The sequence below is a fragment of the Thunnus albacares genome, chromosome 4, assembly GCF_914725855.1.
Source record: "Thunnus albacares chromosome 4, fThuAlb1.1, whole genome shotgun sequence".
Taxonomy (NCBI): Eukaryota; Metazoa; Chordata; class Actinopteri; order Scombriformes; family Scombridae; genus Thunnus; species Thunnus albacares.
This window is the reverse complement of record NC_058109.1, coordinates 19,594,535-19,648,966: the sequence shown is the minus strand read 5'-3', so window position 1 is coordinate 19,648,966 and position 54,432 is coordinate 19,594,535. Positions and strand designations below refer to the sequence as shown.

The 54,432-nt window shown below is 40.2% G+C and overlaps 5 protein-coding genes across 12 annotated transcripts; 3 read left to right on the top strand and 2 right to left on the bottom strand.

Moving 5' to 3' along the window:
* Positions 1-1,533: 1,533 nt before the first annotated feature.
* On the bottom strand, positions 1,534-13,071 carry LOC122980195 (WD repeat-containing protein 82-like). 2 transcript variants are annotated; one of them, XM_044347968.1, is made up of 17 exons: positions 12,373-13,071; positions 12,024-12,124; positions 11,579-11,645; positions 10,442-10,541; positions 9,803-9,919; positions 9,423-9,578; positions 9,243-9,312; positions 9,013-9,155; positions 5,818-5,991; positions 5,056-5,151; positions 4,859-4,963; positions 4,742-4,756; positions 4,609-4,650; positions 4,356-4,481; positions 4,013-4,163; positions 2,331-2,452; positions 1,534-2,210 (listed from the first exon to the last, which is right to left on the bottom strand). In XM_044347968.1, exons 1-17 carry the CDS (start codon positions 12,531-12,533, stop codon positions 2,043-2,045), a joined length of 1,914 nt encoding a protein of 637 aa, XP_044203903.1. In that variant the 5' UTR covers positions 12,534-13,071; the 3' UTR covers positions 1,534-2,042. The 2 variants fall into 2 exon arrangements, with proteins under 2 accessions (XP_044203903.1, XP_044203902.1); XM_044347967.1 differs by lacking the exons at positions 1,534-2,210; positions 2,331-2,452; positions 4,013-4,163; ... (4 more) ...; positions 5,056-5,151; positions 5,818-5,991 and adding an exon at positions 8,566-8,910 and having other exon boundaries at positions 12,373-12,948.
* A 184-nt stretch (positions 13,072-13,255) lies between these two features.
* Positions 13,256-16,936, top strand: rpusd4 (RNA pseudouridine synthase D4). The gene is made up of 6 exons (XM_044347959.1): positions 13,256-13,743; positions 14,555-14,762; positions 14,881-14,974; positions 15,372-15,522; positions 15,622-15,719; positions 16,493-16,936. The coding sequence occupies exons 1-6, from the start codon at positions 13,347-13,349 to the stop codon at positions 16,694-16,696; spliced, it is 1,152 nt and encodes a 383-aa protein (XP_044203894.1). The 5' UTR covers positions 13,256-13,346; the 3' UTR covers positions 16,697-16,936.
* A 270-nt stretch (positions 16,937-17,206) lies between these two features.
* LOC122980163 (transcriptional regulator QRICH1-like) lies at positions 17,207-37,735 on the bottom strand. 3 transcript variants are annotated; one of them, XM_044347921.1, is made up of 12 exons: positions 37,630-37,735; positions 23,913-24,172; positions 23,701-23,775; positions 22,069-22,158; positions 21,019-21,954; positions 20,405-20,564; positions 19,200-19,354; positions 19,000-19,114; positions 18,814-18,922; positions 18,547-18,698; positions 18,355-18,445; positions 17,207-18,064 (listed from the first exon to the last, which is right to left on the bottom strand). In XM_044347921.1, exons 1-12 carry the CDS (start codon positions 37,640-37,642, stop codon positions 17,875-17,877), a joined length of 2,346 nt encoding a protein of 781 aa, XP_044203856.1. In that variant the 5' UTR covers positions 37,643-37,735; the 3' UTR covers positions 17,207-17,874. The 3 variants fall into 3 exon arrangements, with proteins under 3 accessions (XP_044203856.1, XP_044203857.1, XP_044203858.1); XM_044347922.1 differs by lacking the exon at positions 37,630-37,735 and adding an exon at positions 24,855-25,323; XM_044347923.1 differs by lacking the exon at positions 23,701-23,775 and having other exon boundaries at positions 37,630-37,733.
* Positions 32,140-36,414, top strand: LOC122980166 (extensin-like). The gene is made up of 6 exons (XM_044347925.1): positions 32,140-32,483; positions 33,726-33,845; positions 33,937-34,052; positions 34,351-34,501; positions 34,584-34,705; positions 34,788-36,414. The coding sequence occupies exons 1-6, from the start codon at positions 32,207-32,209 to the stop codon at positions 36,225-36,227; spliced, it is 2,226 nt and encodes a 741-aa protein (XP_044203860.1). The 5' UTR covers positions 32,140-32,206; the 3' UTR covers positions 36,228-36,414.
* tmcc1b (transmembrane and coiled-coil domain family 1b) lies at positions 37,676-53,991 on the top strand. Of its 5 annotated transcripts, none has more exons than XM_044347936.1 (9): positions 37,676-37,762; positions 42,573-42,749; positions 44,948-44,987; positions 45,760-46,532; positions 49,948-50,367; positions 51,097-51,138; positions 51,789-52,273; positions 52,369-52,504; positions 52,584-53,991. In XM_044347936.1, the coding sequence occupies exons 4-9, from the start codon at positions 45,933-45,935 to the stop codon at positions 52,896-52,898; spliced, it is 1,998 nt and encodes a 665-aa protein (XP_044203871.1). In that variant the 5' UTR covers positions 37,676-37,762; positions 42,573-42,749; positions 44,948-44,987; positions 45,760-45,932; the 3' UTR covers positions 52,899-53,991. The 5 variants fall into 5 exon arrangements, with proteins under 5 accessions (XP_044203871.1, XP_044203868.1, XP_044203872.1 ...); XM_044347933.1 differs by having other exon boundaries at positions 44,944-44,987; XM_044347934.1 differs by lacking the exon at positions 37,676-37,762 and adding an exon at positions 39,436-39,543 and having other exon boundaries at positions 44,944-44,987.
* Positions 53,992-54,432: the final 441 nt, after the last annotated feature.

Sequence of the window (54,432 nt, the reverse complement as noted above, 5' to 3'; positions counted from 1 at the left end):
GATTTTTACCCATAACCCTGTAAATACTACATTAATTATATTATGTAAGACTTGTAAGTTTTCAACATGATTTATCACTTACTATTCATTTAGACCTTTGGTCTGTAGTCTACAGCCATGCACTTAATGTGTATCGTTTAGTTAATGTTGTAGCCCACAGCAAACCAAACACTATAACATATTAACATCCATTCATTCATTTTATGGCCAATTCTCTGCGGTCCTCTCCAGCATGCTTTGAGCAAAACCTTTCAACCAGTAATTATCATTATCAAGAAAAATGTGGTGCAAAAGGTTAATTTGTTCTCCTGAAAATCAGCTACTCTGTGTCATTTCAGAAGTCAGTAAGTTGTCAGAAGTCAAGATTCATCACCATCCACCCACATTTCCCATGTACAAAGATAATGACCTCTTGAAAGCTGCCATTCAGCTCTGAACCGTGTTTCCGAGAAAAATTGTTCACATCAGCCATGTTTCCCGTGAGATATGAAGGCAGCATAACGAGCAGCTGAAGGCTTCTGAGTAGAGAGGCTTCCTGGAAAACACACAACAAATTGACCTCTACTACCGAGCCCTGATCCCTGCTGCCGGCCAGCATGACTGTAGGATATCACACACACACAAACACAAATAAAAACGAGGATACAGACACGAGAAAATAAAGAAAATATTTTATTGTAGGACCATGTAAAACAACAGCTTTCAGTTGAATGTAGTCAAACCTTGATCAGGTGACTGGAGAAGTGATGTAGATGAATTTACATGTGGTAAAGAGTGAAGGATGGGCACAGCATAGGCCTATTCCTAGGCAATATAAAGGATAATCCACCCTAAAACAGAAAATTCATAGAAATTTCCCAATGGTTGTAAATAGATTAATCAATATTAGTGAATTAAAAACAGTGAAGCAACTGATTCCCAAAAGTGGAAAGCGGAGGCAGGAGAAGGCAACATGGATGGACAATAGTGCCTTCAACTGGGGCAGTAATAGACAAATGTAAGTCAATCAAGAAAATAACACTTTTAACCCTTTAACATCCAGATATCACATTTAATTTCCCTCTGAGTAGCTTTAAGGTTGTTAAAACATTCTTGTTGCACACTATGAGGCAGTGTCATTGTGTAGCAGCTCGTTCAAACTATTACAAACTATATGATGTTTACACTGAGACTCTGTGTTTCCATGGCTGCATTATCACATCACATAGAAATATACTACATGTCTTGTACCTCATTTTTATATTATCTTGAGAGGCAACTGGATTTGTAAGATCACAAGATCACGCGAAAATCCATCTTGTCAGGCTTCAAGTTATGCGCTTGTGTCCGAACCACCGGTGGTTTGGACCAATCAGTGCTGTGAATCCAGCTGCCTCACAAGGTAAGATGGTGATAGACAGATGGTTCATCCAATCACCTGCCAAGTATTTTTTGAAACTGCGTTCCCTTTTCCAAACAGTTTCCAAGGACGACTCCTCAGATGTCTCTGTGTAACAAACCATCTGATGCATCAAGTTACATTTTTTACACATTTCCTTAAAATTCAGCCTGACATATTTGGTATCTTTAAAAAAACTTTTGGATCTCAACTATACTCACGGTAGATTTTTTCCCTTCATAATTATTTATTATCATTATATAATTATCTGCAAGATGGTCCTCCAGTCTACCTCCAATCTACCAATTATTAACACTTTATAATGACTTTAACATGTTTTCATATACACTTAAATTGAATTTAATTTTTATAAACCAAAAGAATCACCACTCAATCACCCTCATTAGACTCAAACCATCAATTTCTTGTTCAGTGTTGACAGAGCAGCTATTACTTTCATAAACATGTTTCACAACAGGAAAATTTATATGAATTCTGCTTTATGATGGATTTATTAATAGTTTCCCCTTTTGTTCCAGTGTGAAAAGTATGTCCTCAAGTAGCCTAAAAATAAAGAAGGAATGGCTAGAAGCTAAACAGTCAAATAACAAGTCAATTCATAGATATTGTGTGGGTTTGCTTGTGTATCATGTGTGTATTACGTCTAACTTTCCTCCCCGTTCTCTCCTGCACCCTTGATGAGGCGTTTGTTGCCCCTCTTCCCTCCTGGTCCGCGGGGCTTGGCAAAGGCCTGCTTTAAGGTGTGCTCCATTGGGTGGACCTCCTCATACAGGAAGTCTTCTGTCAGGCCGTCGCCACTGTCTATCTCCATCTACACACATACAGAATAATACACACACAAATGAACTTGTACACAGATTAATCACTACTCTTTTCAACATCATAATTCATAATCATGGTACTATATTTGTGTGATTTGGGTGATCTATACCTTTTTGGTGACCTCCAGCTGGTAGTCTCTCTCCACCTCATCCAGTAGCCTGTTCTTACAGCTGGAATACAACATCCGCTCCTTGATACTACAGGTGTACCCAGGCATCGAGTATATGAACACTGGAAGAGACATTAAGTCATCACTTCACCAGCTGATATTTTCTGCATTGCTCGATCAAATATAACTACTGCTAAACTATCGCCCTTCATTATTTGTGCTGTTAAATCTCTCTGTGCAGCAACACAGAAACCTGACTCATATGGTACAGCTCACAGTCAGAATAACATCCTGCCTTCTAGGCACATTACATTAAACTCAGGGTAGACAGAGTACTAGAACATCATTCAATAAAGCACATGTTGTAACACTTGGCCTTAATCAAATAGGAGTAAGAGGACTGAGAAACATTTAGTTAACTACACACAGTCACTGATACAGCCAGTGGTTTCTGAAAGCTGCAATTGATTCTTTTTCTGAAAACACAATATTGTCATATTATATCATACATTACATTATCATCACCTTATAAAGTTGCTATGGGGAACATGTTAGGATAAAATTTCCTATTTAAACAGCCAGCTGACACAGAGAAACATCAGCATAAATTTGGAAACCTGATCACTCTCCTGTTTGATTTGGTCAGGTTTGGTCTCCACCGACTCCTGAGGGAAATATCTGGTGCTAAATGCTTGTTGTTGCTATGTTCAGCAGCTATATGCTAACTTTTTCTGTTTGCCGTTTGGCACTGAGCCAGTAGTGTGCAGCAAGTTTATAAGAGCTTTTTTGTTAAAAAAACAAACAGCTGCTACGGCTGATAATGAGTTTGATGAGAGCGGTGAGAGTGAATCAAAACAATACAAGTTCAACCAAAACAATGAGCTGTAAGACACTAAAACACTTTGTCCAGCTGAGAGGAGTTGCAGAGTCTGGAGATAATTCTCTTTGGGTTCGTCACTATGAGTGAATTATTTCTCATTACACATACAGTAGACATTTCATCCATTGTTACCATAAAAATTAATTGGGTCATTTAATAAGGAGATGAGGTTTTGGGAGATTCTAAGACAAATATACTGACTCTTTTTGGCAACTATAGACATTGTTATGGTGGCCCTGAAGTACAAAACATAACAACAAAACTGAAAACACATCAACATTTTAGACAATTGAGCCACTGAGCAATCAACTACGCATTCATGACTAGTCAGTGCATTGGTGGAAGTTAACCTCCATACATCATCACTGACTGACTTGATGTGGGTTTTGTCCAATCACAAACAAGAATTGTTGTCCCTACCTTCTCCATTTTGTGAAATGTTATTGTGTCTTTCTTTTTGTTGTTGCGTTTGTCTTTTTGTTGTTGCGTTTGTCTTTTTGTTGTTGTGTTTTGCACTTCAGGGCCACTGTACAGGGCAGTTTTTATGGTAGGAAACCAAATGAAGTTCAGTAAAGGAAAGGGGAACCTATTTCAGCTTCTAAAATTACTAAAAATGTTTTAAATAAAAACAAATTCAATAGACTTTTCATGTATAATAATTCCTTCATAATTCACGTGGCTCTCCCTCCAGTTTCTTGAAAATAGCAAAATTACAGATCATGCTACTTCTAGTAGTGAACTACTTGTATCCCTACATTAGCTCATCGCTGCACTCACATCTACAGTGAGCCTGTGTACTGACCGAGCGCCTCCTGCAGCTGGCCCTGGTGAGAATGTTTGAAAATGAAGAAGTGGTATCTGGGTGAATCTGTGGGAATCCTGTAAGGAAGCTCATGGGTTTCTGTAGGTTTGGTGTGAACCAGCTCAATGGTCTCTTTCTCTACATCCAGCCTCTGCAACACACACACATACACAAGCATGCTTTGTTCACGGGTCAAGTCATGCACAGCCAATTTTACCGCTATTCACTGACAAACATTGAAGCACAGTTAGTTTTGAAAATAGATCCTTACGGCTTCTTTTTTATTTACAGAGAGTTTGTTACATTTTGCACGCTGTGTAATTAGCCATAAAGATTTTCTCACCAGCTGTATGTAGTTGATGCGTTTCTGCTTGAGTTGCTGCAGAGCTCGCTTGGCCTCTTCTTGTAAAGGGAATGCAAGACCCTGAAGAGTCTGTGCCCTTTTGTCTAAGCCAAACTCCATTGTAACCTGCAGAGTTGAACGAGAATCATAGAAAACTTTGTGCTAATACGTCTCAACACATAAAATAAAATAACTACATGAGCAAAGGAAGCTAATGACTGAAACAGATGTCTATGAATAGATTGTGACATACTCTCGCTCGTGCTGTTGGAGTCCCAATACGTCTGCGTTCATCCTGTGGACATATTAGACAGTTTGTAAATCTGACTCTTCCTCACACACACAGACACACTCCAAAACTCTTATCAAGAAGAAAATCAACGTACCCATACAACTTTATCCTGCAGGAACAAAGTAGAAGCATACAGGATAAGTATGGAGTACATATATACTATGTTAGGTATTTAGTTCATATCATATTCAGACAGCCTGTATTCTTTTACCTCTGTGACTTTAATTTGTTGTAATTCCTGCTCAGCTGCTGTGAGTGGAGCCGGAGAGGAGCAGGAGGACATGTGTCGCAGGTATCCCTGGAAGCACAGGTCGTCCTGCAAACACAGAGACGGCAAACAGGAAGGTACTTAATCACAGCAGATGATGATTCACTGATCAGACATCATGCTGGAGATATTTTACTGACCTCCACGGTACCAAACAGTTCGTCTTTGATGTGACCTCCTCCAAACTCTTTCTTCAGTGTGGCGCGGGTCGCTGCGTACACCATCTTCTGCCTCACCTGCAGGATGCCAGGACACACACAGGAGGATATAATGAGCTTTAACCATTTGTTATTATGGTTTGGGATTTATCATTGATTTGTATTTACTATAAATAGTCTTCATTTTTATTTTGTGGTAAATTAGTTTGGTAGTTTAGTTGAGTGTCGATTAGCTGTTTAAATGACTGATTGATGACTTTTCTGTTGTTGCTTTGTTTGAGTTTAGCTTCTGATCTATTTTTAGTTTCTGATCCATTTTTAGTATTTTTAATTTAAATATGGAAAGATGTGACGACAAGACAGACATGTTGAATGTGTTGAAGGCAGGTGATGCATTGTAAACTATAAATGCTAAATCCTTCACGAAATTTAAATATTTTTTCAATTTATGCTTATTAACAATAATCACAATCTAAAGCCAAACCTGTGTTTACATTTTTTTGCCTTCATATAAAAAAACCTTTAAAATGTTACTTAAATTTAAAGACAAATCAGATGAATTTAGAGAAGTTTTTTCATAGGGTCCTGCTATATTTTTATTCTTGTTTATAACAATGTAGTTCATAAATGTGATTTTCATCTTATTTTTAGTGTACAGTAACTCTGTCTGCAGTACTTTGAGCGACTGAAGTTATGACTGTGGCTGTTCAGGGTGATAACGTGAATTAGCGTCTCCGGACATACTGGTGATTGGTCAGGTGACCAGGCAATGAAGATCCATTCATATCCCTGTGCATTCTGGGAGTCCAGACGGTAGAGGATGTAGCACGGCTCCTGAGGCGTGAGCAGAGGAAGCAGGAACTGATCATAGTCCCTGTCCCAGCTCTGTGCTGGCTCTCTGTATGAATCTAACACCAACTCCTCTGCAGACAAAAACCTGTATCAGCATCTCAATATTTAGAACAAGTCAACTGAAAGTTTACTTCTGTTTCAACTGTCTGTGTTTACCATTCATGATGACAATCTTCATTATTCTGATGGCACCTCCCCTTGCTCGGGCCAGAAACTCTTTGAGCTCAGATGTTGCTAAAGTAACCAGATATAAGGCAGACAAGTCAAAACTGAGGATGGGGGGTTGACAGCAAGTGAGACAGAGTTGGGTAAATAAGAACATGAGACTCCACTTCAGGTAGAAAATTTGATCCACTGCCAGATAGTCACACTATCACCTAAAGTGACTCAGACAGGAGACATATGACCAAATAATCACTGAGAAATATGATTTTGAGGGTGAAACAACCTCACCAATCCCAGAATTTCAAACCTATGAATGGTAGTTTGGTACTAGAAAGTAGATTGAGGTTTTTAATGTTCTCCCTCCTTCTCTCTCACCATGGTTACCAAACACAGCGGTCTCATAAATGATGTAAGATCAGGTGAGAAAGGTGAGAGAGGTATGCTTCCGCCAATCCGTCCCCCTACGCTCCAATTACCAAATGCCATAACACATGTACTGTATGTATAACTATATAACTATAATGGTAACTCTTAAACTATCCATAAATGTCTGTCGGTGCTAAATATCATGATCACTGGACATTTTTGATGTGAGTCTAAAACAGGATTACAATTCTATAGATGTGCTGCTCTTACAGTCTATAATTATTTACATCCACAGCAGGTAGAAAGACAGTGAAGTTACTGCTTCAAGATGATTTTTTAAAGATAACATAAAAAAAATCTGAGAATATTGTCAGTGAGATTGTGAGGATGAATTATTTACCGTGGCACAGCTCAAAAGCTAAAAAAATAAGTAAAAAAGTAGTTTGGAAACAACGAAGACACAACTTCCAGAGCATCCTCTTAAAAAATGTACTTACCGTTAATTCCAGTTTGGTGTGACATCTTTTGGCAGTCAGTTTTCAGCTCTTCACACTCCTCTCATGGAAGAAGGACCAGGTCCAGATCACTGTGTCCTCGCTCTTCTTGCTCAGCAGGTAAGGCTGCCTCTCCACTGATGGCAGACAGATGGACCCACGCGCACCTGTGTGACATAAACGCCTCGAGGGTGACTCGGGATATTCACTTGAAATACAATCTGCGGAACTGTGGCTGATGAGTAATAACGTGCCTGTCAGTGGATATGCCACCCTGACCACTGATCTAAAACTCTTTGCGTATCGATGACCACAACTTTAAAGGTCTCGGTGTGGGAGCCTCTCTCGTGTCAAATACTGCATTGTGCTGTGTGTGAGGGGCAAACCAGGCTATGCAGAAATCTACCCGCCATGACATCAGTGCTAAAGTCTTTTCAGATGCTGTCAGTGCACCACATGTAATGACAATTTATCACTCATTCGCATAAGAGTGTCTGATCAGCTCGAGGCTGACGCAACTACGTGATCTCAAATTCCAGCCGCCTAGTCGCAGAAATGTGACACCAGGCGAGAATCTGACAGCTACATTTCAACATTGTTGTCTGGACTAAGAATGGGGGGATTTCAGGTATTTGTGGTCAGTACATTCTTGGTATTTTTATTGGCATGGTTGCTTTTAAAAATTAATGAAAAAGCCAGAAAAGGCTGTGCACTATTAAAGTATGGGAATGTGATGTCTGTTACAGCAAGATACAACCTAATTTTATCCCAAAACGTAAGGCAAAGAGCTCCAAATATGCAGTGTGTTCACTGAAAGAGTTGGCTTGTGAATGATCTGTACAACAGGCCAAAGACAAAAGCAAAAAACACACTAACAAAGTCAGTATACACTGTACAGTATGTGTGTATATTTGGGTGGAATGAGTGATGGTGAGAAGAGGGGAAAAAAGTGTTATGTTTGAAAGAAAATGAGTGACAAGTGCATAAACTATCACACCTTATTCCGCCGTCCCTCCTCCCACACATTGAGCGGTGGGTGAGAGAAAGATAACTTTGCACCTGTGAGGTTACCTGTGATGGGATCATCCATTATTCACTCAGTGGTGAGTACACAACCCAAGCATCCATACATTATTCAATAGAGTCCACCCCCATCTCTTCTACTTCAGGAAGACACACATTATGTGCACAAAAAAAGGAAAAAAAACACCCATTCATCAAATTGATTAAAGCTGTCTGCGTTTCTCGCTCTCTTGCGTGTTTGTTCACAGATTGGTTTACTGACTGAGGGAACTTCTGTTTGCATCTGTTAAGTGAGCTCACAAGTTTAGTGTCATTGTTGTGAGAACCAGCAATCCTCTAATCCCGTAATTATCTAAAAATAAAAGACCCATTTTTAAGACATATTCATTGTTTTTAAGTTTGGAATTATCCATACACAAAGAGCAACTTGTATGATCTTATCAATTTTGTATTGGAGAAATTGTGAAACATTTCAATTTACTATAAAATGTAAATGTTCCCCATTCATTGGTGCTGCTGTATATCAAAGATTTATCTAGATGATTAAAGTATTTTAGTTTAGTATCATGGCACAAAGGAAGGAAAGAGTAGCTGATTTTTCATCTATAACCGTTTATTCTCAAATATTTAAACAATAACAACACTGATTATCAGTTATACATGACATAACAATATACAGTGTAACAATATTAATTTAACATGAATATTCACAAGTTGTGTAAAAAAAAAACTACTATTAAAAGGAGATATGTGGGATGTGGCATCAATCATTTTTTAATTTTAAAAATACTGTTGGTAAAAACATTAAAAAAAACCTTTTTTCCTCCAAAATACTATTAGGCCTTGAGGCTCTCGTCATGCCAAAAGAGGCAGTTCAACACACTAAGGTCACTGAACCATCCCTCTATAGGTCATCAACATACGGGAGCCAAAATGTCTGTTGAGAGAAAGAGAAGAAGAAGAAGAAGAAGGTATTAGCGAGCGCTCTGTTCATAGCAGTTTGTCCAATGAGAGATTATTGTGATATGTTTGATCTCACCATGTTAGTGCAGGCGCTCGCAAATGTCAAGTATCTGGGGTTAAACTGCAGGGTGTTGATGGGTCCTGAATGTTTCCCATCCAGCACAGCCACCTTCATCCCACTCTCTGTGCTCCAAACATGGACTCTCCCGTCCTCTGAGCCTGTACAGCGAGACGCAGTTTGTCACAGTCATGAGAGAGATCTCACAAGCGGAGACACAAATATAAAGCTGAGGTGTAAGGACTTACCAATCATGACAAACTGTGAGTCGGGAGTGAAGCATGCCTCCAGGGATATGCCTTTACTGTTGTTGTAGCCCTTTGAATGAGCAAAGTTAGGAAACTTACAATTAATTGCCCTGATATACAGACAGATGTATAATAATTGGGTAAGTTTGTGGCAATTGGAAATTACTGTTTGTGTCTTACAGAAAAGGTGTGCAGCACAGATCCATTGAAAGCGTTAAGGACGCGAATCATCCCTCCGTTGGTAGAGATGAGGATCTGTTTCCCATCATTGCTGAATTTGAGTCCAGTCCAGTCACAGACGCGACTAAACCTCATTTCAAAGGAGGCAAATGGACCCTTTTCACAGAAACAGTTCATATACAGGGATTAAAGCAAGAAAATATTTATGAGCCTGAAAAGTTGTCCAAGGATTAAGTATTAAATGAATTTTAATTTTAAAAGAACTTTAACCTCTGAATATATCAGATATAATCATGACAGCAACTTTATGGAGGTCGACTCCCACATTCATACATACGAGCACAGACACTAACAGCTAATGTGCTGATTTTGCATTTTACCTTGTCAAAAGCACGAAGGTCGTACAATTTAATGGCCTGCGATTCCACTCCTGCAGCAAAAATCAGTCCATCAGGGTCAAAGGAACATACAGGTTTCCCCAGCGGATTTGTCAGACCCTGAAACACAAACATGGGGAATAAAAAGGGATGTTTCAACAGAAAGTTTCAATTTTGACAATATATTCAACAAATTTCAGCCTCCTTGCTTACTGACTATTGTTTGTCATACTTCATTCATATTAATGTATCTTTTCATACACATGTTATTTACTGGTGGCACCTTTGAATTTTGATGCAGAAACAGTATTTTCTTTAAGAATCTTTCATTTAGTGTTTTTACATGTTGTGCTTTATTACAGCTGCTGTGTTTGGGTGCAGTTTTACATCTGAGCAGGAAGATCAAGATCCAAGAGAAGCAGTGGTTGGCAAAGCAGGTCTGGGGACACCCAGTGGTCACAGGACAAATGCTCATTAAACGGGGCTTTGTTGACTGCTGATACACAGAAGTGCCTCAATGTGCAGTAATTTGTGAGGTCCTGATCTAAAGCGCTAAGAGTCGTAGCAGCAGCTGTGATTATAAATTTGAGTAACTGACTACAGACAGTAGTGGAAGTGTCATTCTGTTCACAGACAACTCACTTGGCAGTTTGGAGACCGCAGATCCCAGATCCGGATTGTCTTATCCAACGAGCCTGAGATAAACGTATCATCCACTGGCGACATGGAGAGAGCAATAACCCTGAAAATAAAAATCACAGGAGAATCAAATTAATTTTAAAGAAAAAAAAAAGGTAATTTTAGACAAGGTAATAAGACAAAAAAGGACAAGGCGTAACTTTGATGATGCCTCTGAGAACTGAGAACAGCAGCGTTATCTCAGATACTAATAAGAACAAGCTGGAGACAATAATAAGATAAGAACGGAGCACAGACAATAGTCACTGTCACAGATGCAAGCATGGCAAACTTCTGTGTTAATGTGTTTGGAAATACATTATAAAAGCACAATTTTTCTTTGGAAATTTAGTGTAAATGTTTATTTTTTTATATACTATTTTTTATCAGCATACTGGATAAAAAAGGTATAGATAATCAATGGATTAGAATAAGTACTAACTTCAAAGATGTAGGGAGTGTAAAAATTTACTTTTTGTGACCATTTTGATGAAATTCTACTTATGCATAACTCCACTTGGAAATGCAAGTTGTTACTTCTTGGTTTGATCTGATCAGAGGCTTGAAATGCTCTCCAGGAAACAAGAGTTGGATCACAAAAATGTGTGCAGTCACTTCTTCACCCAGCATCTGACCAGCGTTGTGCATACTGGGGCGGCTGAGGTTCAGGAGATAGAGTGGGTTGTCAACTAATCAGCGGTTTGATCTCCGGCTCCTCCAGTCTGCATGTTGAAGTGTTCTCGGACAAGAGACTGAACCCTAAATTGCTCCTGATGGCTGTGTCAGTGGTGTGTGAATGTGTGTGTGAATGTGCATTTAATTAGATCCTGATGAGTAGGTTGTCACCTCGCATAGCAGCCTCTGCCATCAGCGTATGAATGTGTGTGTGTGTGAATGGGTGAATGCTGACATGTATTGTAAAGCACTTTGAGTGGTTGGAAGACTAGAAAGGTGCTATATAAATGAAGTCCATTTACCATTTACCAAACATCTTCTCATTGTACCTTCTCGGGTGGAAAGAGACTAATCTGTAGCTTGGTATTACAGCACAATATATCCTTCCTCTGGGCTCAAGGTTTGTTTGTTGCTGTCTTTACTCACCTTGCAGTGTGACCTGGGAAATATCGGATGTACTTGTTGTCACTCAGTGACAGGTAACGAATGGTATCTGTAAGAAAAGTAACAAATATTTTATTTACCAAAACACATGAGACCACATGACCAAAAGTCCACACAGTGCTAGCACAGATAACATGAATTTCATATTTGTGACCATTATAGCCAAAACATACACAGCTTTAAGGCTGAGACATGATTCTGACAATGTAGAGACATAAAAAAGGAATTATAGATAGAGACATAAAAGGATTATTCTTACACACCACATATACACACAAACCACACTTTTTACAACATCAAACATTCTTGTCACAGTCTGTGCTTTCAGACCCATTTGTAGACCACATGCATCTGAATTCTGTTTTCAATCATGTGGTTTGTTTGGTGCTTTGTGCCAAACAGCTGACTGTCAGTACTGAGTTATTACCATCCAGCTTGTTGGAGCTGTAGACCACCGTCTGTGCGTCTCCATGCGTGAAGCGGATGAGGTCTGCTCCATACTTCTTGCTGAACAAGGTCCGCATGGGCCTGAGAAAGGACACAACATTTCAACCTGTTAATCATTTGATCACCTGAGAGCATAGGTAGGTAACATACAGCTCTGCCACAGACAGTTTCACAACAATCACAATATGAACCAATTTATCTAATTAAGACAATTTGGGTATGGAAATTGATTATTAATTCAATATATTTTGATCATAATTCATTTTACTTTGAGTTTAGATTAGAAAGATAATTACACAGTTTCCACTTGTCATTACATGCATACTTACTTTCCTTCCCGGATATCATATAACACAATGCAGTCGTCGTCGCTGCTTGATATCGCATTTTCACCGTTTGGGCTGTAATCCACACAGTTGACTTTCTGTGAATTTTCTCGATATGTTCTTGCAACCCTGAAACTTCGCAACACGCTGTCTGTGATCTTCATGTCTGTAGCGCAAAGCTCCTCATAAAACAATATACAGTATAAAACCAAAGGGTCGTCTTTCTCATCAGTCCCCTTCTTTACTTCTGGTTTACTGGAGCCAGCGAGTCATTTCTTTTCTCTGTCTGGTCGAGCGATGAACGGACTGTTGCTTGCATTTCCGGGAAAAAGCAGCAAAAAACAAACGAACAAATGTAAACAGTATTTACATCTTGCAGCGATACACCAACGTGTAGAAACAACGACCATATGTTCCGTTTGTTTTCTCAGTGTCTCTTCCAACGCCAGGGCGGGGTTTGTCAATCACCGCGAGCTTTCAAATGCCGCAATACAAGCGGGCGATGCCGGAAAGACAAACGAGCGTACCGCTGTCAGGAAAAAGGAAGTTACGACAGAGCACAGGAAACTGCTGTTGGCATCACACACTGTTTAAGAGTTGTTTTTTATTCTAAAAATGAATTTACAAACAGTATGAAGACAATTATTACAATTGAACAGACACCACACGAGACATAAAAACATTTACATTTACTTTTTTGTTATTTATGTGTATTGATTAAGAAATGACTGTTTATTTTATATATCTCTATGCATATTTTTACATTTTCTCAATTAATTTCCACGTTAATATTGTATTTAATTCTATGTATGTATTCTCTATACATTCTCTATGTTGTTTAATGTGCGTTCAATTAAAAAAAGTTCAATGTGTTATAAATGAAGTTGCTTACGGCCCGGAAGTCATTTGCACGTGACCTCTGGAGTCACGAATGTGTACTGTTGTAGTAATATAGTAATGTGTACTATTCAGCCACAATGAGCAGCTGCAGGCTAGCCTGTACCGGGAACTGGAGCTCCGGCCTGAACGTCCTCTTTTCTGGGGTCAAAACACGCCGCTGTTCGGGGTCGGCAGCGTCCCTGCGCCGGAGCCAGACCACCGCCGCCAAACACGCGTCAGGCCCGGACACAGGACACAAACCCCGCCTGAGAGCGATAGACCTGGCGCGGAAGGTCCAGCAGGAGAGGACGAAGCAGCAGCCGGCCGAGCCTCCGGTGTCCGGCCAGCAGAGGAGAGTGACGGAGCTAAAGCGGTTCAGTCAGCAGCTACAAAACGTTCATCCCAACGTGCTGGCAAAACACCTCCACAGAGGCGTGCTGTACCAGGACAAAGATGTGGTTGTCATCAACAAACCCTACGGTGTTCCTGTTAGAGGTAAACCGACAGCTCCTGCAAGTTGTCTGAAGTTGAGCTGCAACGATTAGTCTGTTAATCGATTCATTTGATAATCGAATATTCGTTCTAGTCAACAACATTTGCTGGCTGCAGCTTCTCAAATGTGACGATTTGAAGCTTTTGTGTCATACATGACAGTAAACCGAATATCTCTGGATTTTGAACTAATGATCAGTCAAAACAAGATGTTTGAAGATGTCACCATTAGCTCTAATATAAAATTATAATAAAACCCCCCCATCTATTTCACTATTTTCTAACATTTTATTGACAGAAATTAATCAAGAAATTAATAAACGCATTAATCAATAATGAAAATAATCGTTAATTGTAGCCCTAGTCTGAAGACATTCAGTGTTATAGTTACATTGGTAGAAAATTACGTAATTTACTTTAATTTTTAAATATCAGAAATACTCGATTACTGAACTAGTTGATCAATAGAAAATTAACCAACTATTTGATTGTTTGAATCAGGTTTTACAATAAAATACCAAATATTATGTTTCCAGTTTCTTAAATATTAGAATTTCTTTTTATTTACTCTAATCTGCAGATTAATATCTGTCAACATACTGTAAATGCCATTCTGATATATCTGTTATAAGTCAATGTTGGCTGATAATATTGATCTTGTTGTATTGGTAATGCTCTTATTACACTGGTGGAAACTAGACTTTGTAGTATTGCAAAATCAGTATTGGAATCAGCTGTAATGACAATGGAAGTTGTTTGATTGGCAAAAAGTGTTAATTATCATGCTGCATTTGTTGTTGTTGCTGTGTCTCAGATGACTCAGGGGTCACATCCATCTCCTCGGTGCTTCCTATTCTCTCCAAAATGATGGACGGGATGAAGATCAGGTCTAACTCTCAGCTGCTCCCCTGTCTGGGACTGGAGAAGGAGACAACAGGAGCTCTCCTGCTGGTGAGGAGAGAAGAAGCAGCGGAGCACATTCTCAACCTCAACAGAAACAACCAAGTGCAGAGAAAATACTGGTAAGATACAGGATGTGGATATAGAATATATATATATATGTTTTTCATGACTCATAGGTCTCATTTGACGTGCCAGAATTCACATCTAGTCATTCACAAATTCACTGTTCCTCTTCAGGGTCGTGACAGTCGGTGTACCAGTGCCATCTGAAGGAGTGATTGACATTCCCATCATAGAGAGAGAGGTCACAGGCTCTCAGCCGCACTACAAGGTGTCTCTTCTTCTGTGGTTCTGATGCTGTAACAATTAGTTTTTAGTCAATACATCAACAGACAGAAAGTCAATTCCTAATTTGATCATCAGTTAATTGCTGTAGTCATTACTAAAATAGCAAATATTTGCTAGTTTCAGCTTCAGTGATTCAAAAAGTTGCTTATTTTTCTGTATGTCACCATAAATAGAACAAGAGTTTTTGGTGTTGATCACATTGTTTTGGTAACGTGTGATGGATGTTTACTGTTGTTTAAGTATATTACTACAATTAAAACAATGAGTAGTTTTGATAACAAAATGATAATTATAGAGCAATGATATATTATTGTGTAACTATTCTTATTACTTTGTTTAGTTTTTTCAATCTCATAACTTTTTTTTTTTTTAAATTTCAGATGGCTTTGAGTCCTCTCTTCAAAATGAACGATGCAGGTGATGGTTTAACTAAAGTCCGAGGCCATCGGCAAGCCCAGTCAGCAGTGACCAGGTACAGGGTCCTGGACAGCAGCAGCGGCTGCAGCCTTGTGGAGCTCCAGCCGTTCACTGGTGAGAAGATTGTGCTTTTTGGGAACTTGTCACAGGAAATAGCTGCCAAATCAGTTTGTTGAATTTCTTTCTACTTTATCTGCTTTCTTGTGACCACAGGGGCCAAACACCAGATGAGGGTCCATATGGCGTTTGCTCTGGCATGCCCCATCCTCGGTGACCACAAATATTCACACTGGAGCAAACTGGCACCCCAGGTAAAATGTTTACAATGCACCACAGAGAACTGGTGGCGTCACATAGATCCAGTTATTAAATTAATGGCATGTGGCATTGGATGGCATGTCACTTGTGCCTCCCTAGTTTAGCTACCAGAACAGTATAGTGTTCATCAGCTGCAGCTGCCATCAAGGAGTGGTTATCTTCCAGAATCACATTATAGTCAATGGTCAGCCAGCAGTGGCATACGCCTGAAAAATGTGTCTATGGTGGTATCTTCCTGTGAAAAGTGGCCAATGCCAGGAAGACATTAGCAAAATGCCACCATCAATCAGCAATAAATGCCCTTAAAACAAAAATAGCATACTACTAACTGCTTTCTGATCTCAGCGTTTAGTCAAATGATGACAAATCAAGGCATATCTGGTGTCAAAGTGTTTGTGTTTATCCCTACAGTACCTCAAATAAACAGGCAACAATGTGACGTGTTCTGAATATGGCCTTTATACTCTGTAGCTGTTTTTTGTAAGTTTAATTCTCATAGGGCCTCCTCCCACAAGCAAACATTTTGATGAAGTCTTGCTGTTCGACTTCAAGGTTGTGGCCTTTGAAAGACCAGTGAGCCGTCAGTCTCAGTGATTCTCACATCTAGGGTAGCACTAGAACTGGCAAACAAAACAGGAGTTTTAGTTGCACACCCTTCCATATTACACACATACAAACGGAAGAGAACAACACACATTTCTGCAAGGGGCAATGATTTCTGTTTTGTCACTTCTTCATAACTTAAATGGTACATTTTGATCCCCAGAAATTACCAGAACGTGTGTTGGGAAACCTTGGACTGGAACAGAGCAAGATCCGTTATCTTCCTCTTCATTTGCACGCTCGACAGCTGACGCTGCCAGGAACCAGTCAAGCAGACGTCAGTGTGTCCTGTCCCCTCCCTAAATACTTCACACAAACACTGAGCAGACTGCATTTATCTCTTCCTGATGAAAAAGACCAAAAATAAATTTGTGTCCAAAAGTAGTGTGCATCAGTTGTGGAGGATTTCAGACTGCGATGTGACAACAAAGAGCATAACCATTTAAATGAAATGGGACGTTAAATTATATTAAGGTGGGTCATTGGAGAGATGTTCTGTGAAATTATGCACAGAAAGCTGTGTGGAAAATGGTGTGAAATGTGTAACATGTTACTGTACAGTGCTATACAGCTCATTTTAGTAATAAACAAATGAAGCCAAACTGTATTATAAATGCTTTTTGTCAATGTGTTTGATCCAAATCTGTACATTTCTTTTCCTGGGAGGCACCACTACAGTATGAATGCTGTTTGTGTGACTAGTTAAGGGTTTAAGAGGCCACAACAATCTGTATTTCAAATGAAACAACACAGTGCTTAATACTTTTCATTCTTGAATTGCTTGACATGAATCCTGATACAAGGACTGTGTTAGCTAAACAAGGATTTTTCCACCAGTATATGTTGTTTAATAACCTACTATACATACACACAAGAATAAGTTGGCAAAAATCCTTTATGGGGGTTTCAATCACTGGCTTTGACCTGAGAAAAATGTTTCCAATCTCCTGAATGACTACAATATAGCACTTGACCTTGTGAATATTTGAGGTTAAACACACTCAATGATCCACAAGCATAAATTATGACGTCATTTTTGAAAACAGGCACAAGTTCTTCAGCTTTGTACATATCAATACATGATCCAAAATGCAGTATACAAAAAAAGTTGAGAGCAGTGGTCCCTGTAACATTAAGATGTAATGTATCAGGTTGGGACCGTAATGAGAAGTAAGACGTGGTTAATGGTCTGTGAGGTTAAAGAGCGAAGGGTTAAATATCCTCATATTATAATCGATAAGACTGACTTAAGCCTTGCTTACTTTTCAGTTCAAAGGTTACAGAGGCAAGGGCTTAAAAAAAGGTAGTCAAGAGAAAGTTTAACAGTTTACCCCATCAGCTGAAAACAGAAATTACTAGAAGAGAAAACTGCTTTGAATCTGGCACGTGCTGTCATGATGCACTCCTCAAAGAGAAACGCTTGTTTCACAAGTTCAAAAAATTTTTTTTTGAGATGGCCAGTGAGGTTTATCGAGTCAGGATGGGTACTGCATAGTCAGCAATCAGTGACTGGACAACTATCTCCTGTGAGTCAGTCCTCTCAGCTTAGCTCACGTTCTCTGGACCGGCGCCGATGATCTCCTGGATCTCTCGCACCACGATGATGCGTGCCAGCATCTGCTCCACTTGCTGACTCAGGAGGGGCTGAGACGAGTACCACATTGGGCTGTTCGGCGCAACGACAGGCTCTGGAGTCATGTAGTATGCGTCATTACGTCCTTTAACGCTTTGAGGACTGCAAAAGGGAGGAAAAGGGAGTTAAGGTTTTGAGGCTTAGAACTGCAATTGTCAGTCGATCACTGGGTTACGGACTGATGGTCAGGACAAAACAAGACATTTGAGGACGCCACTTTTGGCTTTGGGACACATTTCTCACCATTTTTTGACATTTTACTGACCAATGACTAATCGATTAATTGAGAAAATAAATATATAATGAAATTAATTGTTAGTTACAGTCCTGTTGGGGTCCATCCTGAAAAATAATCCAGTTACACAGAATTTGTTTGGTTAAGCGCCACTCACCATTTGAAGAGATAAAAGTCATAAAGTTTAATGGGACATCGAAGAGGATTCTCTGGATCCTCAATCTGCTCTTCATACATGTCATCAGTTCCTGAAACAGAAGTCACACAACAGGTTAGCGACAATGATTTCAGCTGTCAAAGGCTGCGATACATAGCAACACTTCAACATAAACCTAACTATACTGAGCACCTTTTTGTCCGGCATTGTGTGGACTTTGTCCTTTCAGAAGGCGGATGCTGGTCGCTTTGTCCTTGGCATTAGTAGGGTTCTTCCTTGTGTGTCTCAAGACCTTAGAGAAAGCTACTTTCATGTGCTGTTCAGGTGTTATCAGGCGGAAAAACCTGTGACAAAGTTGTTGTTTTTTTTATTACAATTAAGACTTACATCTGAAATACATTTCCGTGTTGTTAAAGAGAATAGATTCAGTTAAGTTAGTGCCGAGAGGTGGGAACTCACTTAGTGTTGAAGTACATTAGAGTTGTTAGCAAGGTGCCTGGTGAATGGGCACCAAGCTGTTTACACTCCCACAGCATCTCCTCTGTCACATGACTTGGAATGACGTAACCTTAGGAGAGGACACACAGTTATTAATTCACACTATAAAAAGAAATAATAAAACCGTAAATGGCGATTCTCTCTTACCTAAAGGATGGATGCTGGGTCTCCAACCATCCAGGATTTTGTGTAAACACTCACAGAAACGAATGTAATATGGATCAGAGAAAATATCGTCCACTCGTCCATTTTCGGACAGATACTATAAAAAGAGACATACATTAGTAACTTCAGATAACCTTTTGACATGGTCCGCCATCTTCATGTTTGAGCATGTGGGCACTAACCTTTTGTATACACAAGAAAACATAATATAGAACATCCGGTGAAAATTGTTCTTCGTCTGATCCTCGTGCCTCCTGCGTCATCAGGGAAAGACCCAAGTTTAGCTCAGCTACTGCGCTGGACACCAAGTCTTCTTGAAAACGCAGAGGCTGACGACCTGGACACATCCACAGAGAGATGAGAAGAAGAGGCAAAGTTTTTATTCTTGTTTAAAGGGTAGAGCGGCCTACATTACCTGTGTCCTTGATCTTTATTTAGACAGAGGGAAAGCAGAGAAAGTAAGATGCAAGACAAAAAGTCTGGGAGTCGATGCTGTTTTAGACAAAATCTGTATACAATGTCTTAATGACCATTTTGTCGTCTCGTCATCTATTCAAAAACACTAATGCAACGACCATTCAAAATGACCCTGTTTGAAACAGGCCGATTGCTTGGCTTCCGGCTGCTACTTCAACGCAAAGGAAAATGAATACAGTTGATGTGAGGTGTGAATGAGCAAATACACCAACAACATGAGGGAAAATAAAATTCTATTATTAAGTACTCTACGAGTAAATAAATGTTCTATTCTCATTTCAAGTAGCCTAAAATAAGGGCTGCGTTTAAAAATAAAATAATTTGCATCCTAATGAGACAGTATATGAGACAAACTGGTTTTGAACTGCTTGTGGAAGTATTGGGCTCTGTCTGAGTGCCTCCAAAATGCAGGTGACCTACACTCAACAATGTACCTGAATGCCTCCTGCATAGTCACTTGCATCTGATCTGCCAAACGTGCTGCTACACTACGCTTTCTGTCTAGACACAGGGTGAGAGTGCCCATTCTTGATTAAAAGCTCTGTTTTTTTCGTCTATTTTCTCTTTATAGAGCACTTTTCTCTGACTCGTGTCACATCTCGTCTCTGGTCTTTTCCTGACATGCTGGAGTCAGTCGGCAGAGCCCTGAAGCTCCTCCCTGCCCCTGAACAGAGCAGAGCAGCTCACTTGTCGCTGGTTTATTCAAAGTTTATTAAAATTACACGGATTGCAAGTCCAAATTGCACCAAATTAGACACTGCACTCCCTTGGGTCCCCAGCCATACACCCATCAAGTGTAGAGTCAGTGGGATGAACGGTTCAAGAGATACATGAAGGACATATAAACATACAGAGATTCCTTCTTTTAGAAGAGAGATAGATGTGTTCAAATGATTATAGGCTGACTTACGTCCTATGGGTGCAAGCTTTGTCTTTTCCTGCTTGCTCAGCTCTAGGTTTTTTCGCTTCACCCAGAGGCGCCAGACCTCCAGGCCCTCCTCTGGCTTCAGACAGACAGGAACCAGAATTTCCGAAGGTGGTTCTGCATGAGCCTCCGTCTCCACTTGACCCTGCACAAGACCAAGATATTAATGTTAACGTTGAAGTTCATGCTTTCCAAAAAATAAGATAGCAAGTAATTTCAATTTCAGACCAGTCTGTCTGAAAAGGACCAGAAAAACAGAAACCGAGAAATTTGAATGATGATACTTCCAAATCATGAACTATCATATTTATGAGGTTTTAGTAGCTTTTCGGTATTGTTTCCCTTTGACATCCCACTGACTACCCACTAATTATTAATGTCTTGATAGGAATAGTAATTTTTAAAAGCCACACAGTTTGCCATACAAACCTATATTGTACAATTCCACAATAATCACAGAGTTGTACAACAGACTACTGCACCTGGATTTAATTTTATGATTCTACATTTTCATGCACTGAGCTGTGGAAAACAAGTACAGCACACAGCGCTAACTGAAGGTCTACAGTATGGCTGGTAATAAAAGAGACTGTTCTTACCTGCAGATGGAGCTGCTGCTCTTGTCCCTCTTCTCCTTGGCTCTGCTGTTGATTTGGGTCCCATATGTGTACCGACTGTGTAGTGTTGTAAGTCCCATCTACAGTCTGTACCGCCACAGGGATGTGAATGTTCCCGTTCATGAACTGCGCCGGGAACAGTGTCTGTACTATTTCTTCCTGAGTCCCGGTAGAGGCTGACTGCACATCTGCAGACCTTATTGAGGAACTGGGGGACATTTTGTCCTTACCGTTGGCTGTAGTAACTTGCACTGTGCTGTACGACTCCTGTGGTATGGCAATGTGAGTTACACCCTGCTGTTGTGGAGTCGAATAAACAGGGATGGTCCAGGTCTCCCCTGTGGGACCTGTGATTGTTCCCGTAGTGCTGTACAGTTGAGCACTGTCAACAGTGAGCAAATCTGGTCTTAGGGACACATAACTTTGCTGCTGCCCTTGAGGGATGGCTAGAACTGTGGCCACTTGCTGGCCCTGTGGAACGGCATAGGACACTGCTAGGGGAACATCCACCTTACGCTTCTTGGCAGGTTGGAGAACAGTTGAGACAGTACCGGACCTCCTGTCTGTCTCCCTGGGAGAGTCCTGCTGGTGGGAGGGAGACATGGCCTCTATCGTCTGGATCTGGATCTGTTGGCCCCCTTGCAGCTGGATCTGCTGACCACCTTGTAGCTGAATTTGTTGGCCCCCTTGTAGCTGAATGTGTTGGCCACCTTGTAGCTGAATATGCTGACCACCTTGCAGCTGAATCTGTTGGCCACCTTGTAGCTGAATGTGTTGAATCTGTTGACCAGCCTCGAGTTGAATATGTTGGCCATCCGGCAGCTGAATCTGCTGCGTTCCTTGTAGCTGGATTTGTTGTCCACTTGACAACTGAATTTGTTGTCCTCCTGCTACAGCTGCAACCAGCTGTGCCTGAATCTGTGAAATACAGACAACATGGTGATAAACCAGCAGTAATGCACCATACCAGTGCATGAATAGATTAATAATTGTTAGTATGGGCGACGATTTAAATACTATTTATTTAAGTACCTGCTGTTGTTGCTCCTCTGTGAGTTCTCCCTGTGGGACGAGGTGGGCTGTTGAGATTCCCTGCAGGTCCTGCTGTTCCTGGATCTGAACCTGGCACAGAGGAGAGGCATTAAAAATAAACCGACCTGTCAGCAATCATACCGAAAAATAACATGACTTATTATTCATTGACAGATTTACGAACTACACTTTTTATGAAATAAGCAACTAAACTTGGATTTAGATGAAAAAGTGACTTAAATTATGTCAATTATGACATTCTGATTATAAAATGTGAATAAGGGAGCTTTGCCAAAGAGTAATTTATTTTTAAATTCAAGAACACACAAACAATTTCAAGTGCTTAATACAGTTCAGCAGTGCAACAGAGAGAAGGTGAATGATTGATCCCAGTTCAATGTGCAGCCACTGCCAAGTCTACCAACAACCTACAGGGAGCAAAAAAGCTAACTGTGAGTGAATGAATGTTACTTATTGGACCCATAAAATCACACACCACTTTAAAAAAATAATGCATATTATTCTTATTAATTTGTTATTAAAATGGAAGATTTGAAACAACCTAATTTATATATATATATATATATATATATATTTATTATATTTCACTTGTACTAGAGCAGAATGGCAGATATACTCTCAAAGGGAACAATTAAAAACTGATTTGCACAATCTGCCATTTTGGTTTTGAACTAGAATCATAATCTTTTTTCTCACCTTTTCTCAACAACAAATGGATGCCAAGTGCCAGACCAAAGCTACTTAACTCCAACTACAATTAACTTATCAAACACCACAATGCCTTTCCATTTGTTTTCTTCTTGACAGTGAGTAATGACAATGTTTCTGGACCCTGCCAGACCCATCTGTCTTGTGCAGTTTAAACATAGTATGTCTCTGATAAGACTGACTAATGTGATCACATAAACACAAACCTTACTGACAACCAATTTTCTTTTTAATCCACAGCAGTGATATATATATATACACACACACACAGTATATTTATATGTATATATACACACACCGTATCATTTTATAGGTCTGTAATAGGACAATTTTTACAAGTCTCGTGATGTTCTATAATTTTCTTTTTAACAAATCCAAGATGAGACCAAAGCCAACAATAAATTGATTGAAAAAGTAATTACACTGCTGCACTGAGTGACATGTTTGTTCATTACTATTGTTGTTTATTTTGAGTCGTACCCACATACACTGCCCTACTGCAGTAAATATTCCCTAATGCACTAAATGCGTATTAATCTGCCACTGAAAATACTCACCAACAAAATTTACTCATGTCTGAGTGGTGTTTTTTTTGGAAGCTACAGTGCCCAGCTGTTTTTTAGGGAAATTATTTAGCCTTTAAGAAATACAAAACTATATATTTAGAGCCATTTTTAAAGACAAACATTTTCAGTAGGAACAAATGGGCTTGAGACTTAGTGCCACAGACATTGTAGGCAAGTCAAAAAGTATTGAGAGACAACGTATTATAGTTTTTTGTCTTTTCATGAGATTTATTGACAATAGGAGAAATATGGGATGTCTCCAGCCTTATTCTTTAAGAAATAATTTTTGCATGGCTTGCTATCTGTGGTAAGGAACTGACACTCGCTATAAACCAACCTGCACTTGAAGCTGCTGTTCAGAGCTTTGATGGACAGATAGCTGAGGTGAAATCTCAGCCGAGGTCACCTGTACCTGTCATAAAACGTGTGTGTGTGTATATATATATATATATATATATATATATATATATATGTATATATGTAAATATAAAAGGTATAGCACATTGCAAAATATTGATTCATTCAACCACCATAATAATATGCTCTTACCGGGCAAGCTAACTCTAAGAGAGAGCCAGCCACCTCTGTGCTGTCCGTGTAGACACAGTTGGTGCCCTGCTGCTGGTACACCATGGCTGTGGTGGTGGTCGCCCCTCCCTGCTGGCTGAACTCCTGCAGCACTTCTGGGCCCTTGGCGAGGGACTCCAGGAACTCCTTCATCCTGTGCTGAGGCACAGTGCGGGCCTTCTGCCGCACATATTCATCAAACGACACCACACCACTATCCTGCTCATTCATTGTCACTTGACCTGGAAAGATTACAACACATATCCATACACTTGAGAATGTAAAACAGCTTTGATTTACAACAACATCTCTGATGAAGATGTAGCTCTGGTTACTATTTGCATCTGCAGTTGTAAGAGCACAGTATAATAAGCAAAATTATATAATTAAAACCTCTGATAGTCAAAGAAAAGGACGTTTGGATGACATAACTTAGTAAGCACACAGGACAAAGTGCATTAGTCGATTTTGGCTTCTAAGCTGCGTTTTAATCAACTTTTACTAGTAAAGTTGCAGCCAGAAACACAGCTCACAGCTAGGCCTCAGCTCAAACTTAAAATTCACAATTTTGTCTTAATGTACGTCAAATAGAAACACAGGTCAAGGTACCAGCAGTATGTTATCCTGGCAATATAAACTGTAGTAATAGTGTGTACGTTGGCTAGGCTAGTTGTTAGCATGTTAGCAAGGCACTACTGTTTTGTTACAGCCTGTGTGGCTAACTGCCGCTAACGTCAACTGTATTTAATACCACCGAACAGAAATGCGATGTCTACTGTAAATTATGCAACTGGGCAACACAGTTTGCTTTTAAGGTAACAAACATCAAAGCAACAGTCCATTCATTGCAATAGCGTAACACTAGCTAATCGTTGTGCTAATGTTAGCCAGCTAGCTCAACGGCTCTGAATCCTGTCATGCTACCTTAAATAAAACGAAATCCTCTCCTTTCCGCCAAGGCACGGTGTTTAAAACTAAAAAAAAGCCGATAAACGTCTAACAGCTACCACCGGCGTGCCATCCACCTCGCCACATAGTGCATGTGGCAGCAGTGTAATCCCGCAAACAATGCTGTGATTAGTTTGCAATAAAATGTAACAGCAGCAGCAGCAGCGGCAGCGAGCAGGCGAGGTCTCTGACGTCTGCTTATTTCAGGGGGAGATCCAGGCTGCCTCCGCTATGAAACAAGTTCCCCAGCTGCGGCAAAGCACGGATTTATTCATCCAGCTGGATCCTGAGGGATATTGCTACAGCACGCACAGCAAGGCTACACATGCAACAACGTCCCTTGTGTTTATAAAGTCAAATATAAAATGACGGAAGTATAGGCCCCGAAAACAACACTGCTCTCTGCCAGGCAAATGGCCTGCCGCGTAGTCCTGTTAACAAGGTCCCCCATCCTACAGTGAGACCAAGACTGGCATTACGTGGCCCTCCAAAACTGTGAAATGACACTCAGACTAACCATGCAGACCCAGGTGTATATAGTTCAATGTGCAGTATGTAATGATGCCACCTTCATCACGTTTCACTATTTGTCTGTGCAGATGGGACACAGCAACATCACCCACCCCTCTCATGTGAATATTGGGTAATGTGGAGACACAGTGTTATTTATACACACAGTATTATTTATTAGCTCCTTGATTTTCTGGCGCTGAAAAACAGAGCAGGAAAATAATAGTACTGAAAATCTTGTTTACAGTTCACACACACTTGTATTCCTTGTGTTCTGAAAATTGTTGTTATTTTAGGTACACTGAGAGCCACTAAACCAGAGTCAAATTCCTTGTATGCGTAAACATACTTGACCAATAAAGATGATTCAGATACTGAAAATATGCAAAGTGAAAATGTGCACTTATGTATACAGATATATGCAGTGCAACCATTGGATAGATAGACGGACAGATAGATAAAGAGATAGATATTAAATCTGAATAGATCACAGAAAAGGGATATTCTCAAGGAGAAGAAACTAAAATTTACTCTTCACTGTACATTCAATAGGTTTTTGCTCAATTTTGGTCTCATGATGATCTCTGTAGTATACAGTCCACCTCCTGATATACGCATATGAAATGTGGTTTAAAACTCCAAAAAAGCTAAAAACAGGACCTTGAGTTTAGACATTTTTTGCCAAACTTGCCCCTCTTAGGTTTACCACATCAATATACTTTTGACTCTTTGACTACAAACTAAGTTCCAGGTTGAATCATTTTGAATTGACACATATACTTAATATAATTCCAAGCCATAAATGCTTAAAATGCTCTCCAAGATAGCTCTGGTGATGCCTGGTAAACATATGAATGCATGTACCTTTAACAAAATGTAACTTCCCCAGTCTCCCTTAAAGAGCCAGGCATGTGCTGCTGAGGGCCTCCCCCTGTTCTCCCCACAACAAACTGCCTCTCACCCGTCTTAAGGTGGACCGAGACAGATGTACTGTTCGCATAGGCTATATCCTCTACACACTGGACAGGGAAGAGTTAATTCCCACACTCACTGCAGACTTGTGATTCTGCAGGGGCTCTCTGGTGGACATGGTTGTGGTGTTTATACATTATATATGTATGTTATTATACATTTTTATGAAGAGGTTTTTTACTACATTCTATTGTGTCTTCTGTGAAAATAATAAAAATCATTTCTACATGTCAGCATATGCAGAATATCTACTGTGTCTAATGCCAGGTCATGTTTGGCACCTTGCATATTATTTTCAGGATAATAAGCCAGTAAGTTGGCATACAAGTGTTAGTGCATCTGCTCGTGTCTAGTTGGCGTTCCACATCGCTTCATGTGACTTTGTGCCACTGTAAGAATCTTAATGTAATCCTTTAGAGAAGGATTTACCTCAACACAACTGTTGTAGACACTGGCAGGTGAGGAGTGTAGACTTTTATTAACGGTCAATTATTTATAAAAATCATGATTTCTTTTTTAAATCTACATTTGTCAGGATAATACCCAGGACTTTTTTTTTGCATTTATGCAACTTTTTTTTCCCACAATGGTCCCTGATATTTAAATCCTGCTCTTGATTTTGCAGGCGACATCATGATGGGAGGCTGCCAAGTAACCAGCCGGTGCAGTAATAAGAATAAGACGCCAGCTTGAAGCCCTGATTGCTGTGAGCATGTCTGTAAATACATTGTGGTCAACCCTCACTGCGGTGCTCTTTATGAACCTCGTCAGAGATCAGATGCAGCGAGAGATGCAACTCACAACGCACTGAAAGGAATCACAAGGACTCACAGGTACATCTGAGTTATCTGGTTTTATTGAGCATTTTTTAATTTATGGGAGAGATTGCTTTGGTAATCGGATACTGTGTGTTGGTGATGTTGTAAAATAATGGTAAGTGATACCACAATACCTTTTGGAGCCTAAAATAGTTGCATGTAGAGCTTTTTAATACTTTTGTGTTTAATATTGGTTTGTGGCTGAGTGACAAATAGTAAAATCTGAACTCACTTAAGGTTATATTTAGGAAAGTCACCTGTAAGAAAGCAGATGTTATGCTGAAAAAGATCATACTATTTTGCATTTACTTGGTGTTTATAGTATTTTCATCTTTAAGTCATTTACACTTTTTTTATTTAACATTTTTGTTTTCAAACGATGTGTGATAAGCACATAATTGAAGTGACATTTGTGATCCAAAGGGCACAGACAGATCAAGACCTCTGAGCTGCAACGTTTTTTACAACCTGTGTTGTATTTTTGCTTAGGCAAACAAGTCCACAGATGCTGTGAAGTCTGCAAACCCATTGGATTACAGAGGGGAACTTAATTGGGCTTTATAGCATTGAAACACAAGATTGATTATCTGGAAATCTGTGCGACTCTTTACCTCTAAATCTTTAACTGTCTTTTACAACTACTGTATTTAAATTAGTGTACTTAGAAATGCCACATCCCATTAAAACAGGACAATGCTCTTATTTGAGGTCAACTAGTGTGTTAATGTTTATCAGTAATCTGATAGGCCACTGTCAGTTTAATGAATGTTTAATGAATGTGTTAATGTTAATTGATTAATTAATTACGAAGCTTATACATTTTCAGATTTTGTTGAGATTGTCAGAAAGGTGATAATTCTACTTTATGTTTATTATTGAGGTTGTAGTGGGTGTTGGTGGAGTGCATTATCTTGAAAAGTGTTCCTAAAAGTGAAAAATGTTCCATTAGCAGACATGAGGGGGGCAAAATATTAGTTACACTTTTCAATATAATGCTCCCCAATAAACCAACACCCAGTAGAATTATCATCTTTCTGACAATCAACAAAAACTGAAAATATATGTATAAACTTCGTAAAAGTAGAATTTATGGCAGAGCTGTTGTATTGGATTGCATTAGATTGCACAAGTGTTCCTAAATAAAGTGGCTGGTGAGTGAATAACACGGGGATTGACACACAATCCCCATGTTATTCCCCATGCCATACAGGCATTGAACACAGAATGACCGCATCAGGGAACATTTGTTATTTTATAAGACTTGCACTCTGGTATTATTTATTTATATAACCTTATATAATCTGCTGTTACGTTCCCATTTGCACTACTGTATGTTGTATATTTTGTATGTTTTTAATGGTGTGTTATTCTTGTTATGCATAGTGTATGTACTTTGCTTTACAGTAAAGTTAATCAATCAATCAAGCAATCAAGCAATGAAAACACTTTCTCCTTTTCTGCTTCATTCTACAGGTTTGGGATTTCAACTTAGGTGTCAAAAAATGGGGCGTTCATCTTTGCTCTTCATTACACTAACTGTGTTTCTCTCTTCACTATGGAGCCTTATTCAAACTTCACAATCACTGGACAACTCTGATTCAATCCGAATGACTCAAAGCACAGACAGAAGCAACAATACCACGCACAGCCGGTCCAGCGAAGCAATCCCTCATTCAGAGAGCGGTGACTTTGTGGAAGGCAGTGGACGTAATGTTGACAGTATGATATCCCAGACAATCTTCAATCGGACAGTTCTTACAAAGGAGCTTGAGCGAGTTGGCAATGAAAACCGTTCCGGGTCTGGACTCACATTACCTACGTCGGAATTTATTCTACCCCACTTAGGGGCTCATGACCAAGCTACTGACAAATCTAATACTTCAAGCACAGGACACGCTCACTCCAGTGTACACATAATCTCAGAGGAGGCTCTCGTGGGAGGCAGCCACATAACAACTGAGGAACAGTTAAAAAAGAATCATACAACCACAGTAAATGACGACTTTGTGACTGGTGAGTGAACATGTGATTGTAGATTGAAGTCAAAAACACACAGTATGTTACTGATCAGATTCATAATTAATTTTCTTTAAGTGATATGATCTTACCTGATCCCTGAGTCGTCAAAATCTAATGTAATATGAAAACCCTTTTCATTGGCTATGTATTAAAATAATGTTCACCATTAAATTCTAATGCATCCATAATAAGACTTTTCCTCTCTCTCTATCTCATAGGTGGGGACAGCACTGACCTCTCTGTCCAAACCAAGGTGTTTACCTCCATGACAAATCAGAACCCGTCAGGACCTGGAGGTCCCTGTGTTCTTGGTCTTGGTCCTTGTGTTGTTCACACAAACTTTAATGGCACCAATCTGCTCTGGGATGACATGAAGCGCACATTGGCATTTGCCTGGGAACTACATGTGTTTGGATCAGCTAGCCTTTTCATACTGATGGCAGCCCTGGCGGTTTTTGGTTTGGCTGGTGCATCCACTCTACCTTATCCCCTCTGTGATGCCCTGACCCTGTTAAATAGTCTCCTAATCCTGAGTGCTACTCTGCGTGCTGTCCTCCTGCTACTTGATCCATACGGTACTTGTCAGATCCTGTCTCGTGCTACTTTGGCAGCACTGCAAAACACTCCCCTGCAGCTCCTCCTGTGGGCGCAGGTAGCCCTTGCTCTGGCCACACTCAGAGGGTTGAAATTATTACTTTTCCCACTGAAGCTGCAGCGCCCATTGGTGGTTGCAGGGCTGGCTGTATCACATTGCTCTCTTTTAGTGGCAGCAGACCTATATTCTCCAACTTTTTCCCCTGCTCTCCCTTTGTTGCTACAGATGCTCTCGCTCTCCTGGGGTTTCCCATTCTGCATGGGAGTCCTCACCAAGTCTCTCTCCCATCTACATCCGTCTCTGAGTTCGTCTGTACCGCAATGGGCTCCTTCACATAGGATAGAGAAGCGTTCAGAACGGGTTACAGCAGTGTGCGCCTTCTTCGGGGTTCTCTGCTGCAGCCTTCAGATGTATAGTCTCCTCTGGCTTTATGGGCTGCTGGGGAACTGGAGGCGCTTTGGCTGGGGCTGGTGGCTCAGTCAGTTTTGGGCCAGAATCCTTGAGTTAGCTTGGGGATTCTCTTTGCTCGTCTTGGGATCCTGGATCTTCTGGACACCTTCAAGGGGTCATTCAAGGGGTGATCATGGGCAGGGCAGAGGTGAGGTGTCTAAAGGAGTGGAAGAGACAGGCTTGTGGAGTAGGGTCTTAACCAGCGTGTGGAGTGGGCCACTAAGAAAGTCTGATAAAAAATGGGAAGACCTGATACCAAATAATTGGGCAAAGTATAACCTGTCCAGAGCAGGTATCAGCAACAACATAATGCGTCCATTTGATGATCAATCCTCCATCACAATACCAGAGTGCAAGCCCGATCCTGTTAGCAGCTCTGACTCTCAGACTGCACTACTGTGGCAAAAAGTTGGTGAACGTGAATGTGTTCTTTCGCTTATAGAATTTGACATGCGGCCCCCATCTCCTATTAACCTCAGGCGCAGCATCGACAACGCCCTCCATCATGGACAACTTGTAGCAGGAGGTCTGTTCACACCTCCTCCTCCCTCTTGGACTCACAATGTGGGCCAAGACGCCACTAATGGAGAAGCATTCCCTCCATCTTATGTCGGCTATGGGTGGATGTTGGACACAGAATCTATCAATGCATCTCTGGACCATTTCCAAGCCAAAGAGCCAATACAGTCACCCAATGCTACCACTGATCATAGTGATAATGCCGAGTCTCCAACTAGTCAACATCAGGGAGAAGATTTTAATTCAAGGATGTCAGCAGTGATGAATCGGCATGACTGGTCTGATGACGACATCACAGACCTATAAACTGTCCTTTATGTAAGGAAAGCCACAAATAACATCTAAATGATCTAGTCTACATGAAATGGCACAATCACGCTGTATAGACGCAAATTCTTCTGAAAGTATTTATCTCGCAAGTATCATTTAAGTACTGCTTGTGTTGGCTTGAAAAGGGATTAAGTTACAGATATTCAGCACACGATCCTCTTGAGTAGAAGCCTGGTAATCAGACTGAATTGCCATTTCATTTCATTTCATTTCATTTGAATCCCTAATCAAATCCTAGATGTGTCTAGGATCTATTAATGTCTTCCTCGTGATATGACTTTCAATGGGTGTTCTGAAATGCATGTATTTTTATCTATATGAGTTCTAGCACAACTTTATCCATTAAGTAAAGTGTGTGGAAATGGCAGTAACAAAGTGCAAACAGCAAGAGTTTATTTCCAGTGAGCATTCACAATTAAAGTGTTTTATATTGTTTGCTTCTATACGCTCCTTATTTGTGTATGCAGGATAGGCCAGTGGGTTTAAAACATTTAAATCATCTGAATCGACTTCTCACCTGTTTGCATCAGGTTTGTGTAGAAACTTGAAGTCATGTGTGCATTTGTTTTTAATTATATTTATTTATAAAACATATGTGTAGATGCTCTATTTGCCACTGTAAGAATTCCAATTGGATGTTTTCACTGAATGTATTGTTTGTCAATAAAATGTATTTATATGAATGGTTTATAACCTTGATGATGGCCATGTGCAGAAATGTTTCATTTAAGCATTTAAATTACTATTATTTTTATCGTTATGTTTTCACTTTAAAGAACAAAGGAAGAGTTTTCTAGAGGTAAAGCCAGGAAAAATGATTCATGTTGATGGATAATTTCTGGCATTTATGAGAGTGAGAGAACTGATCAGATGATTAAAACATGACTTCTCAGTGATGTATTAGTAAGAATAATCAGAGAGAGGCTGACTGGAGCTGGATCACTGCACTCTCAAGAGTCTCGACTCATCAGCACCTGACCTGCACAACCAGGTGCTCTCAGCAGCCTGGCTGTGATTGGCTCGTCAATTAAGTAACATTGAACACTATAAATATACGACGAATTAACACGGTACAGTCTTGGCGATTGGCCCAACACTAATGTTGCAAGGATCACATGTTTAACACAGTCATCGGGGGTGTGATGCCTTGGAAAACTCATGTGTTGTATTTCCTACTAACAGCGACTCTGTCGTCCATAAAACTCAATGATGGACGGACCGCAGATGTCGGGGATGTTTTGCAAAGACCCGCAGAAACTATTTCAGCTCATTCTTCTCGTTTTGGGACAGTACAAGGCAGTCTTCACCTCAGAAGCGTGAAACATGAATCTGCGGCCCCAACTCGAGGCGGATCACTTGCTCTTAGGTTAGATAATCAAAAGCCGACGACAGGTGAGTAAAAGATCCATTCAGGTAGACCAATAATGTCAGTGGCGCTGGTCGTTTGTGCCACTGAGTTTATTTGCACGACGTGTAGAAATGCTTATGATTTTGTATGGAAACAGGCTACCACATTTGCATTACCAATGGTAGTAGTTTTCTGTCCAATTAGAAAAGCCACGCCGAATCAATTCCGTTTGAACAGATCCACACTACTTGGCAAGAAACTGGAAAAAAAATCTCTCTCCCCATAGCAAGATCTACTTCATTAAATTTCATCATTACAGACTCACCAATTTTATATTTAGCAGTACCTACAGTAGGAGAGAGACTATTTTCACCAAACTGGGTAGTATTTTAAAATCTGAAAAAGAACAGGCCTGTCTTCTTTCTTACTTAGCTTTATCTGGGGTATATGTTTTCATGATTGTTTGTCCCTGTTGGTTGTTGTATACAATATCTCTGGGATGTTTGTTTGTTTGAAAGCATACATTAGTGATGGACATTCATTGGCATATAACTAATATGGAGAAAATGAGCACCCACCTCCAACACATACCTGCCCCCCTCCCCTCTCACTGGTCTCATTCTGAGACAATAATCAAGAGTGGGCAGATTAAACCTGAATGCCAAAGTTACACTCACTGATAACAAAATTACACCAAATCTAATGCAATCCAATATAACAGCTCTGCCATGAATTCTACTTTTATTAAGCTTATACATTTTCAGTTTGTTGACATTGTCAGAAAGGGGATAATTCTACTTTTTATTAATGAGGTCATAGTGGTGTACTGGAGTCCATTATATTAAAGTGTTCCTAGTATTTTGTCCATGCAATTAACATATATGAGGAACAGTTGCTATTTCCAAATCTATATTTTGCTTTGCTATTATTTCTTATAGTATCAGATTAATCATGGACTAATTACTTGACCACCCCTCCAAATACCTGTGTCCAAAACCTAAAGAAATCTCAGGATACTTTTCTTGTTGACTGTTTAGCAATGAAAGTTACTGTAGCTGGCTTAATCAGGTCTGTAGGAAACTACAAATGCAGTGGGGTTTTTTGTTTTTGTTTTTTTTCATTAAACAGAGGCTCGGGTTATCTGATTTATCATAAATATAGATACAGAGGCTTTTTCTAAGGCTGATGCAGTATTAGTATATGTTTTTTGTGAATAAATGAATTCAGTACAATGTTAACAGTTTTTAATGGCACGGTGAATTGACTGGATTTGTGCTTGTTTTCAGCGTTGCACAGTTTGATGGATGCAAAACTCAAGCGCATGGATCCATCAGTGCAATGTGGTGACAACTTGATGACTTTGAAGGTCAAACAGACCAGAGCTCCTCGTTTTCTTGTGGATAGTGGTAGGCTACCTATAAGGAATGTGGAATATTGGCCGATGAATGCACGATACACAGCTAAAAGTAAACTTTTTTTTTTTGTAATGTTAAACAGGTGAGGGACCTATTCCTCTGTCTCAAATGCCCTCAAGCTGTGGCTATTTTGTGAAGAGGTCCCGCAGAGATGTGCTCTTTGCTGCACCTTACCAGGGCTGCCATGTTACCCAACAGGTTAGGTTCATTTTGCATGACAATATCCACCATATCTCATGAATGTCCTTAAATCAGTTGCTTAGCTTGCATGTCTTGCTCTGAACAGTGAAATCTACACATGTCGACATACTTCCCAAGGCTGAATTTCCATCATTTCTTAATAATTGTCTTTTTAAAAAAAACAAACAAAAAAAAAACTGCTCCCTTTTCCCCAGTAAATAGTGTAGATTTGCAGCTGTCACCCTTGAACCAATGTAGAATTCTTAGATATTGCGCTTAACCTTTCTTTTTTTTTCACAATCCTTTTGTACTTCAGGGTGGCAAATATGTACTACCACTGCGTTTATCAGGGGCACCAATGACAATGTCTTGCCCAGTTGTGTCACCACTACCCTCCATTTCCTGTTTCCCAACTGGAATGGTGCTCAAGATTGTTGGTGTAACAGCAAGTGAACTCAAAGTTAAAGGTAAATGACTTATATTTGGGAATTCAATGTGTTTAGAAAACGGTTTTAATCTATTTTCTCATTTGACAATAAACTGTTGCAGTGTCTGGCACTTGGAAGTCCCTTTCATCCGTCTGCAGCAGTTGTGGATTTGCTGTTGAAGAGCTCTCTGGAGGACTTACGCTCACTGCGCCCTACCCCGGAGGCTCGTGCATAGAAATGAAGGTATGGTGGGCCCTCTTGTGGTTATAAATGGAAGCTGAAATGCACACATGCTTTTGATTTAATCAGGTTTGTTTATTTGCAGGATGAGGAGTATTTACTTTCTCTCCTGTTGGCGGATGTTGAGCTCTTAATCACATGCCCTTCATTACCGAGCGTTAAGCCTACAACAGCAACAACTACGCCTTCTAGTGATGGTGGTCAGTTCCCACAGTATCCTGTGTACCCTCAGTTCCCGATTTTTCCACAACACCCAGTGTTTCCTGGGCCCGCTCCTCAAACACAGAGTCCCACTGCTCCCACAGATGCACCGGCACCACAACTTCCACAGCTTCCTTCAAGTGCTGCTGCAGACTCCGGGCCTGACACTGAAAACCAAGAAGTGCCTGCAGCTCAGCAACCTGCATTCCCGTTCATGCCACAGTATTCACAGTTCCCTCAGTTCCCCTTGTTTCCCAGACCTGTGCCACCAATACAGTCTACAGCTGATAAAAACACTGCTGCTCCTCCGGCACAATTACCTCAGATAATGCAGTCTCCACAGTATCTCTATCCTTTTCCCCCACAATTCCCTATGGTACCTGGAATTTTCCATTCAACAACCACTCCTCCTCCTGCCACTAGCGCAGAGGTTTTGGTAACCACACCTGCCCCTACGGAGCATGATGGGAAGCCTAATTTTCCCCAGCAGCCACAGTTTCCAGTGCTCTCTCCATATCCTTTCTTGCCATTCCCAAATCGCCCAGTGTCTCCAGGAGATCAACCCCAAGCTGTTCAGGATCCCAAACCTGTTCTCCAGCAGCCCAAACCATATGTGTATCCCCAGACTTATCAGATCCCCATGTTTTATCCACCTCAAAAGCAAAATACTCAATCTCAAACTGCAGCTCCTGCCACCACCTCAACAACCACTGCAACTACAACTCTAAAGCCTTCTATTCAAAAGCCATTTTACTACCAACACCCTTATATGCCACTTTATTATGCTCCTCCTCAGCAGCCTGTATTTCCGGATACTCCAACCACACCTCCTCCTCCTCCTGCCACTAGCGCAGAGATTTTGGTAACCACACCTGCCCCTACGGAGCATGATGGGAAGCCTAATTTTCCCCAGCAGCCACAGTTTCCAGTGCTCTCTCCATATCCTTTCTTGCCATTCCCAAATCGCCCAGTGCCTCCAGGAGATCAACCCCAAGCTGTTCAGGATCCCAAACCTGTTCTCCAGCAGCCCAAACCACATGTGTATCCCCAGACTTATCAGATCCCCATGTTTTATCCGCCTCAAAAGCAAAGTACTCAATCTCAAACTGCAGCTCCTGCCACCACCTCAACAACCACTGCAACTACGACTCTAAAGCCTTCTATTCAAAAGCCATTTTACTACCAACACCCTTATATGCCACTTTATTATGCTCCTCAGCAGCCTGTATTTCTAGATCATCCAACCACGCCTCCAACTCCTGCTTCAGCTGATCAGAATCAACACCACACAATGCCCCCTTCTTTATCCTTTAGGAATTGGTGATGGCACTGCTGGTGGTTCCCAGGAACATTACAGACTTCCCTTCATACGTTTTGGTCACAGATTTGGCTAAATGGATCGCCACGTTGTTGAAGGGCAAATAGCTTTTTTTTTTTTTGCCTATAGCATTTAGCAAGAGGGATTCAAAATGTACATTTTCCTGAGAGGACAAATAAAGGACAATATTATATACACGGTTACTGTCTGAATTTGTTTTCTTAATAATGGTGGGTAAAGACATTCAAGGTCATAGGTCGGATTCTAGGAACACTGAGGTCTACATGAATCCACATCTTCCTATTTTGTCCCCCCACCCAACTTTTCAAATTGTTTTTATTTATCCTGTTTGTTTATTTATTTATACACATATACAGTGTTTTCTGCAAATTTTATTTTTCAAAATCAATGCTGTTTCCAGGGCTGCTGCAACTGTTTTCATTGATTGATCTGACTATTTTCTTGATTAATCAGCTGTTTGGTTTCCAAAATGACAGAATAGTGAAAAATGCCTTATCACAATTCCCCAGAACATGATGTCTTTAGTTGCTTGTTTTGTCTGACCAACAGTCCAAAACCCCAAAAAGTTTACCAGCAGATATTCCTTCAAAAGGAGGAAGCAATAAATCTTTTAATACCTGCTCTAAAAAAAAATACTCAAATGATTAATAGACTAGCTGCTGATTACTTTTCTGTCAATCTATAAACTAACCGTTTCAGCTATAGCTGTTTCAAAGTTCACACACTGGCTGAAACAACATTCAGATGGGGAAATGGCCTACTGACCATTTTATTTTTTGACGGACTAAAATATGTCAAATTTAAATATACTGAGTGTAAAATAATTGAATCACTTAAACACCCTGTGTGTGTGTGTGTGTGTGTGTTTTTTTTTTTTTTTTTAATTATAGACTAACTCCCTCCAAACCACCAATTTACTGAAGTTTATTTACATTTTCTTCACACTCTGTAGTCTTTGTTAGCATCATCCAAGCACTCTCAATTCTGTTTATTTATACATTTATATAATACTTTATGAAATGTAATTATTCAATCATGATGAGGGCTTTTTTCTATTCAGGAAGGCTTTGTCATCTTAACTCATTATTTTCTATATGTTGTGTATGTGTGTTCTATGTTAATAATATAGCACTTTGAGTTTCACCATGAAAACTGCAGTACAAATTGTATTATTGTTTACAGTTGGGCTTGAGTGCTCAGAAATAAACAATAGACTGTAACTCTATCCAAACCACCAGTTTGCCTGGGGGGGGGGGGGGGGGGGGGGGGACACAACAAAACCTGAGGACATGACCCCAGTGTCCTCAATAGACACTGCAGCCACTTTGAGTCTAAAAATGTAGCCATAAGTGCATAACATTGCTATAAACCTCCCTGTCCGGCTCACCTGCACGGTTCATATGGGATGGTCATCTGTCTGCTGCTCAGCTGTTCTGACGTTGAGCCATTGACGTCACCGTGGGAGTGTTCCACCATCGGGAGAAATGAACGGTCATCAACACAATCCTCTCAGCGCCCATGTAAGTTGAAGCCTAGCAAAACACACATTTTATGAGCTACTCTATGAATGAAATGTGTTTCCATGTTCTGTTATCCGACCTGCACAAGGGCTAAGGTTGATTAACGGTGTGTATGCTGCCGCCGCTGCCGCTCGGCGACGTGCCGTGTTTGCCTGCAGCTAACCTTAGCCAAACCTGCTAACTGACAGGCTGGGTGGCCAAGCGGAGAGTAAGCGCCTGATTTACCACCCAGGATAGTCTGGATGGGCGATGTTAGATTTATTTACATCTGAAATGATACGAAAATGTAACCGTTGCTCATTTCATATATAGGCAAAAATCAGCAAAGGTTCTACTTTGGAGACAACACCCAGGCCTGATTCAATTATATTCTCCACAGCGGTCAGGCCAGGAAATGCAAAATTAATTGCACCAGTTAACGTTACGTTGAGCTGAACAGCTTTGACTTGTCCTCAATTAAGCACTGGTTGATTTAACGATAAACGAGGGGACTCTTAGCTGATACAAACCCACATTGTAGGAACTAATACGCCACCTTTTAATCAAGACTCAAAGGTGTGATTAAGAAAGCCTGGTGGGAGTTATGTGACAGATGGTCATCCAATACCTCCACTCTGACTTTCACCTGGTGTGTTTGAGCTTTTCACACCTATGAGGATTGTTGTAGGATGAATGCTGTCAGATTCTGTTGCATATCTGGAAAAATATGGAGTTCAATTGTTAATGACCAATTCCATTAAAGTTGATAATAACAAAAACAGATACCACAGTATGTAGATATCAATAATGAGACATTTGGTACTTTATTACACTATCAAAGATACAAGTATGTTGAGAGGTATTGAGGAGAATAATTTACTGTGATGGCTAAACATGTAGAGTATCACTTAACTGTAATGCAGCTTTTATTAAAAAGTAAATTATAGCTATGTGATAATAAAACAACAACCAAAATCCTAAACATTACTCTCATATTCTGATGTAGTATTTCATATTCAGTATTTTGAATTTGTTAAAACAGGTGAAGAGGAGACTCCTAAAAAAAATAATTTTACAGTAATCTACTGGATCGTACTTGAGAATTTGTCACACGTGTCACATTGCATGCGGCCACTATCTGACCACTAATGTTTGGTTAGGCTAATGAGCCTGAATGTTAAAACCACAAGAGCTGAGTCTGTTTATTAGCAGCTGCAGCACTGATGATAAATCTACACATATTTTTTCGTTTGTTTCATTGCATAAATAGTTTGCAAAACATGGCCTGACATTTGGCAATTCACTGGAGGCCAGAGAAATATTCTAAGCAGAAAAAAACAATATAAAATGGCAAAATAATCGTTAGATGCTCTTGTTGTAGCCTTTGAAAGCCACAGGGCCCCTAATTTGTGAATGGACTCTTAACCCTTGAATATCCAGGGTACCATACACTCTTATTCTTACTAAACCCTGAACACAGAGGCTCATGCTTCAGTGTATATTGTAAAAGAAATTAATTGTGAAATGTAGTAAATTGTTTTTTACAATCTTCGCACTCGACAGTTTGGGTCTGGGGTGATAAAGGGAACTGTCATGAATGCAAAATTCAGAGAATGACCCTAATGTGTCCACACCAATAGCACTATGACCTCGCCCCGCACAGCAGCACCGGTGTGCACCGTGAAGTAAAATGAACAGCCTCCGGTGCACCACGATAGCTTATACTGCTAGCTGCTGGTGGAGGAGCAGACAAGCCATCAAAACGGGGGCAACGATGTATTCAGAGCTTATCTTCCACCACGGTTAGGAACACCCTGGAATAAAACTATAAACTACATTGACGTTTTCAGCAATTGCAGCTTACAGAGGAGTATTTTTAAAGGTCAGGCCTACGAACATTAGCTAGCGAGCTGCTAATTTCATCCTCTTCTTAACTCCAGCTAACGTAAAACCGTTGGGCTCCGGCTATGTGCAGTAACTTAGCAACGTTACTCATCCTTTTATTTGTGTACATAACTGCATTTATCGCACCGGCAAGCCTTTTAGCTTTATGTATACACGTCGCTACAGTTAACGCTAATGACACTCAATGCACCTGTAACTTATTGTTTACTAATGAACTCGGCTGTGTTTGGGCGGGGAGCTTTCTAATGTTATTGTGTTGTAATGGAAGTTTTCATTTTGCACAAGACGAGTCTAATCAAACAGGAACCTTCATTGTTACATCAGGTGTTGGTACTGAAGTGGTGATGATATCATCGGAATGCACGTATCACTGTCTGTATCCTGTTCACACGGAGGGCGTTGTTCCTATCAATACATTTGGCGTTTAAATGTCACGTTGATTGATTTTTATCTTAGATGCGACTCTTTTAGAAAACAGACTAACAGCTCATGCCCTGCAGATATTCCCTAAGGGGCTATTCGGCACTATTAATTAACATTATACAGTTAATTAAGCTGTAAGGCCTCGGAGGCCTGTGCTGTATAAAATTGAAACACGTGTTCCTGTTTAAAGTTCCCCTCCACTCAAAAATGTGTTTTTTTTCTTGTTCCTTCAGTTGAATGTTTGACCTTCACTGTTTCATCAAATGATGTACAGATGGTTGACAAATTAAAGGAAAAGCCTGAATAAATGAGTGGAGAAACATAAAGAATGCAGATGCTTCCACACAGTTGCACTGCATGGTACAATAAAGCAAATAACATCCAATCGCACTCTGTGGCATGTATGAAAATGCTGAGCAGGCCCAGTTTTGGCCAGTTTAACACCTACGGGAGATTTTGGACTGACGTGTTAGACAGCACTCTCCACTAGTATCATCAAAACACCAAACGAGGGGATATCTTTTGGAAAAATGGCGTTCATCCCTCCAGTAAAGTTCAGAGACTTGTAGAACCAATGCTAAGGTGTATTGAAGCTGTTCTGGTGGCACACGGTGGCCCTACACCTTACTAAGACACTTTATGTTGGTCTTTCCTTTAATTTGTCACCTGTCTGTATGTGCAGAGTTTGACACTTGAAGGCTGTTTTCACATTCATCTGCTGAAAGTGGAAAGTTTCTCTGTGCTCATTGAAAATCTAAGTTAAAGGGGCGTACCCTACCAGCATGATTTGATACATCACAGCTATTTTGGAAGCTGATCCTGGTCCAATATACACAAGTGTGATGTGGAAACTTGAAGCCTCCAGTGAACATACACTGGAAATTGACTTTACTGTGAAGTAGGAGACATCTTGTGTCCAGCAGTTAGACTTTTTAAATGAAAAATAATTACATATTGATAGATTATGGATTTTTAATGAGGGAGAAGGAGGAGATGTAATTTTAAGAATTTCCAACTAGATAATTCAACTTTTTTGTGGAAAAACCATATCAGACAAATTATTATTCTGAGTATTTTATATACATCTTAAAACATGTTCGGAGGAGATCTTGAAGTTATGAAGCCACAGACTTGTACAAGCTTTGTGTGACCTCCTTTTGACATGGATGGGCTACAGTTACAGAGATTATGTGTCTTGTAATTTATCTGACATTCAAGGTACGCCGTGGAGTTTTAACTGTAAACCTGCATTCAGTGATTTGTGTGGGCCACACAGACACAGAAGAACTCCACAACAACCTGAAAACACTCTGGTCTGTACCAAGTCCAGTCAAAGATATGAGTCTTTAGCATGCACAATGTTGCACTTTTGCTCACCAGCTAGTGGTTAACTTTGTCTGTTTGCCACTTAGTGCTGCTGAAATCAGCTGTCTCCTGCTGATGGAAACTGGGTCGATGAGAGCAGAAATTTTGGGCTGTACATCCAAAGCAATGGGCGAAAAGGGTCTAAAAAGCTCTGTAGAGTTTAGGGACTGCAGGGCTGGACAGAATTGTAAGCCCTTGTGAAACAATGTGTGGATGGGTGCAATTCCTGGAGAGACTGAAACAATAGATGTCACACTCATCAAAACATTGCCACTTGTGGTTAAAAACTCCTCGTTTCCTTAAAGATATACTATGCAGGATTTGTTAGTTGTTGTTTGTAAACACGCAGCATTCAAAGTTGGCCCCTCCTCCCCGGCTCAGAGCGAGAGAGAGAGAGCAGCGGTGGTCGAGCGAGCTAGTGAATGAAGAGAGCGAGCGGCACTGCTGACAATAAAGCTATGAATCAAATAAATAAAACTTTATTTTCTGATTGTTTTATGGCAGTTACATTCTAAAGCACAAATAAACACGCCCACGCCTTTGCACAACCCTGCTGGAAGGTGCAGCATTGCCGGATTTTGTTTAAATGCAGAGCTTCATCCTGTCCGCTGTAGCACAGCTCCGCCCTTGGTCAAGCAGACACACACACAGACCCGCAGCTCTTTATACATCCATTACACAGAGACAGAGAGCAGAGCGGAGCAGAGGAGAGAGACGGAGCCAGCGATGTAACCTGGTTGCTACGCTACGAGTCCCGACCTCACACGGCCAGAAGCGTCCCAAACACAGCAAAATAATTAGAAAATAAGAAAAAACAGGCAGAGAGCAGAGTCTCTGTAGATAAATACACCCACACACACCTCTAGTGGGTCATAAGTGATGATTGAGAGGGATTATTCTTGTATGAGTCTATACATTATTTTTTAGGAAAATCCTGCATAGTTTACCTTTAACATTTGGCTACAGTAGACTTATGTACATGCGGCACCCCTTTAACATGTTAAATTTATCATATAAGTATCAACATTTATGAGAAATATGTCTGTGTGTCTGAAGATTGTCAGTTTGAAAATGGCAGCATTCCCTTATAACAAACAGCTTTTCAGGCCTCTCTGTTTTTTCTTTTTTTCTTTTGCAGCACGTGATTTTTCTAAATGTCCATGGAAACAGCTGACTAAAGTTTGACAGCTATCCCACCAGATTTCCTTTTGGAAGAATTAGCGAGAGGAAGTGTTGCTGGAAATTCGCTTGGATTATTATTCCTTTTTCTGTGTTAAAAGATCCACACATCATTTGCTGATGACCACATCTGAAGGTATGTTCATCTGCCCTTCAACTCTTGCTGAGTCGAGTGTCCCTCTAACCTAACTATAGCATATCCTTATGACTTATTGCTATTAGTATATGATTTTAAAACAGGTTTTATCAGTTTAAACTCATTTTCACCTGTATTTTACTATGCAATAAAAAATGGAGTGTTCCCTGCTGCAAGAACGCTATTCACCCCATTTTTTAGCAAATAATTGTAACCGATATGGGAAGATAGGAAAGTGTAAAAACGTATGTAGGTCTATGATGTAGCATTAACCCAAATTGCCTCCAGTTTGGAATTGGACCCACTTACAGAAATGTTTCCTCAACACAAAAGCTTAAATGCTTCTAGAAATGCACATCATTCTGTAGATGGTGTGACCTTGGTGCACTACATGTGCAGAGAGTGACAGGCGAACGTTGTGTGACCCACTTCAAAGAGAACAGTTTGCCCTCAGCCTGGAGGAGTCGGACGCCATTGTATTTTAATTGCTGATGAAAGATATAGTTCAACGTCTGTGTTTGTTGCGAACGTCTAGTCTTAAATTTCAAGCGTACAAAGCTTAATGCGTTTGCATTGCACTGAATCACTGAGTGGCTGTCTCTGTTTTCAGTGATTCAGGAGTCAGGAACGATAGTCATATAGCTACTGTTTTTCATAAAACAATGGATTTTAGTGTTTAATTGGTTGTCTATATAGTTGTGTTATGTTTATGTCTATAGAGACTTCATCATGGTTTGCTGTAATATCTCAAAAAATATAAACTTATTTTCAAGAGAATGCAGTTTAGAGTCACCAATAGACAGTTTATACTCACAGTATTGTCCTTGCAAGGGGGAGCGATGCTTCATGCAAATAATTAATGTTTTGAGTAATGAGTGAAATGAGTCAGGACTGTGGGTGAATATTAATGCAATTTAAAATTGAAATGGCCTTTTGTTGAAGGATGCTGATCAGCATCGGTAGGGATACTCTTTTCATCATCAGACTATTATTCACTGCCACCTACCCTTTAACAAAGTGCTTTCTAATCCAACACTGCAGCTGTAACAACAGGACATAATGAGTCAGTGTGTATCACTAATGGAGCATTTCGTAGTGTTTTTGGTGCTAGATTGTGCTGCTGGCTTGTTAAATGATACTTTGTAGTTTTGCTGAGTCATTTTATTACATAGTCAGACCAGACCCATCACCTTTAACAGGCTTTGGATATTTTCTTGAGTACCTAAGGGAACAACAGTCTGGTTACTTGACGACAGAAACTTGCTGTTGAAAAATATATTGTATTTTAGTCTTTGTGAAAAGCAGTAAGTGTACAGTTGATAATGTACTGAAAAAGTCTATAGATTGTGGTTTTCATCCTTAGTAATAGCTGTAATTCCAGTTTTTAAAAGAACAATATGTGAATATGTAATTTCAAGCATGTGCTGTGCAAACCAATCAAACCTTTAGCTGCCGTTCATGAGTGCTGATGTTTTGGGTTTGAGTCCACGTGATTTAAACCAGTCGAGCTGCGTGTGTTGCTGATAGTGTCAAATAAGCACAGGTACTGTAAAAAAAAAAATCTTCTTAATGTCCATTTGGTCATATAAGAAATCATAAAAAATGAATAAGTAGATGTTTGTTTTGTCAGGATAGTGTGCACATTGGTTGGCCCAGAAGAAAAGGAGGACGGGAGTGATCTTTGACAGGCTAACATCCCCCACGCCCCATATATGAGCTACAGATGAGTTGTGCAGTGACAGCTCCTTAGAGCACTATTGAGCTGTATTCATGTCATGTTTTGTTTCTATGTAGAATTAGCATTATCACTTGAACAGTGAGTCTGGATCTGATGCCAAGTAAATGTTGTCAAGTCATGTAAATGTCATATTGGCTGTTATGTACTGTAGTTTCCTTAAACATAACAAAGTGCGTCATGCATTGTCTTTCTGCTGGCTCTTGAGATTTTAAACAATGGTCCATTAGCTCGTCGACAGTTTGTTATAGTCAGCATGTTAGAAGCTTTTAAACCTGTCTGTAACATTCCTTTATACATCCATAACCAGCTACTAATGGGTTGAATTGTTTGATCTGTGTGTGATTCTATACCTTTTTTATTTAACCTCGGATCGCCAAAGTTCCTTTTTTTTTTTGCTTAGAACAAAACCTATTATTCTAATTTTATATGTTTTCTTTATATTTCCGCTTCATTTAGCCAGTCCTGAGTTGTGAGTCAGAAGAGGAGAGGCTGGGCTGATGGTAAGCGCTCTGTCACACTATCTCATCTCCTCTCTTACTTTCATTATCGCTGTCGTATTACATGTTGGTAAACGAAAAGGCTTTAATACTTGCTGTCATTTGAGAACCAAAGACTTGGAATGGTCCTTTATGTTACAGGATTTAGCCTTGTTATAAAATGAGATGCAAAGAAGAGACCACCAGGGATCACTGAACACTTAATCGGTTAAGAATTAGATATCTTTCACTGTCCATTTAGAATTTCATTTACATTTTTTTAACACTCTGTAGTTTCTTTGTTAGCATCATCTAAGCACTCTCAATTATGTTGATTTATAACTTTCCATAATGAATACTTTCTGAAATGTTAATCATGGTGAGGGCTTTTGCACAGTTGGGCTTTGATGCATCATCAACCTGTAACAGTTGCAGTTGCCTGTGCACTAAAATAAACTTGGAGCATTTCAGAAACTGTTCAGAAACCTTAAAAATGTGTTTACTTTGTAGACTGTTTTTTGCATTCGTGGGTTGGCGCTGTAAAACATGCCACATGATTTTTAAGCTAAAATGGATTTGGAGAGAAAATATCAAACTTTCCTCAATTGTGGATTGTTTGCAAAAAGTTGTTTAGACAAAATTAACAAGAAAAATTCTATTTAACAGCTAAAAAGTGGTCATGTCTGTGTCAACCCAGTATACTTTGCTTGCTGTTGTTTTATATTCTGCTGCTGCTTATTATGTTCATCACTCACTGTTGCATGTCATAATTCATTTTATTTTCCTTTTGTGGTAGACAAGCATGACATTGAGACAAGCCACAGATGCATGCCCACTCAAAAGGCCCAACTGAGCGCCATCCCCTCTGCTTCCCGGCTCAACCAGCCTCTCAGAGGGGGGGTGTCGTCGGGGCGTAGCTAGTCCCCTGCACCCCCAAGTAGAACCTCACTGTGAAACTGGAGGTCTCTGATGGATCAGGGTAGTAGTGAGCAGAGTCCAGAGGAGCCGGACACAGGAGGCCGAGCGGAGACAGAGGTTGGCAGGAGGGCGTCGGAGTCAGAGCATGGCTTGTCCAAAATCACCCATAATGCCCTGGAGAACATGGGAGCGTTGGGCCATGGCCTAAAGCAGTTCTTCCAGCCACAGCGCCGACGCTCCTCCGTTTCCCCACATGACTCCGCCTCATCCTGCACGGGCGCCCCTCCCTCCGAACCCACAGATGTAGGGTCAGAAGTAGGGGACGCTCCTGCCTCCTCGGCTCCCTCTTTGGATTCTGACAACCCTGCTGCTTCCGCCCCTCCCGCAGCTCTGAGCCGCGTTCTGCAGCAGATCCGAGGTGCTCCACCAATGATGAAGCGAGGCACCAGCTTGCAGAGCCGCCGCAGCAAGGCTGGCACTGGGGATCCTCCCCAGAAAGGTAGCCCCCAGATCCACCGGCGCAGCACCCATGAGGCCCTGCTGCAGGCTGGACGCCCACGCTCCTCCTCGACCACAGACACACCAACCAGCCCCGCTCTAGCAGACATGCTGCTAACATCCGGTTACCACTCCACTGAGGAACCTGACAAGGTGAGTGTCCAGTGATGTGCTTCTTCGCTCAATCAGCTTTGTACTATGAGCGGTGGGGTTTTTCATGAACACACAATTCTCTGTCAAAGTTTTGATTATTTCACGTGAGAGATTTCTGTATTTGGGTTTTTGTCTTACTTTTTCCACTTATTTGAAGCAGGGCTTGGAAAAAGATGATGTCATATATTTAGATGCACCAATCAGAATTTGAATCAAAATGTAATAATAGTTGTGAGGTTGTTTCCTTATACTGCCAGCACTGTCAGTCAAATCTGATCAAACTACACCCACACCGCCATGATGAGATTTGGAGTCTCAATAAATACTAATTATGGATATGTTCAATTCTCCAAACTATGGTTGTTGCTTATTTACTAATGAATAAGCTAAATACTCAAGATTTGAAACCAAGTTTTCAGGAGCTTTAATGTCGTTCTGTAAGATTCTGATTCATTATTTTTCTGAAATTCTGAAATTAATTTCTGAAACTCTAATCTAGTATTCTTAGAAAGGTTTGCCTCAGGGCATGAAACAGAGACACGGTGCACTCATTAGGAAACAAATGCTTTGTATTTGTCAGCATCCTATTGGCTTTTTAGCTGTAAAAACAAAAGATAAAATGGACTCATGCACTAATATCTGTGCAGGAATGTCAAAATTAAGTGAACTGGGCAATTGTGATAAAAGGCTGTTAATGGTTTATATGTGCCTGGATGAACCGGTGAATGGGTAGATGAGCTGTCAGCTGTGGAAGGTCAGAGATTGCCTTTGAGTGGTTGGTCACTATGTGCCTTTAAGCCTTTCTAAATTTAGCTTTGCTGTCTCTGAGTGTACTTCAGGTCAGAGAAGGCTTGCAGGGATAAACAAATTGAAACTTGTGGGATGATTTAATTTGGTTTAGTTTTTTTTTTTTTTTTCAACACAGAACGTTCATGATCTGAAAGCATCTTCAGTGTTATTACCAATGAAACTGTAAAATAGGGAAGGGCTTACATGCCTTTGTCATAAGAGATTAAAAGAAAATAATAAAAAATGACACTTGAAGCAGGGCTTTGTTAAAGGGGAAATATTATGGTTGTGATTTTCTGATATTTACAGCACCAGTCAAAAGTTTGGACACACCTTCATATTCTCTTGAATGAGAAAGTGTGTCCAAACTTTTGACTGGTACTGTATATACTGTTATGATGTCGGATATCTATGCTAAACATGGTCAAAGTACCAAAACACGAGGTGAACATATGTAGAAATACTCCCTGAGAGTCAGAATCCCAGGCTTCAACTGGCTCTGAACGCTTCGTTTGACATTTTTTTCTACCTTGCTTATGAGATGACTTCAGCTCATTGTGCATGCCCATAGATGGCCATCTATTCTGTAGCATTTGTTACTAAGGTTTCTCTATGTGTTGCTTGTATTGTCCCCTCTCATACTTTGGATCGGATTTCAGCTCGAACATGTATGGATGTATTTGAGAAGTTGACATTTTGAGTTAAGAACGAGTAAAAGAAGTGAAATCCTACTACTGCTGCTTGTTAATATAGCTGCCGGAAGTCAGCCAAGATGCAGCTTCCTTAAACTAACCAATCAGAAGAGTGGGCTCATTGGTAGGGGGCCTTAATAGACAGGAGCTAAAACAGCCTGTTTCAGACAGAGGCTGAACTGAGGAGTTGCATAAAGGGTCAATATGAATTAAATAAGGAGTTTTCCAAACTGTAAACCATGCAAAGATATTCTAGTAGAGTCCCAGAATATAAATATAGACCTGTAAAGGTGTATATATATGTCCCCAATAAAGTGTAGCTGCATCAAAAAAGTAAGAGGAATGTATAAAAGAAGAATGTATAAAGCAATACAGTAATTAAAGCAGATAATAAAAATTATTTACACACTATAAGACCAGCAGTATGACAGGAAAATCTCTGGAATGCCACACTGCTCGTAGCTCCTGCAACTCAGTGTAGGCTGCATTGCACCTTCCTGTTCCTGCTCAGCTTATAAAAACTGTTTATGACCTTTTATTAGTAATTGACAATGCTCAGCTGATGTCCATTTATGGTCCCTCAAAACCAGATACCAGTCAGTAAAGAATATCTTCCTTAAAACACTAGTTGTCCCTGTCAACAAATACACATTGAAACATACATTATCTCAGAACCTGTTTGCACAGGATTTTTTGTTTGCATTTGTAATAAGTGAGAATGCAAAACCTGTAATTTAAGTTGTGGGGTCTCGAACAGTGTTCACTCTTTTAAAGGTTAATAGTCCTATTTGTTTGAGCTCTGATAGACCCAGAATGTTGACTTTATAGTTCTTGCATACTTCACCAGGTAGGTCTCATCACTCTGCATGTAAGTGCAGCTCTGCTCTTCTGTGTGACTGAATACTATGCTTTGATACCTTAGACACCCAGTAGTTTTTAGTGTGACTGTCCCATCAGACCCTGTGATAGGTAAAAGATTGTGGTAATATTGCTGTTGTAAAAAAATCACAAAGAAAATAGTGAAAAAAATCATCATTCATCATCTGAAAACTATTTAGATCAAACTACCTGATCTTAAGCCCCACCTGCTTGTTCTTGAAGATGTTTGTTGTTTCATCCATAAGTCTCCAGATTAGAGATTTTGCAAACTTTTATCACTTGACTGAATGAGACACTTTCAAAGGAAAGCAAACTTCAGAGGAATAAAAGGACTGGAGCACACCGATAGCTTTGAAGCCTTTAATTTTACAAATAGATCAAACGTTTCAACACTGGGTCAAAATGAACATAGGGCAAATACATAGTCAACCTAGGAAAGTTGTAGAGTTGTCATTGAATAGTTAATTGAACAGGATTTCAAATTTATTGAATGATGGATCATAGGGCAAGAGTTGTCATAGCCAATGTCCAAGTGCACCATTATAATCACATCAAAAACAAAAGAACATAGATATACTTTAAAGATACAAAAATCAAGCACAAAAAGCGCTTTGTCCCTCGAGTATGATCACTTAGAGGAAACATGAAAAATGTTGTGTTTGAGTTGTGTGTCCAAACTTTTGACTGGTACTGTTCATCTCCTGGAACTAGAGGCGTGAAGTGACAGTCAAAAGGGAACTTTACAGGCGCCATCTGCTGTTGTAAATGTGTAGTGACATACATGTTAAATATATGATGAGCCCACTTTTTTATGTTACTTAAACATTTTAATTAACATTAAGAGTCACATTCTTTTAAGTACAAGTCTTCACATTAGATACTGTATACTAGAGGGAGAGACAACATGATACACAACAAATTTCAAAGTTACAGATGTAATATCAGTATTACTTCACTCAGTGCTTGCATCACAGTGCAGTATTGAAAAATCTGTGACAATGTGACTGAACAGCATTTTTTTCACATTTTGAACTTCTGTTCACTTCTCTCAACAGCTGGATCGTTACGATGGATCAGGACCTGCAGTGTCACCTAATGCCATGTCCTACGGTGCAGACGGGTATGATGTAGTCGACAGTACCCCAGACCCCCAGCGAACTAAGCAGGCCATTGCCCAACTACAACAGAAGATCCTCAAGCTCACAGAACAAATCAAAATTGAACAAACCGCACGTGATGACAATGTGGCTGAATACCTGAAACTGGCTAATAATGCAGACAAACAGCAGAGTACACGCATCAAACAGGTGTTTGAGAAGAAAAATCAAAAGTCAGCTCAGACTATCCAGCAACTGCAGAGGAAGCTGGAGCACTACCACCGGAAACTTCGTGAGGTGGAGCACAATGGCATCCCTCGCCAGCCCAAAGATGTTTTCCGAGACATGCACCAGGGGTTGAAAGATGTTGGAGCCAAGGTGTGTGCTTCACTATTGCTTTCAGTATTTTTTTTGTTGCCAAAATGCACTTTCTCTGAATTATTTAAAAGGATTTATGTAATTTTATTGACAAAGGATTACATGTTAAATATCCTTTTTACAAAAATGTTTAAACTATGCCATCTACATTAGTAGACTGAGTAAATGGACAACTTAGTAGTTATTAGACCAATCTCATGACAGACATTTGACTTGTCAAACAGGTGTTAAAATTCGTTGATGGGTGTATTCCATTTGGGTTTGCCAGTATGGTGCATGCTGACTCACTGGCATGGTTTACTGTCTCATGTAATTGGAGCGGAGTCAAAATGTCTGCTGTGAGAAATGTCTTTTATAGTAGTTTGTTGTAGTGTTACACCAGAGGTGGCTGTCTCACCTAAAAGCAGAAGTCTGAATTAGTCCCTCAATTGTTTCAGTCAAAGGATCAGTTCACCAAGATTGAAAAAAAAAAAAGTTTTTCCACTTTCCCTTAGTGGTATGTAGCCATGAAAATTGTTTGTTTTATGTATATTCTGTATTAGATGTTGGGCTTCCCCCACTAAGACTTCTACAGTGGAAATTAATAGCAATTATTAGATTATGGTGCTCATAGCATCCAAAAATCACAGAAAAGTCTTTTATTGAATAACACTGATTCTGGGAAAAAAGGTTCTTATCACTACTATGGTGACAAAAGTCTGGTTTTACTGTGTTTCCACCACTGTACAGTGGAGGCTGCAGAAGTCACGTATGGCCGCACAGAACTCCCAGGTGATTGGATATTTATTTTTTTTATATAATTGAGTGAAGTGACACTAATCTTTTGAAATGTTGTGTATATTTTTGTATTGAGCATCTGTGCTTGTTGTTGTGGTGGGCATGCTTAAAGCTATAGACATAATAGTTGTAGGTTGGTAGTGGTAAATGTAAGTGGTTTTTGTCTCACACTGGTGTATTGGTAAAAGTTTACAGAGATGGAGCTCATTACAAATGAGCTGTGTATGGTTTTCCATGTACAAGCCATATAAGCTATTGATATCATGAACCTTTATCACAGCTTAACACACAAAATCATATTTTATTGAGTGCTCAAATCACACCAAACCTATGAGGTAGAAATGCATACACATAATTAACGAATGGCTTCCAGACTAGGTTCCTTCTGGTAGCTATAGCATTTTATTTTACCAATGCAGCCTGTGCATTTGATCCATAAATTCTCCATTTTCAAATCTGAATACTGTCAGCTGAATATTGATAACACACACACATATTATGCTAGATGTTTCCACCTCATAGGATTTTTTTTTTTACTGAGAAATCCTCTATTGTGCACCTACTGCACCATTTATTGTGATGAAACCAGATGTCATATAGCAACTTGACACAGGCTGAGTATCACCTACGTATTGTCATTACAGGTGACAGGTGGCCTCTCCAGCATCTCTCAAGCTACTCATTCTGCAGCTGGAGCTGTGGTGTCCAAGCCGAGAGAAATAGCTTCCCTCATCCGCAACAAATTTGGAAGCGCTGATAACATTTCAGCCCTGAAAGACTCTTTGGATGAAACCCAGGGAGATGAGGGTGTTGGCCCTGGGGGAACGAGGACCCTTGGGACAGGACAGTTGCAGTCCAGCCCAAAGTATGCCAGTGATGATGACTGTTCCAGTGCTACTTCTGGGTCTGCAGGAGCCAACAGCACCACTGGAGCCCCTGGAGGCCCCCCTAGCTCCAGGGGCAATACTCTTGAACATGCCCAGGCCTCAGGCTTCGATGCTATACTCCATGAGATCCAAGAGCTCCGGGATAACCAAGGTCGACTTGAGGAGTCCTTTGAAAACTTGAAAGCCCACTATCAGCGGGACTACACAATGATCATTGAGGCCCTTCAGGAGGAACGATACAGGTAGCGTAGGTCTTCACACTGTCGTATAGTAGGTCTGTGTGTGTAGAAAGAAAATGCTCTGTTTGTGATGTACTTTTGTCGTCGCTATTTTGCAGGTGTGAACGTTTAGAAGAACAACTGAATGACTTGACGGAGCTGCACCAGAATGAAATTCTTAACTTGAAACAGGAACTAGCCAGCATGGAGGAGAAGATTGCTTATCAGTCTTATGAACGAGCGAGAGATATTCAGGTAAGCTTCACCAGAATAAACAATGTATCTGTTTTGTTATCAGAGCCATTTCACTGACAGTTTTGTCTCCGACCTGCAGGAGGCGCTGGAGGCATGCCAGACACGTATCTCCAAGATGGAGCTGCAGCAGCAGCAACAGCAAGTGGTGCAGCTCGAGGGTTTGGAGAATGCCACAGCACGGACTCTTCTTGGAAAACTTATCAATGTGCTGCTAGCTGTCATGGCAGTCCTTTTGGTGTTTGTGTCCACAGTGGCTAACTGTGTTGTCCCTTTGATGAAAACACGCAGCCGCACGCTTTCGACGCTGCTCCTCATAATCCTCCTCGCCTTCCTCTGGAGGCACTGGGATGCTATTTCAGAGTACGTGCATCGCTTTCTCCTGCACCCCAGATGACCGGCTTGGAGAGGCTTATTTAAACAATGAAGGAGCAGAGGGTTTGAGGCTGATGTGTAAACTGAGGACACTGACCCATACAGGGAGTTGAATCTCAATAATCCGACCTTTTCTTCCTGTTGAGCAGCTTCTCAAAACACGCAGGAGGATTGCATCAGAGGTTTGTCACCTCATCACTTTCTGGAATGTGTTTTGAGAAGAATAAAACGGAAAATAAGGGGAGAAAAGTTCGGATGTTTGGTATTGACTTGCAATCTTTGGTGCAATTGTGGCTCAAGCACACACTGTAAGGGTGAATGGGGGGTATAGTTGAAGGAGGGGCCGAGAGAACTGCACACTTGATTTCTCTCTTCTGAGTGAATTTGTTTACATGTGGAAAACTTTGCATTGTTTCTCCACAGAAGAAATTGTAATTCAGAGTTTTATTACTTTTGAGCTGATTCAAGTGGTATTGTTTTGAACTCACTGCTATTTTTTAATACAGCTAAATAATGGCTTTTTACTTCGTTTAAATGTAATGAGCTGACACTTATCTGCTGATTCAGTTTTCCACATTCGTCTCTTTCTTTTTGTAAGTTCTTTCTCTTCTGGTTTTTCATCAGTCTGCTACAGTATTTCTGTCCTCTTCACCTACTCTTTTCAACTTTTAGCTTGTGTGACCAACTCTTCCTCTTCCTGCTCACTACTCTCTGAAGAACGGGGTGCTTGCACATCAGCTACATTGCTGTAGAATCAGACTTGTCACTGGATCAAATAATGGTGGGTTCTCGACTTGTTCCTTTTGGATGTGTGAAGTCAATAACACTGGTTCTGCCACAACCAGGATATTACTATCAAGAACCTTTCGTTTTGAGCTGCAACCCTGCCCTCTTGGCCAACTGGATCCCACTATCCTAGTGGATTTCCCACTGCAGAAGAATAATCCGTGAACTGAATTAACATACTTGAAGAGCGGTTAAAGTGCTCAAAGACTCAGTGCTTCCGTACTGTTCAATTAGTGACAATGAAATAGTAATACTTTTTAGTTGATTTTTTTTTATTTTTTAAAGACAAATAAATTTGCTGTTTTAAAAGGTGAAAATGAAAGTCTAACTTGTATTTGTCACAAATGTCATGAAGTCACATAAATTGTATGTTGCAACTGATTAGCAACAGAACCACTTGGTAAAATGTCACCAAAGTGTTTTCAGAGGTTCTATGATGAAACAAAATAGGAGAGAGTTATATGGTATGAAAAAAAAACCCTGCTTTGACCACCAGACGACACATTACCAAAAACACAACATCCCAAATGAATCAAGGTGAAGGAAGAGTCCTCTGACCTCATTCTTTGGACACTAGTTTTGACACCTCATCGGGCCTTTTGTATTTTAGGTAACAAATTAGTGATTTTAAATTCTGTTACAAAATATTCACCAGAAAAAATAGTGAGAATTCTATACACAGCTCTGCAAACTAGATTAATCTCACCTCACAGCAAATGCCTGGTCACTAAGACAAGTCAGTTGTTTCACCCTCCATAAATTCCCAGATT

Bases quoted from the DNA above. Each gene is read 5' to 3' on its own strand.
- LOC122980195 (XM_044347968.1), bottom strand. From the start codon at position 12,533: ATGAAGATCACAGACAGCGTGTTGCGAAGTTTCAGGGTTGCAAGAACA. The intron at 12,125-12,372 runs GTAAGTATGCAT...GTCCTTTCTCAG, and splicing joins TATGATATCCGGGAAGGAAA to GCCCATGCGGACCTTGTTCA. The intron at 10,542-11,578 runs GTGAGTAAAGAC...TTTTATTTTCAG, and splicing joins TTCCCAGGTCACACTGCAAG to GGTTATTGCTCTCTCCATGT.
- rpusd4 (XM_044347959.1), top strand. From the start codon at position 13,347: ATGAGCAGCTGCAGGCTAGCCTGTACCGGGAACTGGAGCTCCGGCCTG. The intron at 15,523-15,621 runs GTGAGAAGATTG...TTGTGACCACAG, and splicing joins GGAGCTCCAGCCGTTCACTG to GGGCCAAACACCAGATGAGG. The intron at 15,720-16,492 runs GTAAAATGTTTA...TTTGATCCCCAG, and splicing joins GGAGCAAACTGGCACCCCAG to AAATTACCAGAACGTGTGTT.
- LOC122980166 (XM_044347925.1), top strand. From the start codon at position 32,207: ATGTTTAACACAGTCATCGGGGGTGTGATGCCTTGGAAAACTCATGTG. The intron at 34,502-34,583 runs GTAAATGACTTA...AAACTGTTGCAG, and splicing joins AAGTGAACTCAAAGTTAAAG to TGTCTGGCACTTGGAAGTCC. The intron at 34,706-34,787 runs GTATGGTGGGCC...GTTTATTTGCAG, and splicing joins GCTCGTGCATAGAAATGAAG to GATGAGGAGTATTTACTTTC.
- LOC122980163 (XM_044347921.1), bottom strand. The intron at 19,355-20,404 runs GTAAGTCAGCCT...GGATGTGTCCAG, and splicing joins AAAGCTTGCACCCATAGGAC to GTCGTCAGCCTCTGCGTTTT. The intron at 19,115-19,199 runs GTTAGTGCCCAC...CTCTTTTTATAG, and splicing joins TTTTCTTGTGTATACAAAAG to TATCTGTCCGAAAATGGACG.
- tmcc1b (XM_044347936.1), top strand. From the start codon at position 45,933: ATGGATCAGGGTAGTAGTGAGCAGAGTCCAGAGGAGCCGGACACAGGA. The intron at 51,139-51,788 runs GTGATTGGATAT...TTGTCATTACAG, and splicing joins TGGCCGCACAGAACTCCCAG to GTGACAGGTGGCCTCTCCAG. The intron at 52,274-52,368 runs GTAGCGTAGGTC...GCTATTTTGCAG, and splicing joins CTTCAGGAGGAACGATACAG to GTGTGAACGTTTAGAAGAAC.